This window comes from Somniosus microcephalus, chromosome 23 (genome assembly GCF_052327205.1).
Source record: "Somniosus microcephalus isolate GS21.2 chromosome 23, FLI_Smic_1.0, whole genome shotgun sequence".
Taxonomy (NCBI): domain Eukaryota; kingdom Metazoa; phylum Chordata; class Chondrichthyes; order Squaliformes; family Somniosidae; genus Somniosus; species Somniosus microcephalus.
In genome coordinates this window covers 64,839,488-64,911,576 of record NC_141009.1, presented here as the reverse complement: position 1 = coordinate 64,911,576, position 72,089 = coordinate 64,839,488, and the positions used below count along the sequence as shown (strand labels likewise).

At 46.7% G+C, this 72,089-nt stretch overlaps 1 protein-coding gene across 1 annotated transcript; it reads left to right on the top strand.

Annotated features, from left to right (window-relative positions):
- The first annotated feature begins 26,819 nt into the window (after window positions 1-26,819).
- Window positions 26,820-40,900, top strand: LOC147101920 (ciliary microtubule inner protein 2A-like). Its single transcript, XM_085965152.1, has 7 exons — window positions 26,820-26,830; window positions 29,473-29,693; window positions 31,406-31,554; window positions 32,334-32,469; window positions 36,068-36,162; window positions 37,346-37,454; window positions 40,592-40,900. The coding sequence occupies exons 1-7, from the start codon at window positions 26,820-26,822 to the stop codon at window positions 40,663-40,665; spliced, it is 795 nt and encodes a 264-aa protein (XP_085821278.1). The 3' UTR covers window positions 40,666-40,900.
- The last annotated feature ends 31,189 nt before the right edge of the window (window positions 40,901-72,089 follow it).

Genomic DNA, 72,089 nt, shown 5'->3' with positions numbered 1-72,089 from the left:
GTGTGTATATCTTTTAGAGGCAGTGTGTACCATTCAGTGTCTATATCTATTAGAGGCAGTGTGTACCATTCAGTGTGTATATCTATTAGAGGCAGTGTGTACCATTCAGTGTGTATATCTATTAGAGGCAGTGTGTACCATTCAGTGTGTATATCTATTAGCGGCAGTGTTTATCATTCAGTGTGTATATCTATTAGAGGCAGTGTGTACCATTCAGTGTGTATATCTATTAGAGGCAGTGTGTACCATTCAGTGTGTATATGTATTAGAGGCCGTGTGTATCATTCAGTGTGTATATCTATTAGAGGCAGTGTGTATCATTCAGTGTGTATATCTATTAGAGGCAGTGTGTACCATTCAGTGTGTATATCTATTAGAGGCAGTATGTATCATTCAGTGTGTATATCTATTAGAGGCAGTGTGTACCATTCAGTGTGTATATCTATTAGAGGCAGTGTGTACCATTCAGTGTGTACCATTCAGTGTGGATATCTATTAGCGGCAGTGTGTACCATTCAGTGTGTATATCTATTAGAGGCAGTGTGTATCATTCAGTTTGTATATCTATGAGAGGGAGTGTGTACCATTCAGTGTGTATATCTATTAGAGGCAGTGTGTACTATTCAGTGTGTATATCTATTAGATGCAGTGTGTACCATTCAGTGTTTATATCTTTTAGAGGCAGCGTGTACAATTCAGTGTGTATATCTATTAGAGGCAGTGTGTACCATTCAGTGTGTATATCTATTAGAGGCAATGTGTACCATTCAGTGTCTATATCTATTAGAGGCAGTGTGTACCATTCAGTGTGTATATCTATTAGAGGCAGTGTGTACCATTCAGTGTGTATATCTTTTAGAGGCAGTGTGTATCATTCAGTGTTTATATCTATTAGAGGCAGTGTGCACCATTCAGTGTGTATATCTATTAGAGGCAGTGTGTATCATTCAGTGTGTATATCTATTAGAGGCAGTGTGTACCATTCAGTGTCTATATCTATTAGAGGCAGTGTGTACCATTCAGTGTGTATATCTATTAGAGGCAGTGTGTACCATTCAGTGTGTATATCTATTAGAGGCAGTGTGTACCATTCAGAGTGTATATCTATTAGAGGCAGTGTGTACCATTCAGTGTGTATATCTATTAGAGGCAGTGTGTACCATTCAGTGTGTATATCTATTAGAGTCAGTGTGTACCATTCAGTGAGTATATCTATTAGAGGCAGTGTGTACCATTCCGTGTGTATATCTATTAGAGGCAGTGTGTACCATTCAGTGTGTATATCTATTAGAGACAGTTTGTACCATTCAGTGTGTATATCTATTAGAGACAGTGTGTACCATTCAGTGTGTATATCTATTAGAGGCAGTGTGTATCATTCAGTGTGTATATCTATTAGAGGCAGTGTGTACCATTCAGTGTGTATATCTATTAGAGGCAGTGTGTACCATTCAATGTGTATGTCTATTGGAGGCAGTGTGTAGCATTCAGTGTGTATATCTATTAGAGGCAGTGTGTACCTTTCAGTGTGTATATCTATTTGAGGCAGTGTGTACCATTCAGTGTGTTTATCTGTTAGAGGCAGTGTGTACCATTCAGTGTGTATATCTATTAGAGGCAGTGTGTACCATTCAGTGCGTATATCTATTACTGTGTACCATTCAGTGTCTATATCTATTAGAGGCAATGTGTACCATTCAGTGTGTATATCTATTAGAGGCAGTGTGTACCACTCAGTGTGTATATCTATTAGAGGCAGTGTGTACCATTCAGTGTGTATATCTATTAGAGGCAGTGTGTACCATTCAGTGTGTGTATCTATTAGAGGCAGTGTGTAACATTCAGTGCGTATATCTATTAGAGGCAGTGTGTACCATTCAGTGTGTATATCTATTAGAGGCAGTGTGTGCCATTCAGTGTGTATATCTATTAGAGGCAGTTTGTACCATTCAGTGTGTATATCTATTAGAGGCAGTGTGTACCATTCAGTGTGTATATCTATTAGAGGCAGTGTGTACCATTCAGTGTGTATATCTATTAGAGGCAGTGTGTATCATTCAGTGTGTATATCTATTAGAGGCAGTGTGTACCATTCAGTGTGCATATCTATTAGTGTGTACCATTCAGTGTGTATATCTATTAGAGGGAAAGTGTACCATTCAGTGTGAATATCTATTAGAGGCAGTGTGTGCCATTCAGTGTGTATATCTATTAGAGGCAGTGTGTACCATTCAGTGTGTATATCTATTAGAGGCAGTGTGTACCATTCAGTGTGTATATCTATTAGAGGCAGTGTGTATCATTCAGTGTGTATATCTATTAGAGTCAGTGTGTACCATTCAGTGTGTATATCTATTAGAGGCAGTATGTACCATTCAGTGTGTATATCTATTAGAGGCAGTGTGTACCATTCAGTGTGTGTATCTATTAGAGGCAGTGTGTACCATTCAGTGTGTATATCTATTAGAGGCAGTGTGTACCATTCAGTGTGTATATCTATTAGAGGCAGTGTGTACCATTCAGTGTGTATATCTATTAGAGGCAGTGTGTACCATTCAGTGTGTATATCTATTAGAGGCAGTGTGTACCATTCAGTGTGTATATCTATTAGAGGCAGTGTGTACCATTCAGTGTATATATCTGTTAGAGGCAGTGTGTACCATTCAGTGTGTATATCTATTAGAGGCAGTGTGTATCATTCAGTGTGTATATCTATTAGAGGCAGTGTGTACCATTCAGTGTGTACATCTATTAGAGGCAGTGTGTAACATTCAGTGTGTATATCTATTAGAGGCAGTGTGTACCATTCAGTGTGTATATCTATTAGAGGCAGTGCGTACCATTCAGTGTGTATATCTATTAGAGGCAGTGCGTACCATTCAGTGTGTATATCTATTAGAGGCAGTGTGTACCATTTAGTGTGTATATCTATTAGAGGCAGTGCGTACCATTCAGTGTGTATATCTATTAGAGGCAGTGTGTACCATTCAGTGTGTATATCTATTAGAGGCAGTGTGTACCATTCAGTGTGTATATCTATTAGAGGCAGTGTGTACCATTCAGTGTGTGTATCTATTAGAGGCAGTGTGTACCATTCAGTGTGTGTATCTATTAGAGGCAGTGTGTACCATTCAGTGTGTATATCTATTAGAAGCAGCGTGTAACATTCAGTGTGTATATCTATTAGAGGCAGTGTGTACCATTCAGTGTGTATATCTATTAGAGGCAGTGTGTACCATTCAGTGTGTATATCTATTAGACGCAGTGTGTACCATTCAGTGTGTATATATATTAGAGGCAGTGTGTACCATTCAGTGTGTATATCTTTTAGAGGCAGTGTGTACCATTCAGTGTCTATATCTATTAGAGGCAGTGTGTACCATTCAGTGTGTATATCTATTAGAGGCAGTGTGTACCATTCAGTGTGTATATCTATTAGAGGCAGTGTGTACCATTCAGTGTGTATATCTATTAGCGGCAGTGTTTATCATTCAGTGTGTATATCTATTAGAGGCAGTGTGTACCATTCAGTGTGTATATCTATTGGAGGCAGTGTGTACCATTCAGTGTGTATATGTATTAGAGGCCGTGTGTATCATTCAGTGTGTATATCTATTAGAGGCAGTGTGTATCATTCAGTGTGTATATCTATTAGAGGCAGTGTGTACCATTCAGTGTGTATATCTATTAGAGGCAGTATGTATCATTCAGTGTGTATATCTATTAGAGGCAGTGTGTACCATTCAGTGTGTATATCTATTAGAGGCAGTGTGTACCATTCAGTGTGTACCATTCAGTGTGGATATCTATTAGCGGCAGTGTGTACCATTCAGTGTGTATATCTATTAGAGGCAGTGTGTATCATTCAGTTTGTATATCTATGAGAGGGAGTGTGTACCATTCAGTGTGTATATCTATTAGAGGCAGTGTGTACTATTCAGTGTGTATATCTATTAGATGCAGTGTGTACCATTCAGTGTTTATATCTTTTAGAGGCAGCGTGTACAATTCAGTGTGTATATCTATTAGAGGCAGTGTGTACCATTCAGTGTGTATATCTATTAGAGGCAATGTGTACCATTCAGTGTCTATATCTATTAGAGGCAGTGTGTACCATTCAGTGTGTATATCTATTAGAGGCAGTGTGTACCATTCAGTGTGTATATCTTTTAGAGGCAGTGTGTATCATTCAGTGTTTATATCTATTAGAGGCAGTGTGCACCATTCAGTGTGTATATCTATTAGAGGCAGTGTGTATCATTCAGTGTGTATATCTATTAGAGGCAGTGTGTACCATTCAGTGTCTATATCTATTAGAGGCAGTGTGTACCATTCAGTGTGTATATCTATTAGAGGCAGTGTGTACCATTCAGTGTGTATATCTATTAGAGGCAGTGTGTACCATTCAGAGTGTATATCTATTAGAGGCAGTGTGTACCATTCAGTGTGTATATCTATTAGAGGCAGTGTGTACCATTCAGTGTGTATATCTATTAGAGTCAGTGTGTACCATTCAGTGAGTATATCTATTAGAGGCAGTGTGTACCATTCCGTGTGTATATCTATTAGAGGCAGTGTGTACCATTCAGTGTGTATATCTATTAGAGACAGTTTGTACCATTCAGTGTGTATATCTATTAGAGACAGTGTGTACCATTCAGTGTGTATATCTATTAGAGGCAGTGTGTATCATTCAGTGTGTATATCTATTAGAGGCAGTGTGTACCATTCAGTGTGTATATCTATTAGAGGCAGTGTGTACCATTCAATGTGTATGTCTATTGGAGGCAGTGTGTAGCATTCAGTGTGTATATCTATTAGAGGCAGTGTGTACCTTTCAGTGTGTATATCTATTTGAGGCAGTGTGTACCATTCAGTGTGTTTATCTGTTAGAGGCAGTGTGTACCATTCAGTGTGTATATCTATTAGAGGCAGTGTGTACCATTCAGTGCGTATATCTATTACTGTGTACCATTCAGTGTGTATATCTATTAAAGGCAATGTGTACCATTCAGTGTGTATATCTATTAGAGGCAGTGTGTACCACTCAGTGTGTATATCTATTAGAGGCAGTGTGTACCATTCAGTGTGTATATCTATTAGAGGCAGTGTGTACCATTCAGTGTGTGTATCTATTAGAGGCAGTGTGTAACATTCAGTGCGTATATCTATTAGAGGCAGTGTGCACCATTCAGTGTGTATATCTATTAGAGGCAGTGTGTACCATTCAGTGTCATAGAGTCATAGGGCTAGATTTTCAGTTTAGGCAGTTTTGGGGCGCTAGCTTTAGCGCCCGCCCGAAGTTAGCGCCCGCCCCAAAGTAGCGCCCCGTTGCCGGGAATTCAGTGGCTTCGCCCTAAGAGGTTGGTGGAGCGCTAAAAGAGGCGTTCCACTACTCTCTTTAGGCGCTAAGCCGGCGGTCCAGAGGGATAGCGCCCAGGCGGGGCGCAGCACGGGTGCGGTCATTTTTGCACTGACAGCAGACCCCGTGGTGCCGACCAGCTCTTAAAGGGGGAAGGGACGAATTGGTCTGCTGCCACGCCCTGCACACTGCAGCCTTGCAAAGAGGCCTCAACACTACTGCTCAGCCCCAGGGAGTCATGGCAACGCCAGAGAAGGCCCGTCAGCGTGCCCTGCGCTTCTCAGAGGGTGATCTGGACATCATGCTCACAGCTCTGGAGGTGAGGCGCAAGATCTTGTTTCCAGACAGTGGGAGGAATCCAACCCACCACGACTACACCAAAGCCTGGAAGCAGATCGCCCAGAGGGTGACATTCACCGGCGAGGCCCCCAGGACCCACACACAATGCCGTAAGAAGTACAACGATCTGACCAGGATTGTGAGGGTGAGTAGCCTTTCCAGTCTCCTCCTCATTCTTGCATGTACACCTGACATGATGGGCAAAGGGACCTGAAAGTCCTTTTGGCCAGCCCTCAGCCAGCAGCATTGGGACAGTCATGAGCATCAAATGGCCATTCGGCACTCTACACTTTGGCCAAGCTATTCCACCATGGGAGGCAGTGCACACTACATCAGGGCTTCACTCTGTCCAAGCTATTCCACCATGGGAGGCAGTGCACACTACATCAGGGCTTCACTCTGTCCAAGCTATTCCACCATGGGAGGCAGTGCTCACTACATCAGGGCTTCACTCTGTCCAAGCTATTCCACCATGGGAGGCAGTGCACACTACATCAGGGCTTCACTGCGCACTTACAGCCCGTCCTTTCTCTTGCAGGCTAAAGTAGCGTTTAATCGCCAGGCCCGTGCCAGGGGTGGCCGCGCCAAGCTGCAGAAGCTCACTCGGCTGGAGGAGCGCGTGTGTGTGCTCATGGGAGCACGTGTGATTGTCCCCACAGCGTGCGGTGTATCCGACCCTCCACTGCCCGGCAATGGTAAGGACCTCGCCTTTTGGCCCTCTCGCGTCGCACTGGCCCATCCGAGCTACCTCCTTTGCCACTGTCCCACCAATGCGCTGAATCCCACCAGTCCTAACTCCCTCGCTGACGCCGTCTCCTCACTCTGAAGCTACTCTTGTGCATTCCTGCTTTCAGCTGGTGACGACCAGGACCCTGAGGCTGCCAGTGACAGCACCTCCAACCAGGAGGAGGAGGAGGAGCAAGCCGGACCTTCGGGGGAACAGTCACGTCCCGCAGGAGAGGAGGAAATGCTCGACACCTCCTCACTGGACGAGTGCCTGGAGGAACTGTCGCAGGGCAATGCAGCTTCTGGGACCAGTGGCGTCCAGCCACCCAGCAGCCGTGCGCGTGGCCCGCGGCCTTCCCCCCAAAGGGGGGAAGGATCAGAGGGGAGTGCTGCTGCTCGGCACACTCGCCGTCACCAACGCGGCAAGGGTCCCCTAGTTCGGCCCCCTCCTCCCCAGCGGGAGAGTCGCGACTCCAGTCCGGACACCTTCACTTCGGAGGAGGTGCGGAAGCTCGATCAGATGGCCGACGACTCGGACCGGCGCCACACGGAGCTCATGAGCGTGGTGGGGCGCATGCCTGAGGCCATCGAGTCGCTGGCGACCAGTGTGCGCGAGTTCGGGGCAGCAACTGCCGCGACTGGCCGCATGCTAACTGATGCCGTCAAGACCCTGGCGGATGTGATGCGCGCGCACACCAGGACCACAGGGCCACTCACTGCTGCCACACGCGCTGTCTCAGGCAGGCATCGCCAGGGCAGGCGCCGCGCTGGACCATCCCAGCAAGCCGGCCGTCGGCTGATTGCTGCGGATCCTGCAGTGCGGGCCCGGCCGAGTGCCACCGCGCCACAGCACCAGCCAGCGCATCCCAGACGCCAGCTGGCCCACATTGCACCATCCGTCGCCGCCATTCCCCCTCTGGGGCGTCAAGGGCAAGCGGCTGCAGCTGATGGTGGCCAGGCTCAGGCGCGCCACTCAGGAGACGGCCCCTCGAGGCCCAAACGCCGTGTAGGCCGCCCCCCAGCGGCATCTGGCGGAAGGGCATCTGAGCCTCAGGCGCCTTCCCCCAGCCTCGCAGCAGCCACTGGGCAGAGCTTGCGAAGGAGCAGCAGGCAGGGCAGGGGAGGCAAAATGCTGGCCAAGGTCTCGCCCTCGCGGGCCACTCAGTAGAGGGTGTGGCCAGCTTTCCTTTAATATGGCGGTGGCCATCTTTATTTTGCCCATGGTTGTGCTTTTGGAGGGCTTTTTTTTTGCGTTAGGCCGACGTTGAGGCCCGGTTTCAATAAAGGTGGAGTGGCTCCTCCCCAGTTTGTGGGAGTGAGTCGTTTGTTGGGCTTTTTGTGGGGCCCGTTTATTGTTTTTGGGGATTCATGTGGGAAGGGCTTTTCATTTTTGTTTAATAAAAAATTATCTTTATTCATGCAGTCTCCATGGTTGTTCTTCTTAGTGTTTGTTGGCTTCGCCGGCTGAGGGCTTGCGGAGCGGCTGCATTCATCTTCCCTCATGGCCCCTGGCCATTCCCTGACAGGGGGCTTAGAAGTACCGTGTAATAAGGTGGCGTCGTGCGGCCCTTGGCCCTGGTCGCTCCCTCCTGGGAACGTACTCCTGCTCCTCCTCCTCCTCCTCCTCCTCCTCCTCATGCTCCTCCTGCTCCTCCTCCTGAGGTGCTGGTCCAACGTCAGGTGGCAGTGCCTGAGTCCTGCGGATAGCCAGGTTGTGTAGCATGCAGCAAACCACCACAAATTGGGAGACCCGGTCCGGCGAATACTGGAGAGCTCCTCCGGAGCGATCAAGGCAGCGGAACCGCTGCTTGAGGACCCCAATAGTTAGCTCGCTGATGTTGCGGGTGGTTTGATGGCTCTCGTTGTAGGCCTCTTCAGCAGCGGTCCTGGGCGCGCGGAGCGGGGTCATGAGCCAGGTGCACAAAGGATAGCCTTTGTCCCCGAGTAGCCATCCTCTTGGGGGAGGCTGTGCCTGGAACATGTCATGCACAGTACTCTGCCGCAGGATAAAGGCATCGTGGCTGCTGCCTGGGAAGCTGGCATTGACTGCCATGATGCGCTGCTTGTGGTCACAGACCAGCTGCACATTCAGAGAATGGTAGCCCTTCCTGTTGCGATACTGCTCGCCATGCTCCAGAGGGGCCCGCAAAGCCACATGCGTACAGTCAATGGCGCCCTGCACCAAGGGGAATTCCCCGAGTCTGGAAAATCCCAATGCGCGCTGATGCTGGCTCTCCAGGGCCATGGGGAAGGAGATGAATTGGCTTCTCCTTCTGAACAGTGCTTCGGTCACCTGGCGGATGCAGCGATGCGCGCCGTACTGGGAGATGTTTGCTATGTCCCCAGCAGCGTATTGGAAGGAGCCGGTGGCATAGAAGTTCAATGCCACTGTCACCTTCACTTCCACCGACAGAGACGTCCTGCACCTGAGCTTTGGCCGCAGATCTCGGCGAAGCAGGTGGCAGATCTCTGCAATCACCCCCTTCCGGAATCGGAGCCTTTTAACACATCGCGCGGCACTCATGTTTAGGTAGGAGCGCTGCTGGCGGTATAGCCTGACTGGGTAAGGCCTACGTGGCCGACGCCTGTAGCCCCCTCTGCCTCTAGCCAGGGCTGCCCCTCTCACAATACGTCTGCGAGCCCTACGGACATGGAGCTGCAGCTCCGCGTTGGCACCCCATGCAACCCCCATCAAATCCTGGCAAACACTCTAATTTCCAAATGGCCACTTGCAGCGCTGTTGCCTGAGTCCAAAAATACCTGGCTCTTGCTGCTTGAAACCAGTTAGCTATCCTCCTTGTTGTGTCTCCAGAAATGCGTTGCACAAGACTGTTTTCTGAAATAATGGATGGCCTTTATACTGGAGAGGACGTTCCCTTTAATTAGCGCCCCCCGGGGCCCGCGCTGGTTGTGTTGCGTTCCTTTTTCCAAATGCTCCGGCCGCCCGCCGCACAATGGGGCGGTCCGACTGAAGTTTGCAATCGGGGCGGCCAAAGGGCGTTGCACGAGGATGTGACGTCATTTTCTGCGCGCGCATCCGGGCGGGCGCTAAACTTTGCGCCGGCGCTAACGGGCAACTTAATTTGGGGCGGGGCGCAAACTGCGCTGCGCCCGGGCGCTACACGCATAGCGCCCGGAAATCACTTCTCTTAAGGCGCTAACTGCTGGCGCAAGCAACTGAAAATCTAGCCCCTGGAGTCATAGAGTAATACAGCACAGATAGAGGCCCTTCGGCCCATCGTGTCCATGCCGGCCATCAAGCCCTGTCTAATCTAATCCCATATTCCAGCATTTGGCCCGTAGCCTTGTATGCTATGGCATTTCAAATGCTCATCCAAATGCTTCTTAAATGTTGTGAGGGTTTCTGCCTCCACAACCCTTTCAGGCAGTGAGTTCCAGACTCCAACCACCCTCTGGGTGAAAAAGTTCTTTCTCAAATCCCCTCTAAACCTCCCTCCCTTTACCTTGAATCTATGCCCCCTAGTTATTGACCCCTCTACTAAGGGGAAAAGCTCCTCAGCATCCATCCTATCTATGCCCCTCACAATTTTGTACACCTCAATCATGTCCCCCCTCAGCCTCCTCTGCTCCAAGGAAAACAAACCCAATCTGCCCAGTCTCTCTTCATAGCTGAAGCGCTCCAGCCCTGGTAACATCCTGGTGAACCTCCTCTGCACCCTCTCTAACGCGATCACATCTTTCCTGTAGTGTGGCGACCAGAACTGCACACAGTATTCCAGCTGTGGCCTAACCAGTGTTTTATACAGCTCCATCATAACCTCCTTGCTCTTATATTCTATGCCTCGGCTAATGAAGGCAAGTATCCCATATGCCTTTTTTACCACCTTATCCACCTGTTCCGCCGCCTTCAGGGATCTGTGTACCTGCACACCCAGATCCCTCTGACCCTCCGTCTTGCCTAGGGTCTTACCATTCATTGTGTATTCCCTTGCCTTGTTAGACCCCCCAAAGTGCATCACCTCGCACTTTTCCGGGTTAAATTCCATTTGCCACTGTTCCGCCCATCTGACCAACCCATCTATATCGTTCTGCAGACTGAGGCTACCCTCCTCGCTATTTACCACCCTACCAATTTTAGTATCATCCGCGAATTTACTGATCATACCCTTTACATTCATATCCAAGTCATTAATGTAGACCACAAACAGCAAGGGACCCAGCACCGATCCCTGTGGTACCCCACTGGCCACAGGTTTCCAGTCACAAAAACAACCTTCGACCATCACCCTCTGCCTTCTGCCACTAAGCCAGTTTTGTATCCAATGTGCCAAGGCACCCTGGATTCCATGGGCTCTTACCTTCTTGACCAGTCTCCTGTGCGGGACTTTATCGAAGGCCTTACTGAAATCCATGTATACCACATCCACTGCGTTACCCTCATCCACACACCTAGTCACCCCCTCAAAAAATTCAATCAAATTAGTCAGACATGATCTTCCCTTGACAAAGCCATGTTGACTATCCCTGATTAATCCTTGCCTCTCCAAGTGGAGACAAATTTTGTCCCTCAGGATTTTTTCCAGTAATTTTCCTACCACTGATGTTAGGCTCACTGGCCTGTAGTTCCCCGGTTTTTCCCTACTACCCTTCTTGAATAATGGTACTACATTAGCGGTTCTCCAGTCCTCTGGCACATCCCCTGTGGCCAGAGAGGTCCTGAATATATGTGTTAGAGCCCCCGCAATCTCCTCCTTTGCCTCACACAGCAGCCTGGGGTACATTTCATCGAGGCCTGGGGATTTATCCATTTTTAGGCCAGCTAAAACCGCCAATACCTCCTCCCTCTCGATGTTAATATGTTCGAGCATATCACAGTCCCCCCGCCCTATTTCTATGTCTACGTCGTCCTTCTCCATAGTGAAAACAGATGCAAAAAATTCATTTAGAACCCCTCCTACATCTTCCGGCTCCACACACAGATTGCCACTTTTGTCCCTAATGGGCCCTATTTTTTCCCTAGTTATCCTTTTACCCTTAATATACTTATAAAACATCTTCGGATTTTCCTTTATTTTGCTCGCCAGTGTTATTTCATGGCCCCTCCTTGATCTCCTAATTTCTTTTTTAAGTATCCCCCTGCACTTTTTGTACTCCTCTAGGGCTTCCTCCGTCTTAAGCCTTTTGTATCTACCAAAAGCCCTCCTTTTTTTCCTAATCCATTCCCGTATATCCCCTGACATCCACGGTTCCCTGTGGTTTTTGGAACCACTCTTGACCTTTATGGGAACATGTTGCCCTTGTATGATCTCAATCTCCCTTCTGAAAGCCTCCCATTGCTCCGATGCGGATTTTCCTACAAGTAGCTGATCCCAGTCCATTTTGGCCAGATCCTGCCTTATCCTATTAAAATTGGCCTTCCCCCAATTTAGAACCTTTATTTCCGGCCCATCCCTGTCCTTTTCCATGACCACCTTAAATCTTACCATATTATGGTCACTATCACCAAAGTGCTCACCTACTAGCACTTTTTCCACTTGGCCGGCCACATTCCCTAGAATTAGGTCCAGTACCGCCCCCTCTCTTGTAGGACTTTCTACATGCTGGCTCAAAAAGCTCTCCTGGATGCACTTTAAGAATTCTACACCCTCTGAGCCTTTCACACTTTGACTATCCCAGTTAATATTGGGGAAGTTGAAATCCCCCATTATTATTACCCTATTATTTGCACATTTCTCTGAGATTTGCCTACATATCTGTTCCTCTATCTCCCCCTGACTGTTTGGAGGCCTATAGTACACTCCGAGCAAAGTGCTTGCCCCCTTTTTGTTTTTAAGCTCCACCCATATGGCCTCATTAGAGGACCCAGCTAATATATCATCCCTCCTTACTGCAGTAATTGACTCCTTAATTAATATTGCGACACCCCCTCCTCTTATACCTCCCCCTCTGTCTCGCCTGAAGATTCTGTACCCCGGAATATTGAGCTGCCAGTCTTGCCCCTCCCTCAACCATGTCTCAGTGATAGCAACAATATCATACTCCCATGTGTTTATCAACACCTTCAGTTCATCCACCTTATTTGCAAGGCTCCTTGCATTAAAATAGATGCCATCCAGCCTTGCCCTTATATATTTGCCCTGCCTACCAAGCTGACTTGTTTTTTCCTCCATAATTGGCAGCACATCCCCCCCTACTTCAGCTCCCCCCTGTATCCCATCCCCCTGCCAAGTTAGTTTAAACCCCCCCCGACAGTGCTAGCAAACCTCCCCGCAAGGATATTTGTCCCGCTCTGGTTCAGGTGCAACCCGTCCGACTTGTACAAGTCCCACCTTTCCCAGAAGCAGGCCCAGTGATCCAGGAAAGTAAAACCCTCCCCCCTACACCAACTCTTTAGCCACGCATTCATCTGCTCTATCCTCCCATTCCTATACTTACTAGCACGTGGCACTGGGAGTAATCCAGAGATTACACCCTTTGAGGTCCTGCCCTTTAATCTGTTACCTAGCTCCCTAAATTCTTGATGCAGGACCTCATCCCTCTTTTTACCTATGTCGTTGGTACCAATGTGGACCACGACCACTGGCTGTTCACCCTCCCCCTCCAGAATGCCCTGCAGCCGCTCAGTGACATCCTTGACCCTGGCACCAGGGAGGCAACAAACCATCCTGGAGTCACGTTTGCGGCCACAGAACCGCCTATCTGTTCCCCTTACTATAGAATCCCCTACCACTATTGCTCTCCCACTCTTTTTCCCCCCCTCCTGGGCAGCAGGAGCACCCCCAGTGCCAGGAAGTTGGCTGCTGCTGCCTTCCCCTGGTGAGTCATCCCCCTCAACAGTATCCAAAGCGGTATACCTGTTTGAAAGGGGGATGTCCGCAGGGGTTCCCTGCACTACCTGCCTGCCTTTGTTGCTCCGCCTGATGGTCACTCCCTGTGCTGCCCTACCCTGAGGCGTGCACAACTCGCTAAACGTGGTATCCACGAGCCTCTCAGCATCGCGCATGCTCCACAACCCATCCACCCGCAGCTCGAGCGCCGCAATGCGGTCTACAAGTAGCTGCAGCTGGATGCATTTCCTGCACACATGGTCGTCAGGGACACTGGCAGCGTCCCTGATTTCCCACATGGAGCAAGAGGAGCAGAACACGGGTCTGAGCTCTCCTGCCATGACTTACTCCTTTAATTAATTTAAAAATTAATTCAATAGCCCAGTTACAGGTATACTCTAGGGCGCTTTATTTACCAACTGTCCCCACTACACCTTAATCCCGAGAAATTTAACACCACAGAATTCAAGCTTGTACTGAAAAGAGAGAAATACTCACCAACCAATCACTTACGTGCTCCCTGGTGACGTCACACTCTGATTATTTTTTACCTCTCTCCTCTGATGTTGATTTGGTACGCTTCTGTGTATATCTATTAGAGGCAGTGTGTACCATTCAGTGTGTATATGTATTAGAGGCAGTGTGTACCATTCAGTGTGTATATCAATGAGAGGCAGTGTGTACCATTCAGTGAGTATATCTATTAGAGGCAGTGTGTACCATTAAGTGTGTATATCTATTTGAGGCAGAGTGTACCATTCAGTGTGTATACCTATCAGAGGCAGTGTGTACTATTCAGTGTGTATATCTATTAGAGGAAGTGTGTATCATTCAGTGTGTATATCTATTAGAGGCAGTGTGTACCATTCAGTGTGTATATCTATTAGAGGCAGTGTGTACCAATCAGTGTGTATATCTATTAGAGACAGTGTGTACCATTCAGTGTGTATATCTATTAGAGGCAGTGTGTACCATTCAGTGTGTATATCTATTAGAGGCAGTGTGTACCATTCAGTGTGTATATCTATTAGAGGCAGTGTGTATCATTCAGTGTATATATCTATTAGAGGCAGTGTGTATCATTCAGTGTGTATATCTATTAGAGGCAGTGTGTATCATTCAGTGTGTATATCTATTAGAGGCAGTGTGTATCATTGTGTGTGTATATCTATTAGAGGCAGTGTGTACCATTCAGTGTGTATATCTATTAGAGGCAGTGTGTACCATTCAGTGTGTAAATCTATTAGAGACAGTGTGTACCATTCAGTGTGTATATCTATTAGTGGCAGTGTGTACCATTCAGTGTGTATATCTATTAGAGGCAGTGTGTATCATTCAGTGTGTATATCTATGAGAGGGAGTGTGTACCATTCAGTGTGTATATCGATTAGAGGCAGTGTGTACCATTCAGTGTGTATATCTATTAGAGGAAGTGTGTATCATTCAGTGTGTATATCTATTAGAGGCAGTGTGTACCATTCAGTGTGTATATCTATTAGAGTCAGTGTGTACCATTCAGTGTGTATATCTATTAGAGGCAGTATGTACCATTCAGTGTGTATATCTATTAGAGGCAGTGTGTACCATTCAGTGTGTGTATCTATTAGAGGCAGTGCGTACCATTCAGTGTGTATATGTATTAGAGGCAGTGCGTACCATTCAGTGTGTATATCTATTAGAGGCAGTGTGTACCATTCAGTGTGTATATCTATTAGAGGCAGTGTGTACCATTCAGTGTGTATATCTATTAGAGGCAGTGTGTACCATTCAGTGTGTATATCTATTAGAGGCAGTGCGTACCATTCAGTGTGTATATGTATTAGAGGCAGTGCGTACCATTCAGTGTGTATATCTATTAGAGGCAGTGTGTACCATTCAGTGTGTATATCTATTAGAGGCAGTGTGTACCATTCAGTGTGTATATCTATTAGAGGCAGTGTGTACCATTCAGTGTGTGTATCTATTAGAGGCAGTGTGTACCATTCAGTGTGTATATCTATTAGAGGCAGTGTGTACCATTCAGTGTGTATATCTATTAGAGGCAGTGTGTACCATTCAGTGTGTATATCTATTAGAGGCAGTGTGTACCATTCAGTGTGCATATCTATTAGAGGCAGTGTGTACCATTCAGTGTGTGTATCTATTAGAGGCAGTGTGTACCATTCAGTGTGTATATCTATTAGAGGCAGTGTGTACCATTCAGTGTGTATATCTATTAGAGGCAGTGTGTACCATTCAGTGTGTACATCTATTAGAGGCAGTGTGTACCATTCAGTGTGCATATCTATTAGAGGCAGTGTGTACCATTCAGTGTGTATATCTATTAGAGGCAGTGTGTACCATTCAGTGTGTATATCTATTAGAGGCAGTGTGTACCATTCAGTGTGTATATCTATTAGAGGCAGTGTGTACCATTCAGTGTGTGTATCTATTAGAGGCAGTGTGTACCATTCAGTGTGTGTATCTATTAGAGGCAGTGTGTACCATTCAGTGTGTATATCTATTAGAAGCAGCGTGTAACATTCAGTGTGTATATCTATTAGAGGCAGTGTGTACCATTCAGTGTGTATATCTATTAGAGGCAGTGTGTACCATTCAGTGTGTATATCTATTAGACGCAGTGTGTACCATTCAGTGTGTATATCTATTAGAGGCAGTGTGTACCATTCAGTGTGTATATCTTTTAGAGGCAGTGGGTACCATTCAGTGTCTATATCTATTAGAGGCAGTGTGTACCATTCAGTGTGTATATCTATTAGAGGCAGTGTGTACCATTCAGTGTGTATATCTATTAGAGGCAGTGTGTACCATTCAGTGTGTATATCTATTAGCGGCAGTGTTTATCATTCAGTGTGTATATCTATTAGAGGCAGTGTGTACCATTCAGTGTGTATATCTATTAGAGGCAGTGTGTACCATTCAGTGTGTATATGTATTAGAGGCCGTGTGTATCATTCAGTGTGTATATCTATTAGAGGCAGTGTGTATCATTCAGTGTGTATATCTATTAGAGGCAGTGTGTACCATTCAGTGTGTATATCTATTAGAGGCAGTATGTATCATTCAGTGTGTATATCTATTAGAGGCAGTGTGTACCATTCAGTGTGTATATCTATTAGAGGCAGTGTGTACCATTCAGTGTGTACCATTCAGTGTGGATATCTATTAGCGGCAGTGTGTACCATTCAGTGTGTATATCTATTAGAGGCAGTGTGTATCATTCAGTTTGTATATCTATGAGAGGGAGTGTGTACCATTCAGTGTGTATATCTATTAGAGGCAGTGTGTACTATTCAGTGTGTATATCTATTAGATGCAGTGTGTACCATTCAGTGTTTATATCTTTTAGAGGCAGCGTGTACAATTCAGTGTGTATATCTATTAGAGGCAGTGTGTACCATTCAGTGTGTATATCTATTAGAGGCAATGTGTACCATTCAGTGTCTATATCTATTAGAGGCAGTGTGTACCATTCAGTGTGTATATCTATTAGAGGCAGTGTGTACCATTCAGTGTGTATATCTTTTAGAGGCAGTGTGTATCATTCAGTGTTTATATCTATTAGAGGCAGTGTGCACCATTCAGTGTGTATATCTATTAGAGGCAGTGTGTATCATTCAGTGTGTATATCTATTAGAGGCAGTGTGTACCATTCAGTGTCTATATCTATTAGAGGCAGTGTGTACCATTCAGTGTGTATATCTATTAGAGGCAGTGTGTACCATTCAGTGTGTATATCTATTAGAGGCAGTGTGTACCATTCAGAGTGTATATCTATTAGAGGCAGTGTGTACCATTCAGTGTGTATATCTATTAGAGGCAGTGTGTACCATTCAGTGTGTATATCTATTAGAGACAGTTTGTACCATTCAGTGTGTATATCTATTAGAGACAGTGTGTACCATTCAGTGTGTATATCTATTAGAGGCAGTGTGTATCATTCAGTGTGTATATCTATTAGAGGCAGTGTGTACCATTCAGTGTGTATATCTATTAGAGGCAGTGTGTACCATTCAATGTGTATGTCTATTGGAGGCAGTGTGTAGCATTCAGTGTGTATATCTATTAGAGGCAGTGTGTACCTTTCAGTGTGTATATCTATTTGAGGCAGTGTGTACCATTCAGTGTGTTTATCTGTTAGAGGCAGTGTGTACCATTCAGTGTGTATATCTATTAGAGGCAGTGTGTACCATTCAGTGCGTATATCTATTACTGTGTACCATTCAGTGTGTATATCTATTAGAGGCAATGTGTACCATTCAGTGTGTATATCTATTAGAGGCAGTGTGTACCACTCAGTGTGTATATCTATTAGAGGCAGTGTGTACCATTCAGTGTGTATATCTATTAGAGGCAGTGTGTACCATTCAGTGTGTGTATCTATTAGAGGCAGTGTGTAACATTCAGTGCGTATATCTATTAGAGGCAGTGTGTACCATTCAGTGTGTATATCTATTAGAGGCAGTGTGTGCCATTCAGTGTGTATATCTATTAGAGGCAGTTTGTACCATTCAGTGTGTATATCTATTAGAGGCAGTGTGTACCATTCAGTGTGTATATCTATTAGAGGCAGTGTGTACCATTCAGTGTGTATATCTATTAGAGGCAGTGTGTATCATTCAGTGTGTATATCTATTAGAGGCAGTGTGTACCATTCAGTGTGCATATCTATTAGTGTGTACCATTCAGTGTGTATATCTATTAGAGGGAAAGTGTACCATTCAGTGTGAATATCTATTAGAGGCAGTGTGTGCCATTCAGTGTGTATATCTATTAGAGGCAGTGTGTACCATTCAGTGTGTATATCTATTAGAGGCAGTGTGTATCATTCAGTGTGTATATCTATTAGAGGCAGTGTGTATCATTCAGTGTGTATATCTATTAGAGGCAGTGTGTACCATTCAGTGTGTATATCTATTAGAGGCAGTGTGTATCATTCAGTGTGTATATCTATTAGAGGCTGTGTGTACCATTCAGTGTGTATATCTATTAGAGGCAGTGTGTATCATTCAGTGTGTATATCTATTAGAGGCAGTGTGCACCATTCAGTGTGTATATCTATTAGAGGCAGTGTGTATCATTCAGTGTGTATATCTGTTAGAGGCAGTGTGCACCATTCAGTGTGTATATCTATTAGAGGCAGTGTGTATCATTCAGTGTGTATATCTATTAGAGGCAGTGTGTACCATTCAGTGTGTATATCTATTAGAGGCAATGTGTATCATTCAGTGTGTGTATCTATTACAGGCAGTGTGTACCATTCAGTGTGTATATCTATTAGAGGCAGTGTGTACCATTCAGTGTGTGTATCTATTAGAGGCAGTGTGTACCATTCAGTGTGTGTATCTATTAGAGGCAGTGTGTACCATTCAGTGCGTATATCTATTACTGTGTACCATTCAGTGTGTATATCTATTAGAGGCAATGTGTACCATTCAGTGTGTATATCTATTAGAGGCAGTGTGTAACATTCAGTGCGTATATCTATTAGAGGCAGTGTGTACCATTCAGTGTGTATATCTATTAGAGGCAGTGTGTACCATTCAGTGTGTATATGTATTAGAGGCCGTGTGTATCATTCAGTGTGTATATCTATTAGAGGCAGTGTGTATCATTCAGTGTGTATATCTATTAGAGGCAGTGTGTACCATTCAGTGTGTATATCTATTAGACGCAGTGTGTACCATTCAGTGTGTATATCTATTAGAGGCAGTGTGTACCATTCAGTGTGTATATCTATTAGACGCAGTGTGTACCATTCAGTGTGTATATCTATGAGAGGCAGTGTGTATCATTCAGTGTGTATATCTATTAGAGGCAGTGTGTACCATTCAGTGTGTATATCTATTAGAGGCAGTGTGTACCATTCAGTGTGTATATCTATTAGAGGCAGTGTGTACCATTCAGTGTGTATATCTATTAGAGGCAGTGTGTACCTTTCAGTGTGTATATCTATTAGAGGCAGTGTGTACCATTCAGTGTGTATATCTATTAGAGGCAGTGTGTACCATTCAGTGTGTATATCTATTAGAGACAGTGTGTACCATTCAGTGTGTATATCTATTAGAGGCAGTGTGTACCATTCAGTGTGTATATCTATGAGAGGCAGTGTGTATCATTCAGTGTGTATATCTATTAGAGGCAGTGTGTACCATTCAGTGTGTATATCTATTAGAGGCAGTGTGTACCATTCAGTGTGTATATCTATTTAAGGCAGTGTACCATTCAGTGTGTATATCTGTTCGAGGTAGTGTGTACCATTCAGTGTGTATATCTATTAGAGGCGGTGTGTACCATTCAGTGTGTATATCTATTAGAGGCAGTGTGTACCATTCAGTGTGTATATCTATTAGAGGCAGTGTGTACCATTCAGTGTGTATATCTATTAGAGGCAGTGTGTACCATTCAGTGTGTATATCTAATAAAGACAGTGTGTACCATTCAGTGTGTATATCTATTAGAGACAGTGTGTACCATTCAGTGTGTATATCTATGAGAGGCAGTGTGTATCATTCAGTGTGTATATCTATGAGATGCAGTGTGTATCATTCAGTGTGTATATCTATTAGAGGCAGTGTGTACCATTCAGTGTGTTTCTCTATTAGAGGCAGTGTGTACCATTCAGTGTGTATATCTTTTAGAGGCAGTGTGTATCATTCAGTGTGTATATCTATTAGAGGCTGTGTGTACCATTCAGTGTGTATATCTATTCGAGGCAGTGTGTATCATTCAGTGTGTATATCTATTAGAGGCAGTGTGCACCATTCAGTGTGTATATCTATTAGAGGCAGTGTGCATCATTCAGTGTGTATATCTATTAAAGGCAGTGTGCACCATTCAGTGTGTATATCTATTAGAGGCAGTGTGTATCATTCAGTGTGTATATCTATTAGAGGCAGTGTGTACCATTCAGTGTGTATATCTATTAGAGGCAATGTGTACCATTCAGTGTGTATATCTATTAGAGGCAGTGTGTACCATTCAGTGTGTATATCTATTAGAGGCAGTGTGTACCATTCAGTGTGTATATCTATTAGAGGCAGTGTGTCCCATTCAATGTGTATATCTATTAGAGGCAGTGTGTACCATTCAGTGTGTATATCTATTAGAGGCAGTGTGTTTCTGTCAGTGTTTATATCTATTTGAGGCAGTGTGTATCTATTCGTGTGCCCCAATTTGTCGTGGTCTGCTGTATTCTCCTCAACTTGACCATCATGATGGCACAGCCCTTGCCACCAGGTATAGATCCACCAGCTCAGGAGCAGGAGGAGGCGGAAGCAGAATGGAGGATGCAACCCAAACAGTCCTTTTGTTGCCGGGATATCCAGGATCGAATCATGTGGTACGACTGAACACAACCACAATTCCCCTTTCAACATTAGTCCCACACCTTACCTTCCCTCTGTTACTGACCATCACAGAGTCATCTTGGCCACAATGCTGAAAGAAAAGCCACCACAAAGCAAACTTTCCAGTCAAACTTTATCCATCTATCTATCCAATATTACAGCAAAAATTTAAGTCATTACCCTTGTGCATTCCCTCTGACTATCTTGCATGTGACTTTACCTATCCTAGTGCTCTTACGCAGTGCTACCCCAGTGGCTGCATCATGGCTGGTGGAAGGCTGCTGACTTACAGTGAGGGAGACTGCAGATGGCCTTGCAGGATGACCCCTAGGCCTTGTAGGCCTGACTTTAGACTACACCACCTCAGTATGGGTGGCAGCAGTCTGGGCTGTCTAGCTGACAGGCAACAGCAAGGGCATTGGCGGAGTGGCAGGGTCGTCCTCCACAGATGCATTGCCACTCCCCAGTGGCAGTGTCTCAGCTATCCTAGTAATCTGCTGAAGTACAGACTGACGTAAGAAAACTACTAGGCACTTGGTCTAAGCGTTAAACAAAGCTTTAATCAACTGTTTTACAACATGGAGGTCTAGTTGTGTCCTTCACTAGTTCCTGTTAAGAATGTCCTGCGCAAGCTGGGCCCATGCCCTGGACAGCACCACCCGTAGGCCGCTCAGTATTATTTCATAAGTCTTTCTTTCATGAATGACTGATTTGTGTCACAGACTGCTGTGACACCCTGCAAGCCGCTTTCCACACAGGTCATAGAGTCATAGAGTTTTACAGCACAGAAAGAGGCCCTTCGGCCCATCGTGTCCACGCCGCCCATCCATCCCTGTCCTGTCTAATCCCATTTTCCAGCATTTGGTCCATAGCCTTGTATGCAATGGCATTTCAAGTGCTCATCCAAATGCTTCTTGAATGTTGTGAGGGTTCCTGCCTCTACCACCCTTTCAGGCAGTGAGTTCCAGATTCCAACCACCCTCTGGGTGAAAAAGTTCCTCCTCAAATCCCCTCTAAATCTCCTGCCCCTTACCGTGAATCTATGCCCCCTCGTTATTGACCCCCCTACTAAGGGGAAAAGTTCCTCTTTATCTACCCTATCTATGCCCCTCATCATTTTGTACACCTCAATCAGGTCCCCCCTCAGCCTTCTTTGCTCCAAGGAAAACAACCCCAGCCTGTTTAGTCTTTCTTCATAGCTGAGGCGCTCCATCCCAGGTAACATCCTGGTGAATCTTCTCTGCACCCTCTCCAAAGCAATCACATCCTTCCTATAGTGAGGCGACCAGAACTGCACACAGTACTCCAGCTGTGGCCTCACCAGCGTTTTGTACAGCTCCATCATAACCTCCCTGCTCTTATATTCTATGCCTCGGCTAATGAAGGCAAGTATCCCATATGCCTTTTTAACCACCTTATCTACCTGTTCCGCTGCCTTCAGAGATCTATGTACATGTACACCAAGGTCCCTCTGACCCTCTGTACTTCCTAGGGTCCTACCACTCATTGTGTATTCCCTTGCCTTATTTGTCCGTCCAAAATGCATCACCTCGCACTTTTCAGGGTTAAGTTCCATTTGCCACTTTTCCGCCCATCTGACCAACCCGTTTATATCGTCCTGTAGCCTGAGGCTTTCCTCCTCGCAATTTACCACCCCGCCAATTTTCGTGTCATCTGCGAACTTACTGATCATACCTTTTACATTCTCATCCAAATCATTTATGTAGATCACAAACAACAAGGGACCCAGCACCGATCCTTGAGGTACCCCACTGGACACAGGCTTCCAGTCACAAAAGCATCCTTCGACCATCACCCTCTGCCTCCTGCCACTCAGCCAGTTTAGGATCCAACGCGCCAAGGCACCCTGGATCCCATGGGCTCTTACCTTCTTGACCAGTCTCCTATGCGGGACTTTGTCAAAAGCTTTACTGAAGTCCATGTAAACCACATCCACAGCATTTCCCTCATCCACCCCCCTAGTCACCCCCTCGAAAAATTCAATCAGATTTGTCAGACATGATTTACCCTTGACAAAGCCATGCTGACTATCCCCGATTAATCCTTGCCTCTCCAAGTGGAGACTAATTTTGTCCCTCAGAATTTTTTCCAATAATTTCCCTACCACAGATGTTAGGCTCACTGGCCTGTAATTCCCTGGTTTATCCCTGCTACCCTTCTTGTGTAATGGTACTACATTAGCTGTTCTCCAGTCCTCTGGTACATCCCCTGTGGCCAGAGAGGTTCTGAAAATTTGTGTCAGAGCCCCTGCAATCTCCTCCTTTGCCTCCCACAGCAGCCTGGGATACATCTCGTCCGGGCCTGGGGATTTATCCACTTTTTGGCCTGCTAAAACCGCTAGCACCTCCTCCCTCTCAATGCTAATATGTTCAAGTATGTCACAGTCCCCTTGCCCGATTTCTATGTCTGCATCGTCTCTCTCCATAGTGAACACAGATGCAAAAAATTCATTTAAAACCCCGCCTACATCATCTGGCTCTACACACAGATTGCCACTTTGGTCCCTAATGGGCCCTACCCTTTCCCTGGTTATCCTCTTGCCCTTAATATACTTATAAAACATCTTAGGATTTTCCTTTATTTTGCTCGCCAGTGTTATTTCATGGCCCCTCCTCGCCCTCCTAATTTCTTTTTTAAGTATGCCCCTGCACTTTTTATACTCCTCTAGGGCTTCTTCCGTCTTTAGTCTTTTGTAACTGCCAAAAGCCCCCCTTTTATTTCTAATGCATTTTTGTATATCCCTTGTCATCCAAGGTTCCCTTTGCTTGTTGGTCCCACCCTTGACCTTTACAGGAACATGTTGGCGTTGTACTCTCTCTATTTCCCTTCTGAAAGTCTCCCACTGTCTTGATGTGGATTTTCCTATAAGTAGCTGCTCCCAGTCCACTTTGGCCAGATCCTGCCTTATCATATTAAAATCGGCCTTCCCCCAATTTAGAACCCTTATTTCCGGGCCGTCTTTGTCTTTTTCCATGACCACCTTAAATCTCACCGAATTATGGTCACTGTCACCAAAATGCTCTCCTACTGACACTTCCACCACGTGCCCGGCTACATTCCCCAGAATTAGGTCCAGTATCGCCCCCTCTCTTGTAGAACTTTCTACATGTTGGCTCAAAAAGCTCTCCTGGATGCACTTTAAGAATTCTGCACCCTCTAAGCCTTTCACACTCTGACTATCCCAATTTATATTGGGGAAGTTGAAATCCCCCACTATTATTACCCTATTATTTTCGCACTTTTCTGAGATTTGCCTACATATCTGTTCCTCTATCTCCCCCTGACTGTTTGGGGGCCTATAGTACACTCCCAGCAAAGTGCTTGCCCCCTTTTTGTTTTTAAGTTCTACCCATATGGCCTCATTAGAGGAACCTGCTAATATATCATCCCTCCTTACAGCAGTAATTGACTCCTTAATTAATATTGCAACACCCCCTCCCCTTTTACACCCCCCTCTGTCTCGCCTGAAGATTCTATACCCCGGAATATTGAGCTGCCAGTCCTGACCCTCCCTCAACCATGTCTCCGTGATAGCAACAATATCGTACTCCCATGTGTTCAACAACAACTTCAGTTCGTCCACCTTATTTGCAAGACTCCTTGCATTAAAATAAATGCCTTCCAGCCCTGCCATATTCCCTTTTGCCTTCGCATATTTGCTCTGCCTTGTTTTTTTCTCTGTATTTGGCTGTAAGTCACCCCCTGCTATAGCTCCACTCTGTACCCCATCCCCCTGCCAAGTTAGTTTAAACCCCCCCCAGCAGTGCTAGCAAACCTCCCCGCAAGGATATTGGTTCCCCTCTGGTTCAGGTGTAAACCGTCCGACTTGTACAAGTCCCACCTTTCCCAGAAGCAGACCCAGTGATCCAGGAAACTAAAGCCCTCCCTCCTGCACCATCCCTTTAGCCACGCATTCATCTGTTCTATCTTCCCATTCCTATACTCACTAGCACATTGCACCGGGAGTAATCCAGAGATTACAACCTTTGAGGTCCTGCTCTTTAATCCTTCACCTAGCTCCCTAAATTCTTGCTGCAGGACCTCATCCCTCTTTTTACCTATGTCGTTGGTACCAATGTGGACCACGACCTCTGGCTGTTCACCCTCCCCCTCCAGAATGCCCTGCAGCCGCTCAGTGATATCCTTGACCCTGGCACCAGGGAGGCAACAAACCATCCTGGATTCACGTCTACGGCCACAGAAACACCTATCTGTTCCCCTTACTATAGAATCCCCTACCACTATTGCTCTCCCACTCTTTTTCCCCCCTTCCTGGGCAGCAGGAGCACCCCCAGTGCCAGGAAGTTGGCTGCTGCTGCCTTCCCCTGGTGAGTCATCCCCCTCAGCAGTATCCAAAGCGGCATACCTGTTTGAGAGGGGAATGGTCACAGGGGTCTCCTGCACTACCTGCCTGCTTCTATTGCTCCTCCTGGTGGTCACCCATTTCCTATCTTCCTGTGCAGCCCTTCCCTGCGGTGTGACCAACTCACTAAACGTGTTATCCACGAACCTCTCAGCATCGTGAATGCTCAACAACCCATCCACCCGCAGCTCCAGCGCCTCAATGCGGTTTACTAGTAGCTGCAGATGGATGCATCTCTGGCACACGTGGTCATCAGGGGCACCGGCAGTGTCCCTGAATTCCCACATAGAGCAAGAGGAGCATATCACGGGGCTGGGCTCACCTGGCATGACCTTCCCTTTACTTAATTTAAATTAATTTACTATCACCAATTAAAAATATCTCTAAGGCGCTTGTATAGTCTACCAACAGTCCCTGCTACACCAGAAAAGACCCTAGTAACTATAAACTACAGAGTTTAAGTTTAAAAAAGAGAAATACTCACCAACCAATCACTTACCTGCTCCCTGGTGACGTCACACTCTGATTACTTTTTACCTCTCTCCTCTGCTGTTGATTTGGTCCCGCCTCACTGAACCCGCCGGTTTTAAGTGCCGCCGGTCGCGCTGCTGCTCTCCCACAGGTCCAAGCTCTCTGACCTCGCCTCTGCTGAACCCGCCGGTTTTAAGTGCCGCCGGTCGCGCTGCTGCTCTCCCACAGGTCCAAGCTCTCTGACCTCGCCTCTGCTGAACCCGCCGGTTTTAAGTGCCGGCGGTCGCGCTGCTGCTCTCCCACAGGTCCAAGCTCTCTGGCCTCGCCTCTGCTGAACCCGCCGGTTTTAAGTGCCGCCGGCCATGATGGCAGCGGTCTGAACTTGCATGACTTCAGTCTGAGCTTCCATTGCAGCACTCAGACATTGGGTGGCTTGTGTTTGAGCTGCAATGGAAGCTGAAACTTCAGCCATTAGACACATCATGATGGTTGGGTCCACATGTACGTTAATTGGTCTGCCCAGCCCTTCCATGCTTGAAAGGATGGGCTCCAAGCTCTGCCCAAAGCCCTTTGCAAGGCTGGAGCTAGACTCCTCTCTGCTCCTTGACAATGCACCAAGAATTTCATTGTGCATACCCATCAGCATTACTCTATAGGCCGCCCCATTGAGGTCTTCGTCTGAGTCCTGTGCAGCAGAACTCGTGTGCAACCTCGCCCTCCAGGAGTTGGCACCTGAGCTACCCTTTCCCCCTGCCCTGGCTGCAGGCCACTCCTGTCCGGTGTCTAACCACATGCAAATCCCACGCCTAACCTATCCTCTAAAATACGCGGAGTGTCAGTATCTGAGCTGGTGGCTGGGAGTGTGAAAGCGAGAGATGGTGTTTCTTCTTCTTCTTCACTCTCCTCTCCCGGGTGGGCAGGTTGCATTTCTTGGGTGTCTGAAATGAGAAAGACACAAGGGTCGGGTTGTGGTGAGAAGAGGGGGGAAAGCAAGAGGTGCATGCTTACACCATGTGCAGATTGTAAATCAGAAGAGATTGTTGGATGAGGAGGAAGTGGGATGTGAGGAGGATAACATATGAGGATACCGGCAACTTGTATTCCTTCAGCCCCGCCGCTGGCCATGGGCTTAGCCATGCCCCTGCCAAGAATTGCCAGCACCGTCTCCTCCAAGGGGGTGAGGTGATGCAGGGAAGCCTGTCCCCTGCCGGTTAAGGTCTGCTGGCACCGGTTATGCGACACCTTTTCCTGCAAAAGAAAGGGAAGTGTGTCAGTGAGTGTGGTGTAATGTGTTTAGGTGATGTAGTTGACATGGTTGAATAGCTGACAATGTATTCAAGCTGTGAGCTGGAGGTGTGAGGCATGCAGCAGTGGTAAGTGCGTGCGGGTGAGGTTAAGCTATGAATGTGAGGTATGAGTCATGTTTTGTAGGAATTGTTGGTAGGTGAGTGACGGGAATCTGGTGCATTGAGCAGTTTGTGAGGCTAGTGGTGCAGATGGTGAGATATGGCATTTGAAGGTGAATTCACTGACCTTGACCATGCGTGTGAGGTCATTAAACTTCTTCCTTCACTGAGTCCAGGTCCTCATGGCTATACTGCTGGCATTGACCACATTGGCTATCTGCACCCACTGCAGTCTAGTCTGTTGCCTAGAGGGCCTCCTGGCTCCCTGTAGGAAGAGGACCTCTCTCCTGGAGTTGGCCTCCTGGACCAACACCTCCGGTGCTGCATCGGAGAATCTTGGAACCTTTTCTCTGGCCTGTTGAGCCATTTCTCTCTCTCCTTTTTTCCTGACAGTAGCCCCCAAAAGCGCTTCCACCACAGGCAGAAAGCACCTCCCCTTTAAGATGTGCAGACTGCCTTTAAGTTGTCTGGGCTAGCTTTAATTGGAGCTAGCCTCACATGAACTTGGGCCCTCTGCTGAGCATTCCCACTCAGCAGTGCGTTCAGCACTTGGCTGAACGCTGCTATCATGCAAGCAGCGCAAATTTCACGTGCTCCGAACGGGCACAGGTTCGTATCGCAGCATGATCCCCATGCCCATTTTCAGGGGCTACCGTATTTCTAGGCCAGTGTGCCTATCTATTGGAGACTGTGTGTATCATTCAGTGAGTATATCTATTAGCAACTCTCCAGAGACTTGAGCACAAAAATCTAGGCTGACACTCCAGTGCAGTGCTGAGAGAGTGCTGCCCTGTCGGAGGTGCCGTTTTTCGGATGAGATGTTAAACCAAGGCCCCGTCTGCTCTCTCAGGTGGACATAAAAGATCCCATGCCACTATTTCGAAGACAAGCAGGGGAGTTATCACCGGTGTCCTGGCCAATATTTATCCCTCAATCAACATCACTAAAACAGATTATCTGGCCATCATCACATTGCTGTGTGTGGGAGCTTGCTGTGCGCAAATTGGCTGCCGCATTTTCTACGTTACAAGAGTGTTCCTGGGACTAGGGACAGGGTCACTGGCAAGGCTTGGAAGCTAAGCAGAACTAGGCCTGGTTAGTACCTGGAGGGGTGACCATCAGGGAAGACCAGGTGCAGAAGGTCACGGAAGGAGCCCCGAGGAGGGGCGGTTGGTGAGCAGGCCCGGGCGTTGGGCTGAAGATTGTCGGACAGGAGGAATGGTGGAAATGGAATGGCGGCGCGCACAGACGCAGCGGCTTTGCTTCTCCCAGGACGGTGCTATTTACGTTTAATGTTAATGTTATTTGTACTGGACTCATGGGAGCTTGCAAGATCACATTTCGTTGTTCTTGTACAATGACAATAAAGTTTTATTATTATTATTATTACTTCAAAAGTACTTCATTGGCTGTAAAGTGCTTTGGAACGTCCTGAAAGGCGCTATAGAAATGCGAGTCTTTCATTTTTTCTTTTATAATTATTAGGGGCTGTAATACCCTGTGCAAGTTGTAGCCAATCCCCATTCACTGACTGCCTCTCACATACATTGTAGCCAGTTCTTGTTACTGAACTGACCTTCAATCTCAAAAACATCCGCAAGGCCTCCTCACTACACCGAGCTGCGTGCAATTTCCGTTTGGTTGCGAGAGCTGAGGATTGTACTCCACAGCTCCACGGTCTCAATTTGTGCTACTTATATTGATTAAGAGGCTTCTGGCTGGTTATTGATGAATTCCAATTGGCTACTCAGTTGTGCACTGTTTGTGTTTCCCGAACAATGCGTCAAATGACAGGAGCAGACATTTACTCATTTCAGCGCCTTAGGACCTTTTACTATATTAAAGTCGCTATACAAATATGTTGTTGTTGAATGCATGCTTGTCTATAATAGTAAATGATTAAGAGCTAGGGCCAAAAATGGATGTTCAAAAACTGTGGAGCTCCCCATATTCTGGGTCTCCGCACTGTGTGCTGTCAGTATGTAAAGGCTCCAAAAACCAAATCAAACCTGTGCTCTGAAACACACACAAAGCTCACAAGTGTTGGGTGGGGGTGTCGGGTAGGAGGAAAAGAAAGACTTACATTTCTATAGCGCCTTTCATGACCTCAGGACGTTCCAAACGCTTTACAGCCAATGAAGTACTTTTTAAAGTGTAGTCACTGTTGTAATGCAGGAAACGTGACAGCCAATGCACAGCAAGCTCCCACAAACAGCAACGTGTTAATGACCAAATAATCTGTTTTAGTGATGTTGATTTAGGAATAAATATTGGCCAGGACACCGGGGATAACTCCCCTGCTCTTCTTCGAAATAGTGCCGTGGGATCTTTTACATCCACCTGAAAGACGGCACCTCCGACAGTGCAGCATTCCCTCAGTACTGCACTGGAGTCTCAGCCTAGATTTTTGTGCTCAAGTCTCTGGAGTCGGACTTGAACCCACAACCTCCTGACTCCGAGGCGAGGAGATACCAGACAAGGCTAGTGCTCCCACCATCTGGCAGCCAGAATTGCAGGCCGTCCAGATCCACCCCCTACCTAGGCATCACATGGCTACCATGGGATGCTAAGTCATTCAGAACCAAAATACAGCTGGTTATTTGCTCTGGCCGTTCTGAAATGATGTTTGCTTTTGTCTCCGGTACAGATATGGAGGGTACCCCCAGACATTCCCATTCCGTATTGGCAAGACTTACGGGAAGACTACCCATGATATCCTGAAGGATCCTAAAACCGGGAGAGCTGGCCAATCGATGCTGTCGCCAACAACCAAGCCTCCAGATGACTGTCTTCCGGAATACGAGGAATATTGTTCCCCTGATGTGTCGGACCAGATCCACCCACAGAAACTCGTTCCAGGTTACATCGGTGAGTCACACCTGGCAGGGAACAGATCCGAAACACAATCCAACGCTTTGTAACCAGTATCACCAGCAGGACTTGAATATGTTCTGCTTCCCGACATTCCCAGACAGCTTGTGCTTTGCCTTCCAGTTATTGAGCAATGACAACGATCACCATTGACGCCACCTTCCCTCACTTTTACAGGGTATGGGAGGGCTTCAAAACAAAGCAAAACTGGACTCCAGGGCGGGAGACGTTAAAATTTCAAAAATCTGAAACCTGACCTTAACCCTAGGTTCTAACAGAGGCTGGTTAGGGGGCGGGCGACTAACCTGCTGTCCACAGGCGGGTCAGTCATTTAAATATTATAATGAGACTTAGCGCCTCAAAATTAACCACAGTTTTAAATTTAACGCCTGTGAGCTCAGTTTTCTAGGGCTCAGGACACCCGGCAGCTGGAGGGAAGCAAGAATGGCCGGATCCAGCAGGTGAGTGCCTTTCCCTCACTGCTAGTGGGCCAGGAGGAGCAGGAGTGCTTCCCCCCCCCAGCACCTCAAGCAAAGCTGCTTCCCCTCGCGATCGAATCACCTCCTCCCCCCGCAAACGGAATTCCCCCACCCCCACGATCCACCTTAGCCCCCCCACCCCCGCGACCCACCTTCGCCCCCCACCCCCGCGACCCACCTTCGCCCCCCACCCCCGCGACCCACCTTCGCCCCCCACCCCCGCGACCCACCTTCGCCCCCCCCACCCCCGCGACCCACCTTCGCGACCCACCTTCGCCCCCCCACCCCCGCGACCCACCTTCGCCCCCCCACCCCCGCGACCCCCCCTTCCCCCCCTCGTGATCTCTCCGGCCCTCCACGATGTCCTGTCCAGCCTCCATGATCTCTCCCTCCCTCTGTTCCTTTCCGTTCCCTTGTGCCGCAGGCCTTCCGGCCTGACTGCCAACCAGCCTCTCAATTCGGCCGGCTGCAGCCAGAAGACAAAGCCAAAAAATTAAATGAGGTCCTACCATTAAATTAGGCAGGACCTCCGTAAAACCCGGGTTTTCTGGCTGCTAACCTCCATCCCCCCAACCCCCATCAAATCCTTTAATCATCTTAAACACCTCAATTAGATCACCCTTTAATCTTCTATACTCAAGTGGCTACAAGCCTAGTCTGTGCAACCTGTCCTCATAATATAACCATTTTAGCCCCGGTATCATTCTAGTGAATCTGCGCTGGTCCCCCTCCAAGGTCAATGTATCCTTCCTGAGGTGCGGGGCCCAGAACTGAACCCAGTGTCCCAGATGGGGTCTAACCAGAGCTTTATATAACTGTAACACCCAGTGTCCAGATGGGGTCTAACCAGAGCTTTATATAACTGTAACACCCAGTGTCCCAGATGGGGTCTGACCAGAGCTTTATATAACTGTAACACCCAGTGTCCCAGATGGGGTCTGACCAGAGCTTTATATAACTGTAACACCCAGTGTCCAGATGGGGTCTGACCAGAGCTTTATATAACTGTAACACCCAGTGTCCAGATGGGGTCTAACCAGAGCTTTATATAACTGTAACACCCAGTGTCCCAGATGGGGTCTGACCAGAGCTTTATATCATTGTGACATCACTTTCACCCTTTGTATTCCAGCTGCCTTGAGATGATGGCCAACATGCCACATCCCAGAGGACTGGATTAGAGTGGTGACTCTCTCACTCTTCTCATCTCTCACTGTCTTTATTCATCAGGCTACATCCCTCAAAAGTTATTCAACTATGGTGGAAGCTACTACAAGGAGACCCTTGAGTCTGGACTGGACTTACGGAGACGGCAAATGGAATATGCGCAGAAACTTCAAGAGCCCGTGCTCCTCACCTATCTGGATGGAAGAAGAAAGGTACAAACTGTAAGACGTACCTACATCGGCAGCTGCACACATGCATGGGGTGGGTAGGAGGAGCTTAGACACTGACCTTTAACCATTAACATACGGCACAACGTGTTTTCAACCCAATGGGATTATTATTTAATTATGAGGAGTAAGGAGGGACATGGGTTCAATTCCAGCCCAGATTGATGGGAAGAATGAGTTTGGGCAATCACAGCCAACTTCCTAGTGGGCAAAGGCCTCTGGGGCAGAACTACCTCCATTGCTGCGCTAATTGGCAAGCTTGGAGAAGCCATATGGAGTTTGGAAAAGTGTCACATCAGTGCAGTAGGGGTGCTCTTCCAAGGCTGGGGCTGAGGGCCACTGTTGTGGCAGAGTCGAGGGAGCTTAAGGCTGCAGCTAAGCATTCCATACCTGACCTGGAAGTGCTTGAGGCTGAAGTCGGAAAGTGTTCCATTCACCCAGCACTAGGATGCCTCAACCAGAGGAGCATAATGTTCACAGAAAAATGTTGGATACTGTAGAAAAGAGACTGCACTCACAATATGTAGCCACTGGCTGCGGGGTGTATCATAGAGCGGAGTAACTACACGGTTAACACTCGCACCTGAACTAATGCCTGGGCTCATACACTAGACTGCAACACCCAGAAACACGCGAGGAGAGAGAGGGGCAACAGAGAAAGGTACAGGCATCAATAGCACCTACAGTAACAGAACACTCACACCTACACCAGGAGCATAGAGATATTAAGCTTCCGGCTAATGTGGTGACATTCCCTTTCTCAGCTTGCAGTCGCCGGTGAGAACAGGCCACTGAAACCGGTGGCTGCAAACGTGGATCCAGTAAGCTGGACTCAGCTGTACAAGCACAAGCATCTTTTCACCACTCAACCTCCCGAACTCCAGAGGAGAGGAGTCTCAGGTACGTGACAGGAGCAATCTAGAAAAATAATTCCGACTGAAAGGTGACAAGTCCAAGAAAACCAAAACCTGTTCCTTGGAACGTGTGAACCAATTATGTTTTAATTCAAACAGCAGACAAGTGAACTTACTGTGAATGTTTAAACCCATTACCATGTCCCACTGCTCCATTTCAATCCAATGGGATGTTAGTTAATTTAGGAGGAGCTGATAGGGAGGCGAGAGGAACTTTTTCACCCAAAAGGTAATCGACTTGTGGAATTACTTACCAGGGAAGGAGACAGTAAATAGGTCAAAGGGCAATTAGATGTGTTTCTGTTCAGAGAAGGATTCAGGAATCTGGTGAGAAGTTGGGTAAGTGGTACTGAGGGATATGGGGAGAGGGTGGGTGGGGTATGGGGAGAGGTTGGGGATATGGGGAGAGGGTGGGGAGGTGGGGTTGGGTATTTGGGGAGAGGGTGGGGAGGTAGGGTTGGGTATTTGGGGAGAGGGTGGGGAGGTGGGGTTGGGTATTTGGGGAGAGGGTGGGGAGGTGGGGTTGGGTATTTGGGGAGAGGGTGGGGAGGTGGGGTTGGGTATTTGGGGAGAGGGTGGGGAGGTGGGGTTGGGTATTTGGGGAGAGGGTGGGGAGGTGGGGTTGGGTATTTGGGGAGAGGGTGGGTAGGTGGGGTTGGGTATTTGGGGAGAGGGTGGGGTTGGGGATGTGGGGAGAGGGTGGGTCGGGGATGTGGGGAGAGGGTGGGGTTGGGGATGTGGGGAGAGGGTGGGTCGGTGGGGTTGGGGATGTGGGGAGAGGGTGGGTAGGTGGGGTTGGGGATATGGGGAGAGGGTGGGTCGGTGGGGTTGGGGATATGGGGAGAGGGTGGGTCGGTGGGGTTGGGGATATGGGGAGAGGGTGGGGTTGGGGATATGGGGAGAGGGTGGGTCGGTGGGGTTGGGGAGAGGGTGGGGTTGGGGATATGGGGAGAGGGTGGGTAGGTGGGGTTGGGGATATGGGGAGAGGGTGGGTCGGTGGGGTTGGGGATATGGGGAGAGGGTGGGTCGGTGGGGTTGGGGATATGGGGAGAGGGTGGGTCGGTGGGGTTGGGGATATGGGGAGAGGGTGGGTAGGTGGGGTTGGGGATATGGGGAGAGGGTGGGTCGGTGGGGTTGGGGATATGGGGAGAGGGTGGGTCGGTGGGGTTGGGGAGAGGGTGGGTCGGTGGGGTTGGGGATATGGGGAGAGGTTGGGTCGGTGGGGTTGGGGATATGGGGAGAGGGTGGGTAGGTGGGGTTGGGGATATGGGGAGAGGGTGGGTAGGTGGGGTTGGGTATTTGGGGAGAGGGTGGGTAGGTGGGTTGGGGCTATGGGGAGAGGGTGGGTCGGTGGGGTTGGGGATATGGGGAGAGGGTGGGTCGGTGGGGTTGGGGATATGGGGAGAGGGTGGGTCGGTGGGGTTGGGGATATGGGGAGAGGGTGGGTCGGTGGGGTTGGGGATATGGGGAGAGGGTGGGTCGGTGGGGTTGGGGATATGGGGAGAGGGTGGGTCGGTGGGGTTGGGGATATGGGGAGAGGGTGGGTAGGTGGGGTTGGGGATATGGGGAGAGGGTGGGTAGGTGGGGTTGGGTATTTGGGGAGAGGGTGGGTTGGGGCTATGGGGAGAGGGTGGGTCGGTGGGGTTGGGGATATGGGGAGAGGGTGGGTCGGTGGGGTTGGGGATATGGGGAGAGGGTGGGTCAGTGGGGTTGGGGAGAGGGTGGGTAGGTGGGGTTGGGGATATGGGGAGAGGGTGGGTAGGTGGGGTTGGGGATATGGGGAGAGGGTGGGTAGGTGGGGTTGGGGATATGGGGAGAGGGTGGGTCGGTGGGGTTGGGGATATGGGGAGAGGGTGGGTAGGTGGGGTTGGGGATATGGGGAGCGGGTGGGTCGGTGGGGTTGGGGATATGGGGAGAGGGTGGTTCGGTGGGTTGGGGATATGGGGAGAGGGTGGGTCGGTGGGGTTGGGGATATGGGGAGAGGGTGGGGAGGTGGGTTTAGGATATGGGGAGAGGGTGGGGAGGTGGGTTTAGGATATGGGGAGAGGGTTGGTAGGTGGGTTGGGGCTATGGGGAGAGGGTGGGTCAGTGGGGTTGGGAATATGGGGAGAGGGTGGGTCGGTGGGGTTGGGAATATGGGGAGGGTGGGTAGGTGGGGTTAGGGATATGGGGAGGTATTCAGGTGGTGCTGATCTATTTGTGGAGCTTAATGGATTTTATCCATTAAATCTTTTGTTATAATTTTGTCCAGCACCATAACTCAAAGTGGCACAGGCTAACACAATCTTATTTTAGATCATACTGCTGAATCCCGTGTTCAAGCTGAATCAAATGTCCTCTTTTGATGAATCATGAAACAATTTACAATCTCAGCATCAGTTTATTTTTATCATCGGTGATGATTTTGTCCAGCTCTTCAGAGGCCAGGGAATGTGATCCCACAGGAGGGAGGCCAGGGAATGTGCTCCCACAGGAGGGAGGCCAGGGAATGTGCTCCCACAGGAGGGAGGCCAGGGAATGTGATCCCACAGGAGGGAGGCCAGGGAATGTGATCCCACAGGAGGGAGGCCAGGGAATGTGATCCCACAGGAGGGAGGCCAGGGAATGTGATCCCACAGGACCTGAGGTGGAACCCATCAGAATGCGGCAGGAACTCGGTTGCCCTGTTTCCAGAGTATTTTAAGGGGAGGAACCTCTGCCCAGTCCTCACAGGACAAGTGGTGGCGAGCTGACGGGCAGGCTCTGGGACTTCCTATGCCACGATTGCCCACTTCCCCAGTGATTAGGGACCCAGCGTTGTTTATGCAGATGATGTATACCGGCCTTCAGCTGGCTGCAAATGGGCTCCATCGGGGTGCCAAGCCCAGGATGCATTTGGATTATCCGCTTTACACAAAGGCAGCCAAAGTGGAGATGCCTGGGCTTTCGGAACGGGGGCAACTTCCAAGCCCTACCCGCCCCCCCCCCCCCACTCCATGCAGCCGGGTACCAGATTTCTGTTTGCATGGGGTAGGCAGACACCGGAGATGGCACTTATGCTCACAGGCCCCATGTAAATGACATGCCCTCTTGCTGACCCTACAAACTCCGGCAGTGTTGGTGCTTGACGTGCCTCAATAAATCCAAGACTCGAAGTTAGCAGAATAAAACAAAGGCTTTTATTAGCAAAGAAAAGATGCCGGTGGCTGCACCTAGCTTGCTGCTGTTCTACTGCAGGACAAGCCTGGACTTGTCTTAAGTAGGGCCAGGTATGGGCGGAGCCGACACACAAAGGGGGCGGTGCCCTATACACAATACAAGATACAAACACCGGAGCAGGCAATACAATATATACAGTTAACTACAGAGTCTGATGAATGACATATTTCATCACAGTGCTGAGGGCACCAGTGAGCACCATGCCAGCACCACTGCTGGGACAGCATCCTGCGGGTCTTACAGAGCCTCAGTGTCGAGTCCCCGGGTCTCCTGAGCTTGTTGACAATTAGACACCTTTGTTGCGGCGAGGAGGATGCCGCAGGATAAGCAGCAGATGCTGTGTACAGATTAACGCTACTCTCTCCTCCTCTCATTGCTTGGTGTAGGTTACACTGGATTTATTCCACGAATAGGCAACGAGTTTGCACATCCTTACCAGGAACAGGTGCAGAATGCTATGGACAAGTTTGAGCGCAAACAGGTACTGGCATCTTTCTAACACTGTTTCAAGGGCGCCCTGCCGAATGCTTCTCGGAGATACGGTCCCTTCATTTGAAAACCTTTTCCCTTCAAACTTTGATTAATAGTCCTTTTAAGTTAACCCTTGGAGCACCAATACATTACCTCACTGGGGTGCAACCAGACTGCTGGCACCAGCGAGTGGATAACTTGTAGGTGGTGACGCGTTTCTTTTTGTTGCTTAAACAACATCTGAAAAGGTGATCTGGTCACATCTACTTTGAAGTCTTTAGACTTCTGAGCCTGCCTTGGCTCAAAATAACAGCCAGTTTTCAGCCAATCAGAAGCCAATGTTTGTGACGTAATGTCAGGTAAAAAGGGTGAGAAATTGGAGGCATGGCAGTGGGGGGCGGGTGAAGGTTAGGGCAGTATTTCAAGTTATCTGGTTTCAGTTCCCAACCTCTAATATGGCCCAAGGTATGGGCAGAGGCACCAGTGTCTGAGTCACACGCTCTGCCAGGAGCGCCAGACTTGAATAGGTTCTTCGCCACACATCCACCCCCTGACTCTGGGTGCAGATAACTCCTAGCAGGTCCCATGCCCAGGGGAAGCTCAGTCTGTCCTGGGCAGGGGTCTGAACAGCTAGCAGCACGGGGTAGGAAGCTTAACACAATGAGTACTCCGAAAGTTTACGATTTCTTATCAAACATACTGGGGTAGATTCCCACCTGAGCGGCCATCCAGCCGGCAAACGGCGGCCTGAAATCGAGCACCCACCCCGGAGCAGGCTGTTGCCGGCCTGGCCAACTGGTCTCTGGGCCGGAAGAAGGTCGGCCCCTGGGGCAACCCAGATGTCCAGAGGCGGTGGAGGTGGAGAGGCTGGGCTTGTGGAGCCTGGTGGGGGAGCTCTCCTGCTCCTCCCGGGCTCATTTACCTTCCGGCTCTTCTGCAGCCCAGTCGCTATCTGATACCGCGCGCTTTGCCCAGTTCAGTCCTAAACTGGTGTTGGGGTCCTATTGATGTTAGAAGACCCCCATTTAAATATTTCAAGCAGCTAGGTGCCCATCACAGGCAGCCCCCTACTGGGTGGGTCACTGTAAAATGGTGATAACGGGAACGGTGAATTCATGCTCTGAAAGATTTGCCTGTTTTCAGTTTTAAATCGCAAACAGGACATGCCCTGATTGTGAACTTTTCTCTTTCAGTACTATGTGAGGAACAAGCTGAGAGGTTATCGAGAAGAGGATCCACACCCTAACAGTAAACTTTACCTCGACACACCACTGGTTCCTAACTATGGTGGTCATGTGCCAGGTATGTTTTGTTTATGACTGTACAGTCACTGTGCACACCCTCCATACACACCCGATATACCATACTCTCACTGAAGAATGTTGTACACGCTGAATACTTACTGGATTCTCACTGCACTTACTGAGTGTGCAAGTACACTTACCGAATTTCACACGATCGACAGGTTTTTATAGTTTCAGCTTTGTCCAAAATGGAGCAAAGGAATGATCTGGGATAAGGGTGACTCTGCTCGTTAGTTAGGCACTTCACTGTGCAGATCGCCTGAAGTATCGCTGAACATGGCCACTCTGCCATGCTACGACTGAAACAGCAAGTTTCATTCCTGTTCTTTTCAAGCTGCTTAGCACCATACTTGACTAGCTCCACCTGTCAAACGTCAAGCTTCAAGTATTCTAGGAAGACTGGAACAGGAGTAGGCCATTCGGCCCCTCGAGCCTGCTCCGCCATTCAATGCGATCATGGCTGATCATCCAATTTAAGTACCCTGTTCCTGCGTTCTCCCCATATCCCTTGATCCCTTTAACCTTAAAAAATATATCCAACTCCTTCTTGAATATATTTAATGTATTGGCCTCTACTGCCTTCTGTGGTAGAGAATTCCACAGGTTCACCACTCTCTGGGTGAAGAAATTCCTCCTCATTTCTGTCCTAAATGACTTACCCCTTATCCTTAGACTGTGACCCCTGGTTCTGGACTCCCCGACCATAGGGAACATCCTTCCTGCATCTAGTCTGTCCAGTCCTGTCAGAATTTTATAAGTTTCAATGATATCCTCTCTCATTCTTCTAAACTTCAGCGAGTATAAGCCCAATTGACCCAATCTCTTCTCATATGTCATTCCTGCCATCCCAGGTATCAGCCTGGTGAATCTTCGCTGAATTCCTTCCATGGCAAGAACATCCTTCCTCAGATAAGGCGACCAAAACTGCGCACAATACTCAAGATGTGGTCTCACCAAGGCCCTGTACAACTGCAGCAAGACATCCTTGTTCCTGTACTCAAACCCTCTCGCTACGAAGGCCAACATACCATTTGCCTTCTTAACCGCCTGCTGCACCTGCATGCTTACCTTCAGTGACTGGTGCACAAGGACACCCAGGTTTCATTGCACTTCCCCTTCTCCCAATCTATTGCCATTCAGATAATAATCTGCCTTCCTGTTTTTGACACCAAAGTGGATAACCTCGCATTTATCCACGTTATATTGCACCTGCCATGCTTCTGCCCAATCACCCAACCTGTCCAAATCATACTGGAGTTTCTCGGCATCCTCCTCACAGCACACACGCCCACCCAGCTTTGTGTCATCTGCAAATTTAGAGATATTACATCTAGTTCCCTCATCTAGATCATTAATATATATTGTGAATAGCTGGGGTCCAAGGACCGATCCTTGCGGTACCCCACTAGTCACTGCCTGCCACTTGGAAAAAGACCCGTTTATTCCAACTCTTTGCTTTCTGTCTGCCAACCAGTTCTCTATCCAAGTCAATACCTTGCCCCCAATCCCATGTGCCTTAACTTTACACGCTAATCTCTTATGCGGGACCTTATCAAAAGCCTTTTGAAAGTCCAAATACACCACACCCACTGGTCCTCCCTTATCTATTTTACCAGTTACATCCTCAAAAAATTCCAGTAGATTAGTCAAGCACGATTTACCTTTTGTAAATCCATGATGACTTTGTCCGATCCTGTCACTGTTTCCCAAGTGCTCTGCTATTACATCTTTTATAATGGACTCTAGCATTTTCCCCACTACCGATGTCAGGCTCACCGGTCTGTAATTCCCTGTTTTCTCTCTACCACCTTTTTTGAATAGTGGGGTAACATTAGCTACCCTCCAATCCATGGGTACTGTTCCAGATTCCATCGAATGTTGGAAGATGATCAGCAATGCATCTACTATTTCCAGGGCCACTTCCTTAAGTACCCTAGGATGTAGATTATCAGGCCCTGGGGATTTATCGGCCTTCAATCCCGTCAATTTCCCTAACACCATTTCCCTACAAATACTGATTTCTTTCAGTTCCTCCCTTTCATCAGACCCTATGTTCCCCGACATCTCTGGGACGTTATTTGTGTCCTCCTTTGTGAAGACAGAACCAAAATACGTATTTAATTGGTCTGCCATTTCTTTGTTCCCCATTATAAATTCCCCCGATTCTGACTGCAAGGGACCTACGCTTGACTTCACCAATCTTTTTCTCTTCACATATCTATAAAAGCTTTTACAGTCAGTTTTTGGACCACAGGAGATCAACTAGTAATATATATAATGCACAGTATAACACAGTCTGATGCTGGGTATAGTTCCCTGTTCTCTGCCCCACTCCCCCCAAGCAATGGTTTCTATGTCAGGCTAGACTGAGATTGATAGATTTTTGTTAACCAAAGATATTAAGGGATATCGGAACAGGCTCAAGGGCCTAAATGGCCTACCTGTTCCTATATTCCTAGACAAGAGGATTTTTTTCGGAAGTCTGGTTGAAAATACATACACAAGAACGTAAGAATTCGGCCCCTCGAGCCTGCACCGCCATTCAATAAGATCATGGCTGATTTTTTACCTCATCTCCACTTTCCCGCCCAACCCCCACACCCCTTGATTCCCTTAGAGTCCAAAAATCTATCGATCTCCGTCTTGAATATACTCAACGACTCAGCCTCCACAACCCTTTGGGGAAGAAAATTCCAACGATTCACCACACTCTGAGCAAAGATATTCCTCCTCATCTCAGTCCTAAATGGCCGACCCCTTATCCTGAGATTATTCCCCAACCAGATGTATCCCCATAATCTGGGTTGCTCTCCTGTTTTGTTACCTCAGTCTTGAAAAAAAAATTAAACTTATAAAAGCAATTGCAACACTATGCAGAATGCAAGGTTTGAAATATTTTTCATAGGTACAAATGGATGCCAATGTTTACATCGAGCACCCACAAATGCTTATTGGAATCAGTAAAGCCTTCAGCAGGTCCCTGCTGTAACAGGTAGCTGTGTCAGTCAGTAAATTGTAATGCAAGCTATGAGACTGTGACTCTTCAGGCTGATTCGTGAGCTCATGCTTTTGCCAGCTGATGTGATGAGAATCATTAGTCTGCTTCTCAATGGTTCAATACCTTGTGTTTTACAGGGTCTAACTTTGATATCGGGTCAACATTTGGCAAGAATTCTAGGATCGCTCATAGACAAATCCATTGTCTGTGATTTCAGCTCAGAATGCAAAACCGTAATATCAGGATGATTTTATTGCATTGGTATAGCATTTGTAACTGAAGTGTAAAAACCACAGAAAAGTACCAAAGAAGAAAGGACAGGCATTGTTAAAATAGGCTGGAATGTGATAAATAAAGGATGGTTCTGAGCAAAATATGCACAACATTGCTCCTTGACATGTGTAAAACAGCAAAAAGAACCCAAGTGATGTCAGGCATAAGTAACCCTGAAACTATCGAGGGCTCACACTAGTGCCAGGCCGTTTATTGTGCTAACTCCATAGCCCTGATTTTAACTCAGGGCAGGCGTCGTGTGGCCAGGGCCTAGACAGAGGGCAAACACTCCGACCATGGGCAGTGTGAGGCCCGGGAGATTTTAACTCACGGGCCTCACCTATATAGGCCCTGTCAGTCTCCTGCCCTAATCCGGAGGGTAGCCCTAGCTGGCCAGTGGGTGGGAGAGGGATGTCAGGCAGTAGGAGGCGGCCATCAGGGATCATGAAGGAGCGGTCCTCGGCACTCTGGTAAGTGGTTGGTTGGAAGGGATTTGGGAGGAGCACATGTCGTTGGGAAAGTGCTGGAGTCCTTCATTAAGGAAGCGGTAGCAGGGCATTTAGAAAAACATACTGCAGTCAAACAGAGTCAGCATGGTTTTAGGAAAGGGAAATCATGTTTAACAAATTTGCTGGAGTTCTTTGAGGATGTAACAAGCAGGGTGGACAAGGGTGAGCCAGTAGATGTGGTGTATTTGGATTTCCAAAAGGCATTCGATAAGGTGCCACATGAAAGGTTACTGCATAAGATAAGAGCTCACGGTGTTGGGGGTAATATATTAGCATGGATAGAGAATTGGCTAACTAACAGAAAGCAGAGAGTCGGGATAAATGGGTCATTTTCTGGTTGGCAAACGGTAACTAGTGGGGTGCCACAAGGATCGGTGCTGGGGCTCCAACTATTTACAATCTACATTAATGACTTGGATGAAGGGATCAAGTGTAATGTAGCCAAGTTTGCGGATGAGTGTAATGTAGCCATGTGCTAGTGAGTATAGGAAGATAGAGCAGATGAATGCGTGGCTAAAGAGTTGGTGCAGGAGGGAGGGCTTTAGTTTCCTGGATCACTGGGTCTGCTTCTGGGGAAGGTGGGACCTGTATAAGTCGGACGGGTTGCACCTGAACCGGAACGGGACCAACATCCTTGCGGGGAGCTTTGCTAGTGCTGTTGGGGGGGTGGGTTTAAACTAACTTGGCAGGGGGATGGGATACGGAGTGGAACTATAGTAGGGGGTGATGCACAGCCAAATATAGAGGAAAAAACAAGTCAGCCTGGAAGGCAGAGCAAATATGTAACGGCACAAGGGAGTATGGCAAGGCTAGATGGCATTTATTTTAATGCAAGGAGTCTTGCGAGTAAGGCAGATGAATTGAAGGTGTTGATGAACACATGGGAGTACGATATTGTTGCTATCACAAAGACATGGTTGAGAGAGGGGCAGGACTGGCAGCTCAATATTCTGGGGTATAGAATCTACAGGCGAGACAGAGGGGGGGTGTAAAAGAGGAGGGGGTGTCGCAATATTAATCAAGGAGTCAATTACTGCTGTAAGGAGGGATGATATCTTAGCAGGTTCCTCTAATGAGGCCATATGGGTAGAACTTAAAAACAAAAAAGGGGCAAGCACTTTGCTGGGAGTGTACTATAGGCCCCCAAACAGTCAGGGGGAGATAGAGGAACAGATATGTAGGCAAATCTCAAATAAGTGTAGAATTAACAGGGTAATAATAGTAGGGGATTTCAACTTCCCCAATATTAACTGGGATAGTCAGAGTGTGAAAGGCTTAGAGAGTGCGGAATTCTTAAAGTGCATCCAGGAGAGCTTTTTGAGCCAGCATGTAGAAAGTCCTACAAGAGAGGGGGCGGTACTGGACCTAATTCCCGGGCAAGTGGTAGAAGTATCAGTAGGAGAGCATTTTGGTGACAGCAACCATAATTCGGTGAAATTTAAGGTAGTCATGGAAAAGGACAGAAATGCACCGGAAATAAAGGTTCTAAATTGGGGGAAGGCCGATTTTAATATGATAAGGCAGGATCTGGCCAAAGTGGACTGGGATCAGCTACTTGTAGGAAAATCCACATCAGAGCAGTGGGAGTCTTTCAGAAAGAAAATAGAGAGTCTAACGCCAACATGTTTCCGTAAAGGTCAAGGGTGGGACCAACAAGCCCAGGGAACCCTGGATGTCAAGGGATATACAAGAATGGATTAGGGAAAAAAAGGGAGGCTTTTGGCAGATACAAGGGACTAAAAACAGTGGAAGCCCTAGAGGAGTATAGAAAGTGCAGGGGGTACTTAAAAAAGAAATTAGGAGAGCGAAGAGGGGGCATGAAAAAACACTGGCGGGCAAAATAAAGGAAAATCCCAAGGTGTTTTAAAAGTATATTAAGGGCAAGAGGATAACCAGGGAAAGAGTAGGGCCCATTAGGGACCAAAGTGGCAATCTGTGTGTAGAGCCGGAATATGTGGATGAGGTTTTAAATGAATATTTTGCATCTGTGTTCACTATGGAGGACGATGTAGGCATAGAAATCAGGCAGGGGGATTGTGATATACCTGAACAAATTAGTATTGAGAGGGAGGAGGTACTAGCGGTTTTAGCGGGCTTAAAAGTAGATAAATCCCCAGGCCCAGACGAGATGTATCCCAGGCTGCTGTGTGAGGCAAGGGAGGAGATTGCAGGCGCTCTGACACAAATTTTCAGATCCTCTCTGGCCACAGGGGAGGTGCCAGAGGACTGGAGGACAGCTAACGTAGTACAGGAAACTTTGTGTTATCCGGAGGTTAACTGTCCGGAATGCTCGAACCACCGGCAAAAATCAGGAGCCATTTCGTTAGGTGTTTTTTCTTTTCGTTGCTTTTTTCTCAACAGTCAAGCTCTGCAAGGTCTCGCTGAAGCTGTTGCTAAGCTACAGAGACGCTTGGACTGTTTAGAAGCTGTTGCTAAGCAACAGGGTTTGTTGCCAGATACGGAGCTCAAAATCTCCGTATGTTTCAACATTAGCGCTGGTTTGTCCGGCAGTTTTGAGGGAACGGCAACAGCTCGGTCCCGTCGGTGCCGGATAGCACAAAGTTTCCTGTACCATTATTCAAGAAGGGTAGTAGGGATAAACCAGGGAATTACAGGCCAGTGAGCCTAACATCAATGGTAGGGAAATTATTGGAAAAAATTCTGAGGGACAGAATTAGTCTCCACTTGGAGAGGCAAGGATTAATCAAGGATAGTCAGCATGGCTTTGTCAGGTGGAGATCATGTCTAACCTATTAGATTGAATTTTTCGAGGGGATGACTAGGTGCGTGGATGAGGGTAGTGCAGTTGATGTAGTCTACATGGACTTCAGTAAGACTTTTGACAAAGTCTCACATGGGAGACTGGTCAAGAAGGTAAGAGCCCATGGGATCCAGGGCAATTTGGCACATTGGATCTAAAATTGGCTTAGTGGCAGGAGGCAGAGGGTGATGGTCGAAGGTTGTTTTTTGTGACTGGAAGCCTGTGTCCAGTGGTGTACCGCAGGGATCGGTGCTGGGTCCTTTGCTGTTTGTAGCATACATTAATGATTTAGATATGAATGTAGGAGGTATGATCAGTAAGTTCGCAGATGACACGAAAATTGGTGGAGTGGTAAATAGCGAGTAGGGAAGCCTCAGGCTACAGGGCGATATAGATGGGTTGGTCAGATGGGCAGAACAGCGGCAAATGGAATTTAACCCTGAAAATTGTGAGGTGATGCATTTTGGGAGGACTAACAAGGCAAGGGAATACACAATGAATGGTAGGACCCTAGGAAGGACAGAGGATCAGAGGGATCTTGGTGTGCATGTACATAGATCCCTGAAGGCAGCAGGACAGGTAGATAAGGTGGTTAAAAAGGCATATGGGATACTTGCCTTCATTAGCCGAGGCATAGAATACAAGAGCAGGGAGGTTATGATGGAGCTGTATAAAATGCTAGTTAGGCCACAGCTGGAATACTGTGTGCAGTTCTGGTCGCCACAATATAGGAAGGGTGCAGAGGAGATTCACCAGGATGTTACCTGGGCTGGAGCGCTTCAGCTATGAAGAAAGACTGGACAGACTGGGGTTGTTTTCCTTAGAGCAGAGAAGGCTGAGGGGGGACCTGATTGAAGTGTACAAAATTTTGAGGGGCATAGATAGGGTAGATAGAAAGGAACTTTTCCCCTTAGTAGAGGGGTCAATAACAAGGGGGCATAGTTTCAAGGTAAGGGGCAGGAGATTTAGAGGGGATTTGAGGAAAAACATTTTCACCCAGAGGGTGGTTGGAATCTGGAACTCACTGCCTGAAAGGGTGGAAGAGGCAGGAATCCTCACAATATTCAAGAAGCATTTAGATGAGCACTTGAAACGCCATAGCATACAAGGCTATGGACCAAGTGCTGGAAAATGGGATTAGAATAGATAGGGCTTGATGGCCGGCGTGGACACGATGGGCCGAAGGGCCTCTTTCTGTGCTGTATAAATCTATGACTCTATGATACAAAGATGGGTGGGAAAGCAAGTTGTGCAGAGGACTCAAAGAATCTGCAAAGGGATATAGACAGGCTAGGTGAGTGGGCAAACATTTGGCAGATGGAGTATAATGTGGGAAAGTGCGAGGTTATCCACTTTGGCAGGAAAAATAAAAAAGCAAACTATTATTTAAAGGCAGAGAGATTACAAAATGCTACAGTTCAGAGGGACCTGGGGGTCCTTGTGCATGAAACACAAAAAGTTAGCATGCAGGTACAGCCAGTAATCAAAAAGGCAAATGGAATGTTGGCCTTTATTTCAAGGGGGTTGGAATATAAAAGCAGGGAAGTCCTGCTACAACTGTACAAGGTATTGGTGAGACCACACCTTGAGTACTGCGTACAGTTTTGGTCTCCTTATTTAAGGAAGGATATACTTACATTGGAGGCAGTTCAGAGGCGATTCACTAGGTTAATTCCAGAGATCAGGGGTTTGCCTTATGAGGAAAGGTTGAGCAGGCTGGGCCTATACTCATTGGAATTTAGAAGAATGAGAGGTGATTTTATCGAAACATATAAGATACTGAGGGGGCTCGACAGGGTAGATGCAGAGAGGATGTTTCCCCTCGTGGGAAAATCTAGAACTCGGGGGCACAGTCTCAGAATAAAGGGTCGCTCTTTTAGAACTGAGATGCTGAGGAATTTCTTCTCTGAGGGTCGTAAATCTGTGGAATTCTCTGCCCCAGAGAGCCGTGGAGGCTGGGTCATTAAATACATTTAAAGGGGAGATAGACAAATTTTTGCAAGATAAGGGAGTGAAGGGTTATGGGGAGCGGGCTGGGAAGTGTCTTTGAGCCCAAGATCAGCCATGATCTTATTGAATGGCGGAGCAGGCTCGAGGGGCCAAGTGGCCTATTCCTGCTCCTATTTCTTACGTTCTTATGGTCGGGGGAGCTAGTGGAGGCCCAGGGCAGGGGAGGCCTAAACTTTCCATGTGGGGTTTGGAGCAGCACTCCTGCCCCTCCTGGCCCCACAAGGAAAGTTTATTTAAAAAAAGAGAAAATCCACTTATTTTTTTGGGCCTCTTCTGCCCCGCCTCCTCTTCCCGCTCAGTTGGCCAAGTGGGGAAGGCACAATAGCTTCCCTATGCAGACACAATGGTCTCCCCAGGCAGGCTTCGGGTTAAAATTGCAGTCAGGTCCCAATGACATCATTGGAGCCCAATCTGCATATTTAAAGAAGGACCCCACTGCCTTCCAGCGGCTGACCCTCATGCCTGCTCAGAAGAGCAGGTTACGATCAGGGTTAGGTCCCAGTCATGGTGTATTCAAGCAAGTAAAAAAGAGGTTTTGAGACAATAGCTGGTTAAGATGCTAATGATACAGCTTTGATGTTGTTTCTCCATAGACTGCAACTATTAAGCAATTCAGTAGCATATCTCTACTGGGAGGAAATAATAGGAAGGTCACAACTGATCCACAGTTTCGGATTAGTAAGTTCAATGTACAAGAAACATTGTGCAGACTCATTGAAGGGAGATTAACCAGACATGGTTATAACACGTTGATATAATGGAATTATATTAGAAGGACATAATTAAACCTATAAAATGTACAGACACTGGGGCTTCTTAGGGACTTATCTAGTCTTGCTGAGTCTACCGTAAGCAGTCAAGATGCACAGACTTTTGATTTCCAGAAGAGTTCCCTGGTATGTTATAATTGGTACCTATATCTCATATACACTGCATGTAAGGGGTTATGTTTTATTAGCTCGTTGAATTGATTTAATAAAGTATTAACAAGAGTTTCAATGTTTCCTAGTCCTTGAACTTGTATTAGAGGTAAAGAATGTATGACAATATCCTATAACACCTCCATATAAGGAATATATGACATTATCCTATATAAACCCAACACTTCTCACTTCCCCCATTGTTCTTCTAGTGATAAGCCTCAGTCTATGCTACTTCTTAACTGAATCACCAACTCTTCACTACTTACCCTCTTAAAACCTTTCCTAAATTTCAAACACTCTGTTAGATCCTCTTTAACCTTCTCTGTTCCAGTTAAAAAGTCCCAATTTTTCAAGACATTCTCCATAACTATAACCTCTTATTCCTAGTGAATCCCCATTATCCCCTTTCTATGGCTCTAATATTCTTCCTATAGTGGGGATCCCAGAACTGCACGCAGTACTCCACCTGTGGTCTAACCAGTGCCTTATACAAATTCAAATTCTGTGAATCAAAATGCTGAAACTCCCTACCTAACAGCATTTTGGGAGTACCTTTACCACATGGACTGTAGCGGTTCAAGAAGGCTCACCACCACCTTCTCAAGGGCAACTAACAAGAGACAGTAACTGCTTGCCTTGCCAGCGACACCCATATCCCGAGAATGAATAAAATAAAAATATCCTTTTACTTCTGATCTACTTATAGAATCTCGTTATTTTCCTTTATGTTAATCATCAATCATTTTGCTTCCCCTCTTAGCATTGCTAATTTCCCTTTTCACTTCCCTTTGATACCTTTTATATTCTGATAGAAGAAACTTTCTCTATTTTCAATGTGACCCTAATTAGGCTTTGGTCACTATTCCTTATAGTGCGTGGAAACAAGAGTAATCCTCAGTTTGCTACCCTGGAGGTCCTGCTTTTGAATTTAACACTTAATTCTTCATACTCCCATTGCAAGCCCTCTCCATCTGGCTGTTTCCTATTCCTTTGAAGAAGCAGCCCATTCCCACATGCAGCAAGACCTAAACAACATCCAGGCTTGGGCTGATAAGTGGCTGGTAATGTTCACGCCACACAAGTGCCAGGCAATGATCATCCCCAGCAAGAGAGAGCCTAACCCCGTCCCCTTACACTCAATGGCATTACTGTCGCTCAGTCTTCCACCATTAACATCCTGGGGGTCAGCACTGACCAGAAGCTCAACTGGAATACCCACACATAAATGCCGCTGCTACTAGAGCAGGTCAGAAAGAAAGATAAAACAAAGACTTGGATTTATATCGTGCCTTTCATGACCTCAGGATGTCCCAAAATGCTTTACAACCAATTAAGTACTCTTTGAAGTGTAGTCATTCTTGTAATGTAGGAAACGCGGCAGCCAATTTGTGCACAGCAAGCTCCCACAAACAGCAATGTGACAATAACCAGACAATCTGTTTTAGCGATGTTGATTGAGGGGTAAATATTGGCCCAGGACACCGGGGAGAACTCCCCCGCTGTTATCATAGATTCATAGAATGGTTACATAGAAACATAGAAGATAGGAGCATCAGTAGGCCATTCGGCCCTTCGAGCCTGCTCCGCCATTCAATGAGATCATGGCTGATCATCCAAATGCAGTACCCTGTAACTGCCTTTTCCCCATATCGCTTGATCCCTTTAGCCTCAAGAAATATATCCAACTCTTTCTTGAATATATTTAATGAACTAGCCTCCACCGCCCTCTGTGGCAGAGAATTCCACAGGTTCACCACTGTCTGGGTGAAGAAATTCCCCCTCATCTCAGTCCTAAATGGCTTACCCCTTATCCTTAGACTATGACCCCTGGTTCTGGACTCCCCGGCCATCAGAAACATCCTTCCTGCATCTAGTCTGTCCAGACCTGACAGAATTTTATAGGTTTCGATGAGATCCCCTCTCAATCTTCTAAACTCCAGTGAGTACAAGCCCAATCGACACAATCTCTCCTCATACGTCATTCCTGCCATCCCAGGTATCAGCCTGGTGAATCTTCACTGCACTCCCTCCATGGCAAGAACATCCTTCCTCAGGTAAGGTGACCAAAACTGCACACAATACTCAAGGTGCGGTCTCACCAAGGCCCTGTACAACTGCAGCAAGACGTCCTTGTTCCTGTACTCGAACCCTCTTGCTACGAAGGCCAACATACCATTTGCCTTCTTAACCGCCTGTTGCACCTGCATGCTTACCTTCAGCGACTGGTGCACAAGGACACCCAGGTCTCTTTGCACTTCCCCTTCTCCCAATCTATTGCCATTCAAATAATAATGTGCCTTCCTGTTTTTGCCACCAAAGTGGATAACCTCACATTTATCCACATTATAGTGCATTTGCCATGTTTCTGCCCAATCACCCAACCTGTCCAAATCGTACTGGAGTTTCCCGACATCCTCCTCGCAGCTTACCCTCCCGCCCAGCTTTGTGTCGTCTGCAAATTTGGAGATATTACATCCAATTCCCTCGTCCAGATCATTAATATATATTGTGAACAGCTGGGGTCCTAGGACCGATCCTTGCGGTACCCCACTAGTCACTGCCTGCCACTCGGAAAACGACCCGTTTATTCCAACTCTTTGCTTTCTGTCCGCCAAACAGTTCTCTATCCAAGTCAATACTATTATGTCCGTGAATGATTGAGACATGGACAGCAGGAGCTGAACAAAACAAGTCTTTACTGAATGAAGTCAATCGGGACTGAAACTACAGAGGCTCACTAGCGCCTTTTATACAGGGGTGGTCACTGCCGGTACTGCAGTCTGAGACCAGTTATTCTCTTAAAGGTACATACACAACAATTCCTCCCCTTTTAGATAAACAGTACATAACATTCATTTAACAACTAAATGATAACTAATTACAATCACAATTACGGTTGCTAGATACCTTGGTTAAGTCTAAGCAATTATAAGTTCAGTCTTTGAGGAGGCTTCCTGATTCTGTCTGGATAACGCCTCTTTGGGGTATTAGGTTCTTCTGGCAAGGTTGAGTCGGGATCAATGTCGTTGTTTGGTTCATCTGCTTCCAATATCACCGATTCTGCGGTAGCTGCAATTGGTACGTCGATTTCATTGCCAGGTGTATCAGATCGTGGTGTGGAGTTGACGTTTTCCAGTGACTCTAGAATCTGGTCAGCATAGCGTCTTACAATGCTCTCTCCAACATTCACGGTATACATTAGAGGTCCTTGCCGTGTACAAATCGTTCCTGGCTGCCATTTCTCTGTGCGGTAGTCCCGGGCCAAAACTGGTTGACCTATCTTAAAACTCCTGGTCGGCCTTTCATTCATATTCTGAAACTGCCTGTTCTCCACATCTCTTCGGACGTTTGGCTTAACCAAATCCAAGCGGCATCGTAGTCTTCGATTGAAGAACATCATGGCTGGAGTTTGGTTGGTAACCGCATGTGTCGCATTCCGGTAGGCAAACAAGAAGTTGTCCACCTTGTGTTGTAGGGGTATATCTTCATTACACATTGCCTTGATAGCCTTCTTGAATGTTTGAACAAACCTATCGGCCAATCCATTAGTGGCTGGATGATATGGGGCAGATGTGTAATGCTTAACACCATTGTTCTTTAAGAACCTCCGGAACTCTTCAGACACAAACTGTGGTCCATTGTCAGAGCAAATCTGTTCAGGCAGCCCATTCCTGGCGAATATGGTTCGTAAAACTGTGATCGTTTTTTCCGTGGTGTTTGAGGACATTTTTATTACCTCTGGCCACTTTGAATGTGCATCCACCGCAATTAAAAACATCTAGTCCATGAAGGGACCAGCAAAATCAATGTGCACCCTTTGCCATGGAGATGAAGGCCACTCCCATGGATGTAGAGGAGCTTGTGGTGGGGCGTTTTGGACCTTGTGGCATCCTGCACAGCTCTTGGTCATCTCTTCGATTTCTCTATCGATTCCCGGCCACCACACAAACGCTCTGGCTAAGTTCTTCATTTTTACCCCACCCAGATGACCCTCATGAAGCTCATTGAGCACTCTATCCGTCAACTTAGGTGGAATTACTACTCTGGATCCACACATCAAGGTTCCTCTGCACACTGACAGCTGTTCTCTTCTCGGCAAGAATGCTGGCAGCAGTGGTTCGCCATGTGCTGGCCATCTCTTCACCGTTAAATCATAGACCCGTGATAGTGTCGGGTCATTCCGTGTTTCCTTTTCTATGTTTGCATTCGTCACAGGGAGACATTCGACTATGGTCGAGTGGAATAACTCCATTGGATCCACTGCAAGGTCTTCTTCCACCGTCGGCAACGGTAGGCGTGACAATCCGTCAGCATTTCCATGCTGTTTAGTTCCTTTGTACTCGATGTCATATTGGTGTGCTCCTAGGAAAAGGGACCACCTCTGCAGCCATTGCGCTGTCACTATTGGTACGCCCTTCTGAGGGTTGAAAATGGAGACAAGAGGTTGATGATTGGTTAGTAGAGTAAATTTTTGACCGTGCAGGTAGTGATTGAACTTCTTCACCCCCCACACTAGGCTGAGGGCCTCTCTTGTCAATCTGGGCATAGTTACGCTCGGCAGAAGTTAACGAGCGTGACGCAAAAGCAATCAGCCTCTCCAAACCATCAAGGAATTTATATGACAGTACCGCCCCAATGCCATAGGGAGACGCATCACACGCCAGTCTGATCGGCAGTGCTGGGTTGTAGTGAGCCAATACTTCTCTTGAAGTGATTAAGTCCTTACTCTTCTGAAAGGCCCGCTTACAGTCATTGCTCCATTTCCATGCTACCCCCGTTTGTAGCAGGGCGTTCAGTGGGTGCAGAATTGTCGACAAATTCGGCAAAAACTTATGGTAGTAATTCACCAATCCAAGAATGACCTCAGTTGCGACACATTTTCAGGCGCTGGGGCCTTAACAACCGCTTCAATTTTGTCAGGGGACTTATGTAACCCCTCTTCATCAATCATGTGGCCACAATACGATATCTGCTTCTTAAAAAACTCGCACTTGGGGCGGTTGGCTCGTAACCCATGTTCCCGTAGTCTAGTGAGCACCTGTTCTAGGTTGTTAAGGTGTTCACTGTCATCTTCACCTGTCACTAGGATGTCGTCCAAGTAACACTGAGTCCCCGGAATCCCTTGCAGGACTTGTTCCATCGCTGTTTGCCATATCGCCGGAGCTGATGCTACTCCGAATACCAGTTGATTATACTGGTAAAGACCTTTGTGAGTGTTTATCGTGAGATACTTCCTCGAGGATTCTTCAACCTCCATCTGCAAATATGCTTGTGCTAGGTCAATTTTTGTAAAACGCTTCCCTCCAGACAGTGAGGCGAAGATGTCTTCTATCCTTGGAAGAGGATATTGTACTGTGTGAAGGACCGGGTTCACCGTCACCTTGAAATCCCCACAGATGCGAACCTTCCTTGGCTCCTCAGACTTATTGCTTAACGTTTTCTTCATGACAGGAACGATGGGTGTCGCCCACTCGCTCCAGTCGACCTTAGACAACACGCCTGCCATCTCCAGATTCTCCAGCTCTGCATCGGCGGCTGGGCAAATTGCATATGGTACTTTGAAAAACTTGGGAATTGCATTCTCTTCTATTTTCATTGAGGCGGTTACGCCCTTAAGAGTGCCCAGTTCTTGTTGAAATACCTCTTTGGCGTTAACTAAGATTGTTGACAATCGTCCAGGAGTGACGTCTTCATCTTTTTTACCGTCCACCGTCATTGCATGAATGGAGTGCCAATCTAAGCTTATCTTCCTGATCCATTCACGTCCCAATAACGGTGGTCCACCATTTTGCAGTATGTAGAGATACAATTTCCGAATTTTCTTGCCATTGTATTCGACAGGCACCCTTATTTTTCCTCTGGGGTATACTTTTTGCCCCGTATACATCGTCAAGACGATGGATGGCTCTCTCAAGGGTATGTGTGAGAATAGCCGCTCGTAGTCTCATCGATTCATGACGGTTAGCGCTGATCCTGTATCCAATTCCATTTTAACTTGGGACCCTGCTATCGTGAGGGTGACCCAAATGGTTCGGTGATCCTCTTTTGCGATTACATTGTGAAGTCTGAGACAGCTTAGTCTCCTGTTCCTGGATTCACTATCGCTCATCTGGTCTTCGGAACTACTGTCCGTCATCTTTTGTACTTTCTTGTACGGTTCCTTAGTAGCCTTTTTGTTGTCGCTGGTCTTCTTCCCAGACCTGCAAACTCGTGCAATGTATCCCATCTTTCCGCATTGCCTGCATATTTTGTCCTTGGACCAGCAGTCCTTCTGGTCATGGTTAGTTCTGCCGCAGCGATAACATTTTGCAAATCCCCGTGTCATTTCGTGGGTGCCGTATTCCTGTGGCTTTTGTTGAATTTCCGCAGCTCCCCTGGCTGCTGCTTCATACGATACTGCCACACTGAAAGCCTTATCTAGCGTCAGCTCTTTCTCTGAGAGTAACTTCTTCTGTGTTCCTTCATTCAGGAGTCCACAGGCAAATTTGTCCCGTAGGGTATCTGCCAGTCCTGCTCCGAACTGGCAGTACTTTGATAGCTTGCGTAGTTCCGTAAGGTACTCAGCATTGCTCTCATCTTTATGCTGAGTTCTCCTGTGGAATTTAAATCTTTCTGCTATCAACAGCGGTGCAGGGTTTAGGTGTTCCTGTAGGACAGCAACAATTTCGTTAAAACTCTTCGCCTTCGGTTTGGCTGGAGTAATCAGGTCCCGCAATAGGCCGTACGTTCTAACGCCCATTAAGTTTAGCAATACCGATGCCTTTTTCTCATCGGCTATTTCGTTTGCCTCGCAATATACCTGGACTCTTTCCACATACGTGGTCCAGTCCTCTATTGTATTATCAAAGGCAGTGATACAGCCAGTCTTCGGCATCTTGAAAATCTAAAATGGCGCCTCCCGCGCTTTGCCTTCTTCCCCAATTTAACAAAATGGCGCCTCCCGCGCTTTTCCTTCATCCCCGCTGATTAAGATGGCGCCTCCCGCGCTTTCCGTTGCAACCTGCAGCTCCTCGCGGTTTCCTGCACGTTTAATATTTCTTTTTTTTTGTTTTTTCCCATTTTGGAACAACCCTGTGGGACTCCTGCCTCCCTCTTCTCTGGTCTGTACGCTGTCCGGCTTCGTAGCACCGGCCGCGCCCTCTGTGCTCCACCCTCTCTCTCTCTCCTCTTCCCGACAACGCTGCTCGGCCCCGTTGCAAGCCACCCGCTCAAGTTCTAGACCGCCGCAGCCCAGGAAGGATCAGTGTACTACCTGCCACCAGCCCGATTAGCTGAAGCACCGTCGACAGGAACCAGGCCCCGCTTTCTACAGCTTCTCCAGCAATCTTCAACTCCGCTAACACAGGGGCGGATGCCCACGGTCGACGCCCGTTTCTACTGCTTCTTTCTTCCTTCTGGCCTCGACCTCTGCTCACTTCGCTGCAGGATTGGATCCCAGGAGGTGGTGCAGACTGTAGGTAAGTTCGTATCTGCTCGTCGCCAGTATTATGTCCGTGAATGATTGAGACACGGACAGCAGGAGTTGAACAAAACAAGTCTTTACTGAATGAAGTCAATTGGGTACTGAAACTACAGAGGCTCACTAGCGCCTTTATACAGGGGTGGTCACTGCCGGTACTGCAGTCTGAGACCAGTTATTCTCTTAAAGGTACATACACAACAAATACCTTGCCCCCAATCCCATGTGCCTTAATTTTGCACGCTAATCTCTTATGTGGGACCTTTTCGAAAGCCTTCTGAAAGTCCAAATACACCACATCCACTGGTTCTCCCTTATCTATTTTACCAGTTACATCCTCAAAAAATTCCAGTAGATTAGTCAAGCATGATTTACCTTTTGTAAATCCATGTTGACTTTGTCCGATCCTGTCACTGCTTTCCAAGTGCTCTGCTATTACATCTTTTATAATAGACTCTAGCATTTTCCCCACTACCGATGTCAGGCTTACCGGTCTATAATTCCCCGCTTTTTCTCTACCACCTTTTTTGAATAGTGGGGTAACATTAGCTACCCTCCAATCCATGGGTACCGTTCCAGAGTCTATCGAGTTCTGGAAGATGACCCTATGTTCCCCGGCATCTCTGGGAGGTTATTTGTGTCCTCCTTTGTGAAGACAGAACCAAAGTATGTATTTAGTTGGTCTGCCATTTCCTTGTTTCCCATTATAAATTCCCCTGATTCTGACTGTAAGGGACCTACGCTTGACTTCACCAATCTTTTTCTCTTCACATATCTATAAAAGCTTTTATGTTCCCTGCTAGCTTACTCTCATATTCTATTTTCCCTTTCTTTTTTAATCCCTTTGTCCTCCTTTGTTGACTCCTAAACTGCTCCCATTCCTCAGGATTATTGCTTTTTCTGGCCAATTTATATGTCCTCTCCTTGGATCTTATGCTATCCTTAATTTCCCTTGTTAGCCACGGTTGAGTCACCTTTTTTGTTTTATTTTTATGCCAAACTGGGCTGAACAAATTCTGTAGCTCATCCATTCGGTCTTTGAATGTTTGCCATTGCCTATCCACCGTCAACCCTTTGAGTGCCATTCCCCAATCAATCCTACCCAACTCGCTCCTCAGACCATCATAGTTTCCTTTATTTAAATTGAGGGCCCTTGTCTCTGAGTCAACTACTTCATTCTCCATCTTAATGAAGAATTCGATCATATTATGATCGCTCCGACCCAAGGGGCCTCGTACAACAAGATTGCTAATTAATCCTTTCTCGTTGCATAATACCCAGTCTAAGATGGCCTGATCTCTGGTTGGTTCTTCGACATATTGGTCCAGGAAACCATCCCGTAAACACTCCAGGAATTCCTCCTCCACAGTATTGTTACTAATTTGGTTGGCCCAATCTATATGTAGATTAAAGTCACCCATGATGACTGCTGTGCCCTTATTGCACGCTTCTTTAATTTCCCTTTTAATGCCATCCCCAACCTCCACCTTACTGTTTGGAGGTCTATATACCACTCCTACTAATGTTTTCTGCCCCTTAGTATTTCTCAATTCTACCCATACAGATTCCACATCATCAGAGCTAATATCCGTCATTACAATTGTATTAATCCCTTCTTTAACCAGTAATGCTACCCCACCTCCCTTTCCTTTTTGCCTATCTTTCCTGAATATCGAATACCCCTGGATGTTGAGTTCCCAGTCTTGGCCATCCTTGAGCCACGTTTCTGTAATCCCAACCAAATCGTATTCATTTACCTCTATTTGCGCAGCCAATTCATCCACCTTATTACAAATGCTCCTCGCATTAAGACACAAAGCCTTCAGGCTTGTTTTTTTAACGCTCTTAGACCTATTAGAATTATTATTTACTGTGGCCACGTTTGATTTAAACAGTTGATTTCTCTGACTGCCACTTTTATTTTTCTCCTTCCTATCTGTTGCTTTTATCCCTGTTTTCCTTTCCTCTGTCTTCCTGCTCAGGTTCCCAACCCCCTGCCATTTTAGTTTAAACCCCCCCGAACAGTGCTAGCAAACCTCCCCGCAAGGATATTTGTCCCGCTCTGGTTCAGGTGCAACCCGTCCGACTTGTACAAGTCCCACCTTTCCCAGAAGCAGGCCCAGTGATCCAGGAAACTAAAGCCCTCCCTCCTGCACCAACTCTTTAGCCACGCATTCATCTGCTCTATCCTCCTATTCCTATACTCACTAGCACGTGGCACCGGGAGTAATCCAGAGGTTACAACCTTTGAGGTCCTGCTCTTTAATCTGCTACCTAGCTCCCTAAATTCTTGTTGCAGGACCTCATCCCTCTTCCTACCTATGTCGTTGGTCCCAATGTGAACCACGACCTCTGCCTGTTCGCCCTCCCCCTTCAGAATGCCCTGCAGCCGTTCAGTGACATCCTTGACCCTGGCACCAGGGAGGCAACAAACCATCCTGGAGTCACGTCTACGGCCACAGAACCATCTACAGCACGGAAGAAGGCCATTCGGCCCGTCGAGCCCATGCCGGCTCTCTGCTAGAGCACTTCAGCTAGTCCCAATCCCCCACCCTTTCCCCATAGCCCTGCAAATGTTTTTCTTTCAGGTACTTAGCCAACTCCCTCTTGAAAGCCGTGATTGAGTCTACCTCCACCACCCTTTCAGGCAGTGCAATCCAGATCCTAACCACTCCCTGCGTAAAAAAGTATTTCCTCATGTCGCCTTTTGTTCTTCTGCCAATCACCTTAAATCTGTGTCCTCTGGTTCTCGACCCTTCCGCCAATGGGAACAGTTTCCCTCTATCTACTCTGTCTAGACCCCTCATGATTTTGAACACCTCTATCAAATCTCCTCTCAATCTTCTCTGCTGTAAGGAGAACAACCCCAGCTTCTCCAGTCTATCCACGTAACTGAAGTCCCTCATCCCTGGAGTCATTCTCGTAAATCTTTTCTGCACCCTCTCTAAGGCCTTCACAGCCTTCCTAAAGTGCGGTGCCTAGAATTGGACACAGTACTCCAGTTGAGGCCGAACCAGTGTTTTATACAGGTATAATGTGGGTAAATGTGAGATTATCCACTTTGGTGGCAAAAACAGGAAGGCAGATTATTATCTGAATGGCAATAGATTGGGAAAAGGGGAAGTGCAACGAGACCTGGGTGTCCTTGTGCACCAGTCGCTGAAGGTAAGTATGCAGATGCAGCAGGCGGTTAAGAAGGCAAATGGTATGTTGGCCTTCATAGCGAGAGGATTCGAGTACAGGAACAAGGATGTCTTGCTGCAGTTGTACAGGGCCTTGGTGAGACCACACCTTGAGTATTGTGTGCAGTTTTGGTCGTCTTATCTGAGGAAGGATGTTCTTGCCATGGAGGGAGTGCAGCGAAGATTCACCAGACTGATACCTGGGATGGCAGGGATGACGTATGGAGAGAGATTGGGTCGATTAGGCTTATACTCACTAGACTTTAGAAGAATGAGAGGGGATCTCATTGAAACTTATAAAATTCTAACAGGACGAGACAAACTACTAGATGCAGGGAGGATGTTCCCGATGGCGGGTGAGTCCAGAACCAGGGGTCACAGTCTAAGGATAAGGGGTAAGCCATTTAGGACTGAGATGAGGAGGAATTTCTTCACCCAGTGAGTGGTGAACCTGTGGAATTCTCTACCACAGGAGGCAGTTGAGACCAAATCATTAAATATATTCAAGAAGGAGTTAGATACAGTTCTTAAGGCTAAAGGGATTAAGGGATATGGGGAGAAAGCAGGGACAGGGTACTGAATTTGGATGATCAGCCATGATCTCATTGAATGGCGGAGCAGGCTTGAAGGGCCAAATGGCCGACTCCTGCTCCTATCTTCTATGTTACTATGTTCATCATAATTTCCATGCTTTTGTACTCTATGGGCTGGATTTTGATACTGGAGGTGTGTAGAAGGCGGGACTACAACTTTTGAGATTGTAGTCCCGCCTCCATCGAGTTGTGGCCAACCCACGCGATTTTCACTTGATTGACCTTGTTCAGCCTGCCCAGCGGGCTCAGCAGGCCAATTAAGGGCCACCCGGCAACAGGTGACGTCACACATTGACATTTAAAGATAGAATGACAAAATTGCAAAAATTGTTTATACCAATCTGGCATAAAAGGAAATCTAAAAAGGTGACTCAACCGTGGATAACAGGGGAAATTAGAGACAGCATAAAATCCAAAGATAGGGCGTATAAAATAGCCAAAAAAAGCGCCAGAGCGGAAGATTGGGAACAGTTTAAGATAGAGCAAAGGAGGGCAAAGGGCATGATCAAGAGGGGCAAAATAGCTTACGAAAACAAGCTGGCGGAAAATATAAAAACTAACTCCAAAAGCTTTTATAAATATATCAAAAGGAAAAGACTGGTGAAAACCAAAGTTGGTCCATTGCAGTCAGATACGGGGGAATATATAATGGGAAATAAGGAAATGGCAGATCAACTAAATGCATACTTTGGGTCAGTCTTTACGAAGGAAGACACAAAAAACCTCCCTGGGATATCGGGAAAAATAGGGACATTGGCAAAGGAGGAACTGACGCAAATCAATATCTCTAAGGATATGGTGTTAAGGAAGCTAAAGGGATTGAAGGTGGACAAATCCCCAGGGCCTGATAACATGCATCCTAGGGTACTGAAGGAGGTGGCCCTAGAGATAGCGGATGCACTAAGGATGATTTTTCAGAATTCATTAGACTCGGGAACAGTGCCGATGGATTGGAGGGTAGCTAACGTTACCCCACTATTCAAAAAGGGGGGTAGGGAAAAAGCAGGTAATTACAGACCTGTAAGCCTTACATCAGTTGTGGGCAAAATGCTGGAGTCCATCATTAAGGATGAAATAGCGGAGCACTTAGCAAATGGGGACAGGATAGGACAGAGTCAACATGGATTTACAAAGGGTAAATCGTGCTTGACTAATCTATTGGAATTTTTTGAGGGAGTAACTGGTAGAATAGATGGGGGAGAGCCAGTAGATGTGGTGTACCTGGACTTCCAAAAGGCCTTCGATAAGGTCCCACATAAAAGATTAGCATGGAAAATTGAGGCTCATGGGATAAAGGGGAAAGTTTTGGCGTGGATAGGGAACTGGCTGTCAGATAGAAAACAGAGAGTTGGAATAAACGGCTCATTTTCTGAATGGCAGGCAGTAACAAGTGGGGTACCACAGGGATCTGTCCTGGGCCCCCAGCTGTTCACAATTTACATTAATGACCTGGATCAGGGAGTCGGATGCAGCATTTCCAAATTTGCAGACGACACTAAACTAGGAGGGGGGGTGGGCTCAGAGGAAGAGACCAGGAAGCTCCAGAGCGATTTGGACAGACTGGGCGATTGGGCGGATAAATGGCAGATGCACTATAATGTGGACAAGTGCGAAGTTATCCACCTTGGGTGCAGGAACGGGAGGGCAAATTATTATTTAAATGGCAATAGATTGGGAGAGGGGGAAGTACAGAGAGACCTGGGTGTTCTTGTACACCAGTCACTGAAGGCGAGCATGCAGGTGCAACAGGCGGTCAAGAAGGCAAACGGTATGCTGGCCTTCATAGCAAAAGGGTTAGAATACAGGAACAGGGATACCTTGCTGCAGCTGTACAGGGCACTGGTGAGACCACACCTCGAGTACTGTGTACAGTTTTGGTCGCCTCATCTGAGGAAGGATGTTCTTGCCATGGAGGGGGTGCAGCGGCGATTCACCAGGCTGATACCAGGAATGGCGGGAATGACCTATGAGGAGAGACTATGTAGTTTAGGGATGTACACACTGGAGTTTAGAAGATTGAGAGGGGACCTCATAGAAGTGTATAAAATTCTGACAGGTCTAGACAGACTGGATGCAGAAGGAATGTTTCCCTTGGCGGGTGAGAACAGAACTAGAGGACATAATTTAAGGATAAGGGCTAAACCATTTAGGACAGAGATGAGGGGGAATTTCTTCACTCAGAGAGTGGTGAACCTGTGGAACTCATTGCCACAGAGGGCAGTGTACGCCAGCTCATTAAATATATTTAAGAGGGAATTAGATATATTTCTACGGGCAAAAGGGGTTAAGGGTTACGGAGAGAAGGCGGGGACGGGATACTGAATTAAAGGATCAGCCATGATCTCATCGAATGGCGGAGCAGGCACGAAGGGCCGAATGGCCTACTCCTGCTCCTATCTTCTATGTATCTATGTATCTATGTAAGAGCTTTTGACAGATGAAATATCAGCATTTGACAGCTGTTTGAAGCTGTCAAACACTGACAATCTGTACTCCAAGTTAATTCCTTCCTCTCAGGCTGATTTAGAGATCTCTCCAGAACAGAAAACTGAATGCTGCAACTTTTGACAGCTCGCGACCATTCTGCTTTCTGTGCCGGTGAGATGAGGGACTCCCAAGACCTGAAGGAAGGAAGGCTGTAAAGGTAAGTAAAAGTAATTAAACTTCTTTAAACACTTTACACACACCAAACACACTTACCTCTGAACTCATGCACCCATCACTCACCTGAACACCGGACATCGCGAACCCTCCAAGCCCTTCAGCCCGACGGTCCACCTCCTCTAACTTGACGTGGTTTGGAGCCGTCGGGAATCCCACACTTCAACATTAAAAATAGGGATTAGGCTAAAAACTGCCTGTTAACTACCTGTTAACAGGCAGTTAATTGGCACCAATCCCCTTCCCGCCTCGGGGAGGCGGCTCCCAGCACAGGTCAGGTATCCGCCTCCTTTGAAACTGGCATGGAGGCGGGATGGGTTCGTGCCCCCCGATTTTGCGATTTTAACCCCCCACACGTCTCCAATCCCACCTCAACGGCCCAATGAAAATCCTGCCCTATACCTCTATTCATGAAGCCCAGGATCCCGTAAGCTTTTTTAACTGCTCTCTAAACCTGCCCCGCTACCTTCAACGATTTGTGCTCATATACCCCTAGGTCACTCTGTTCATGCACCCCCTTTAGGATTGTACCCTTTAGTTTATATTTCCTCTCCTCATTCTTTCTACCAAAATGTATCACTTCACATTTTTCTGCATTAAATTTCATCTGCCACGTGTCCGCCCATTCCACCAGCCTGTCTATGTCCTCTTGAAGTCTATCACTATCCTCCTCACTGTTCACTATACTTCCAACTTTTGTGTCATCTGCATATTTTGAAATTATGCCCTGTACACCCACATCCAAGTCATTAATATATATCAAGAAAAGCAGTGGTCCTAGAACTGACCCCTGGGGAACACCACTGTATACCTTCCTCCAATCCGAAAAACAACCATTCACCACTACTCTCTGTTTCCTGTCACTTAGCCAATTTTGTATCCATGCTGCCACTGTCCCTTTTATTCCATGCGCTTCAATTTTGATGGTAAGCCTATTATGTGGCACTATGTCAAACGCCTTTTGGAAATCCATGTACACCACATCAACTGCATTGCCCTCATCAACCCTCTCTGTTACCTCATCAAAAAACTCGATCAAGTTGGTTAAACACGATTTGCCTTTAACAAATCCGTGCTGGCTTTCCTTAATTAATCCACACTTGTCCAAGTGACTGTTAATTTTGTCCCTGATTATTCTTTCTAAAAGCATCCCCACTACCAAGGTTAAACTGACCGGCCTATAGTTGCTGGGTTTATCTTTACACCCTTTTTTGAACAAGGGTGTAACATTTGCAATTCTCCAGTCCTCTGGCACCACCCCCGTTTCTAAGGAGGATTGGAAGATTATGGCCAGTAGAAACATAGAAAAATAGGAGCAGGAGTAGGCCATTCAGCCCTTCGCGCCTACTCCATCATTCAATATGATCATGGCCGATCCGCTATCTCAATACCATAGTCCCTCTCTCTCCCATACCCCTTGGTGCCTTTTGTGTCTAGAAATCTATCTATCTCCTTCTTAAATATATTCAGTGACTTGGCCTCCACAGCCTTCTGTGGTAGAGAATTCCACAGGTTCACCACCCTCTGAGTGAAGAAATTTCTCCTCATCTCAGTCCTAAATGTCCTACCCCGTATCCTGAGACTGTGACCCCTCGTTCTAGAGCCCCCCAGCCAGGGGAAACATCCTCCCTGCATCCAGTCTGTCTAGTCCTGTCCGAATTTTATACGTTCCAATGAGATCCCCTCTCATTCTTCTAAACTCTAGTGAATACAGGCCTAGCCGACCCAATCTCTCCTCATACGACAGTCCTGCCATCCCAGGAATCAGTCTGGTGAACCTTCGCTACACTCCCTCTATGGCAAGTATATCATTTTTTAGGTAAGGAGACCAAAACTGCACACAGTGCTTCGGATGTGGTCTCACCAAGGCCCTGTATAACTGTTGTAAGACATCCTTGCTCCTGTACTCAAATCCTCTTGCAATGAAGGCCAACATACCATTTGCCTTCCTAACTGCTTGCTGCACCTGCATGTTTGCTTTCAGTGACTGGTGTACAAGGATACCCAGGTCCCTTTGTACATCAACATTTCCCAATCTATCACCATTTAAATAATACTCTACCTTTCTGTTTTTCCTACCGAAGTGGATAACTTCACATTTATCCACATTATACTGCATCTGCCATGTATTTATCCACTCACTCAACTTGTCTAAATCGCCTTGAAGCCTCTTTGCATCCTCCTCACAACTCACAATCCCACCTAGTTTTGTGTCGTCAGCAAACTTGGAAATATTACATTTGGTTCCCTCATCCAAATCATTGATGTATATTGTGAATAGCTGGGGCCCAAGCACTGATCCCTGCGGTACCCCAGTAGTCACCGCCTGCCACCCCGAAAAAGACCCATTTATTCCTACTCTCTGTTTCCTGTCTGTTAACCAATTTTCAATCCATGCCAGTATATTACCCCCAATCCCATGTGCTTTAATTTTGCACACGAACCTCTTATGTGGAACTTTATCAAAGGCCTTCTGAAAATCTAAATACACCACATCCACTGGTTCTCCCTTATCTATTCTACTAGTTACATCCTCAAAATACTCCAGTAGGTTTGTCATAAATCCATGTTTCCCTTTCATAAATCCATGTTGACTTAGAAAATATCAACAGGATTAGACAAAGTGTCCTGTTATCACATCCTTTATAATAGACTCTAGCATTTTCCCTACTACTGATGTTAGGCTAACAGCTCCCTGTTTTCTCTCTCCCTCATTTTTTAAATAGTGGGGTTACATTTGCCACCCTCCCATCTGCAGGAACTGTTCCATAATCTATAGAATTTTGGAAGATGACAACCAATACATCCACTATTTCCATGGCTACCTCTTTTAGTACTCTGGGGTGCAGATTATCAGGCCCTGGGGATTTATCAGCTTTCAGTCCCATTAATTTCTCCAGCACTATTTTTTTACTAATACTAATTACCTATAATTCCACCTTTTCACTAGACCCTTGGTTCCCTAGCATTTCTGGGAAGTTATTTGTGTCCTCTTCTGTGAAGACAGAACCAAAGTATTTGTTTAATTGCTCTGCCATTTCCTTGTTCCTCATTATAAATTCTCCTATTTCTGACTGTAAGGGACCTACATTTGTCTTCACTAATCTTTTTCTTTTTACATACTTGTAGAAGCTTTTACAGTCCGCTTTTATGTTCCTTGAAAGTTTACTCTCATACTCTATTTTTCCTCTCTTAATCAATCTCTTGGTCCTTTTTTGCTGAACTCTAAACTGCTCCCAATCCTCAGGCTTGCTACTTTTTCTGGCAACTTTATAGGATTCCTCTTTGGGTCTAATACTATCCTTAATTTCTTTTGTTAGCCATGGGTGGGCCGCTTTCCTTTCTCTCGCAAGAACACAAAAGGAAATGTATAACTGTTGCAATTCATGCATTCGTTCCTTAAATGTTAGCCATTGCCTATCCACTGTCATGCCTTTTAATGAGGAAAGTATGGCCTGTATTCACTAGAGTTTAGAAGAATGAGAGGGGATCTCATTGAAACGTATAAAATTCTGACAGGGCTAGACAGACTGGATGCAGGGTGTTTCCCCTGGCTGAGGGATCTAAAACGAGAGGTCACAGTCTCAGGATACGGGGTAGGACATTTAGGACTGAGATGAGGAGAAATTTCTTCACTCAGAGGGTGGTGAACCTGTGGAATTCTCTACCACAGAAGGCTGTGGAGGCCAATTCACTGAATATATTTAAGAAGGAGATAGATAGATTTCTAGACACAAAAGGCATCAAGGGGTAGGGGGAGAGAGCGGGAATATGGTATTGAGATAGAGGATCAGCCATGATCATATTGAATGGCGGAGCAGGCTCGAAGGGCTGAATGGCCTACTCCTGCTCCTATGTTTCTATGAAGCTCCCCAATCTATCATAGCCAACTCACTCCTCATACCATCATAGTTTCCTTTGTTTAGATTTAGGACCCTAGTTTCGGATTGGACTTCTTCACTTTCCATTTTAATGAGAATTCTATCATGTTATGGTCACTCTTCCCTAAAGGACCCCGCACAACAAGATTATTAATTAACCTCTTCTCATTGCAATATACCCAATCTAGGATAGCCTGTTCCCTAGTTGGCTCCTCAACGTACTGGTCTAAAAAACCATCTTGTACACACTCCAGGAATTCATCCTCCACAGTATTATTGCTAATTTGGTTTGGCCAGATAAAAAGGTAGATTAAAGTCACCCATGTTTACTGTAGTACCCTTGTTACATGCATCTCTAATTTCCTGTTTGATGCCATCCACTACATTACCACTACTGTTTGGAGGCCTATAGACAACCCCCACCAATGTTTTCTGCCCCTTGGTGCTTCTTAGCTCCACCCAGACTGATTCTACATCTTGATTTTCTGAGCCAATATCCTTTCTCACTATTGCTCTGATTTCATCCTTTACTAACAAGGCCACCCCACCTCCTTTTCCTTTTTGCCTGTCCCTCCTAAATATCGAATATCCTTGGATATTCAGCTCCCAGCCTTGGTCCCCCTGCAGCCATATCTCCGTAATCGCAATTATATCGTATCCATTTACATCTATTTGTGCTGTTAATTCGTCTACCTTATTACGAATGCTTCATGCATTCAGATACAGTGCCTTTAGATTTGTCTTTTTAACATTTTTAGACATCTTAACATTATGGCCCTATTTGTCTTATTACCATTGTTTCTTACCCGGACCCTATTTGTTAGTGCCCTCCTTTGTTTGTACGCTCTGTCCCTTCCTGACACAATCTGGTTATCCTTACCCCAATCACTTTCCTGCACTGCTTCCTTGTCTTTTCTCTTTAGCATTCTAGATTTTTCTCCACCAGGATCCTCCCCCCCCCCCCCACTTATTTAGTTTAATAAAGCCCTATCTACCTCCCTAGTTTTTCGATTTGCTAGAACTCTGGTCCCAGCATGGTTCAGGTGTAGTCCGTCCCAACGGAACATCTCTCTCTTTCCCCAGTACTGGTGCCAGTGCCCCACGAATCAAAACGCACTTCTCCCACACCAATCTTTGAGCCACGCATTCATCTCCCTGATCCTATTGACACTATGCCAATTTGCTCGTGGCTCCGGTAACAATCCAGTGATTATGACCTTCGTGGTTCTGCTTTTTAATTTAGTCCCTAGCTGCTCAAACTCTCTCAGCAGAACCTCTGTCTTTGTCCTACCTATGTCATTGGTACCTATGTGGACCACAACTGGATCCTCCCCCTCCCACTTTAAGTTCTTCTCCAGCCCGGAGGAGATGTCCTTTATCCTGGCACCAGGTAGGCAACATAGCCTTCGGGATTTACGCTCCTGGCTGCAGAGAACAGTGTCTATCCCCCTAACTATACCATCACCTACTGCAACCACCTTCCTTTTTACTCCCCCCCACTTGAATGGCTTCCTGTACCACGGTGCCGTGGTCAGTTTGCTCGTCCTCCCCACAGACCCCGCACTGGTCCACAAGGGTTGCAAGAACCTTGAATCTATTGGACAAGTGCAGGGACTGAGGCTCCTGCAATACTACCTCCTGGATCCCCGTACCTGCCTCACTCCCAGTCACACCCTCCTGTCCCTGACCACGTGTCAATTCTAAAGTATTTAATCTAAGGGGTACAGCTGCCTCCTGGAGCAAAAGGTCCAGGTAACTTTCTCCCTCCCTGATGTCTTGCAATGTCTGCAGCTCGGACTCCAGCTCCTCAACTCGGAGCCAAAGTTCCTCAAGCCGCAGACACTTACCGCAGATGTAGTCGCCCTGGACAAAAATGTCCACAAGCTCCCACATATTGCAGCAGCAACACATCTCCTGTTCTCCCATTATTTTATTTGTTTAATACTAAACTAATTAATTAATCAAATTATTTACCTTGTTTAGTTTATTAAATATAACTAAATTTTTAAAACTAAACTTAATTTAATTAATGTTATATATTAACTTAAAACTTAGCTCAGTCACTATCTTAAAACTTAGCCCACAGTCACTACCAATCACTTACGTGCCTTACCTGTAACGTCACACTGCCGTTTTCTCTTGTTGATGCAGGTCTGTTGCTGCTTTTATCCCTGCTCTCAGGCCTCAGTCTGCTCCCACTTAACTTCTCCCGCAGAGTGGCGACGGACCTAAGAAAAGCAAGCACCTCCTTCCCCCACTTCACCGAACTCCCACACTTACCAATCTCGCTGTTGTTCACTCAGTACCTCTGTGATTTCTTCGTTCACTTCCCTCAGCGTCCTAGGATGCATCCCACCTGGTCCTGGTGACTTATCTACTTTAAGTACAGCCAGCCTTTCTAGTACCTCGTCTTTATCAATTTTTATCCCATCCAGTATCTCCTCTACCTCCTCCTTCACTATGTCTATGGCAGCATTTTCTTCCTTGGTGACGACAGATACAAAGTACTCATTTAGCACCTCAGCCATACCCTCTGCCTCCATGCGTAGGTCTCCTGTTTGGTCCCTAATCGGCCCCACCCCTCCTCTTACTACCCGTTTACTATTTATATGCCTATAGGAGACTTTGGGATTCTCTTTATGATAGCTGCCAGTTTATTCTCATACTCTCTCTTGGCCCCTCTTATTTCCTTTTTCACTTCCCTCTGAACTTTCTATATTCAGCCTGATTCTCACTTGTATTCTCAATCTGACATTGTCATACGCCCCATTTTCTGCATCATCTTACTCTCTATCTCTTTCATCATCCAGGGAGCTCTGGCTTTGGTTGCCCTACCTTTCCCTCTCGTGGGAATGTACCTCGACTGTACCCAAACATCTCCTCTTTAAAGGCAGCCCATTCTTCCATTACAGTTTTGCCAGCCAATCTTTAATTCCAATTTACCTGGGCCAGATCCGTTTTCATCCCACTGAAATTGGCCTTCCCCCAGTTAAACATTTTTACTCTAGATTGCTCCCTGTCCTTTTCCAGAACTAATCTAAACGTTATGCTACTATGATCACTCTTCCCTAAATGCTCACCTACTAACACTTGCTTCACTTGACCCACCCCATTCCCCAGAACCAGATCCAGCAATGCCTCCTTCCTCATTGGGCCAAAAACGTACTGATCAAGAAAGTTCTCCTGAATACACTTCAGAAATTCTTCCCCCTCTCTGCCCTTTACACTATTACTATCCCAGTCTATATTGGGATAGTTGAAGTCCCCCATTATTACTACTCTATAGTTCTTGCATCTCTCTGTAAGTTCTCTGCAAATTTCCTCCTCCATATTTTTCCCACTAGTTGGTGGCCTATAGAATAAACCTAGTAGTGTAATGGCACCTCTATTATTTCTTAACTCTAGCCATATAGATTCTGTCCTTGACCCCTCCAGGACATCCTCTCCATCACTGTAACATTCTCCTTAACCAATACTGCCAAAGCACCTTCTATCTTTCCTTCCCTATCTTTCCTGAACACCCTATATCCAGGAATATTTAATACCCAATCCTGCCCTTTTTTGAGCCAGGTCTCCGTTATTGCCACAACATCATAGCCACATGTGGCTATTTGCACCTGCAGCTCACCAACCTTGTTTACTATGCTTCGTGCATTCACATATATACACTGTAAACCTATCTTAGACCATCCTGTGTTCCCTTTTAGTCTGACCCCACCTAATACCTTACTATTTCTTACTTTAGTGCTATCCATCTCTCCCAATCTGTTGTTCCCTTTGTTTTTCCTTTCTAATACTACATCCTGGTGCCCATCCCCCTGCCAACTTAATTTAAACCTTCCCCAACAGCACCAGCAAACCTCCCTGCGAGGATGTTGGTACCAGCTCTGTTGAGGTGCAACCCGTCCATTCTGTACTGGTCCCACCTCCTCCAAAACCGGCCCCAATGCCTCAGGAATCTGAAGCCCTCCCTCCTGCACCATCTCTCCAGCCATGTATTCATCTGCTCTTTCCTCCTATTTCTACGCTCACACACGTGTGGCACCAGGAGTAATCCAGAGATTATTACCTTTGAGGTCCTGCTTTTTAATCTCTTTCCTAGCTCCCTAAAATCTGCCTGCAGGGCCTCATCCCTCTTTCTACCCATGTTGTTGGTACCAATATGGACCACGACCTCTGGCTGTCCCCCCTCCACCCTCAGAATGTTCTAGTCACTCAGTGGCATCCTTGTACAGCTGAGCCACCCATGGTGCTGTGGACTTGGCTCTGGCTGTACTCCCCAGAAGAACCACTGCCCTCACCAGTACTCAGAACAGAATACTGGTTGGAGCGCGAGATGCACTCAGGAGACTCCTGCACTACCTACCTGGTCCTCCTTTTCTTCATTATAGTGCCATGGGATCTTTTACGTCCACCTGAGCAGACAGGGCCTCGGTTTAATGTCGCCTCTGAAAGACGGCACCTCTGACACTTGAGCACAATAAATCTAGGCTATGAACCCTAAACCTCTGACTCAGAGGCAAGTGCCACGGCTGACACCAGTTGGGTATTCTGCAATGAGTGCCTCACCTGACTCCCCAAAGCATCTCCACCACTAACAAGACACAAGTCAAGAGTGTGATGGAATAATCTCCACTTGCCTGGATGGGTGCAGTTGCAACAACACTCAAGAACAAATGGACTGCTTTGTCCTGGTTTGTATTCGAACTTCTTAATTCATCCACCCCCTCCACCACCGGTGCACCGTGGCTGCAGTGTGTACTAGCTACAAGATACACTGCAGCACCTCCCAAACTCGCGATCTCCACCACCTAGAAGGATAAGGGCAGCAGGTGCATGGAAACAGCATAACCTCCGTATAACCCTCCAAGTCACACATCATCCTGACTTGGACATATATAGCAGTTCCTGTATCTCTCTCCCAAATACCTTTCCCATCAAAGGGTAGTTGCATTAACTGCAGATCAATGCACCATGAACCAATGCTTCCTGCTCAGCTGCCTATATTTGGCCTCCATCAAGGCAGCATGTGACTGGCAATTGCCACATTGTTTTACAACTGCCTGGAGCTGTGTGGCCCTTTGGTGAATAAAACTGTGCATCAGGCCTGGTAGCATGCCATCCTAGCCTGTTGTATATTGTCAGGCAGGTGTATCCATTCGTTTGAACTCTCATTTGGGAGGCTCAGGGTTTAACGTTTGTTTGATGAATTTCCTATGCTGGAGGAGGATGGAAAGTACAAGTATTGAGTCTGCCGCTGCCTTACCTTTGAAGAGCTCCCAAATTTTGGTGGATGCTATATATGCAATTTATTTGATCATTTGCACATCAGCGCTGACCTTTGCAACCCTGGCCCAGAGATAACAACTTGCATTTATATAGTGCCTTTAACGTAGTAAAACATCCCAAGGCACTTCACAGGAGCATTATCACAAACATTTGGCACCGAGCCACGTAAGTAGATATTAGGATTGATGACCAAAAGCTTGGTCAAAGAGGTAGGCTTTAAGGAGCGTCTTAAAGGTGAGAGGTAGAGGTCTAGGGAGGCAAGTTCAGAGTTTTGGACCTAGGCAGCTGAAGGCATGGCCGCCAATGGTGGAACGACTGAAAACAGAGACGCGCTAGAGGCCAGAATTGTAGGAGCAGGTATCTTGGAGGGTTGTGGGGCTGGAGATTAGAGATAGGGAGGGAGCGAGGCCATGGAAGGATTTAAAGACAAGGATGAGAATTTTTAAATCAAGACGTTGCTGGACTGGGAGCCAATGTAGGTCAGCGAGCACAGGGGCGATGGGTGAACCGGACTTGGTGCAAGTTAGGAGACAAACAGCAGAGTTTTGGATGAGCTCAGATTTATGTAGGGTGGAAGATAGTAGGCCAGCCGGGAGAGTGTTGGAATAGTCATGTCTAGAGGTAACAAAGGCACGGAGGGTTTCAGCAACAGATGAGCTGAAGATGTTAAGAGGTGGAAACAGGCACTCTTGGTGATGAAGCGATTATGTGGTCGGAAGCTCATCTCGGGCTCAAATACAACACCAAGGTTGTGAACAGTCTGGTTCAGCCTCAGACAGTTGCCAGGGAGAGAGATGGAGTCAGTGGATAGGGAATGGAGTGTGTAGCAGGTCTAAAGACAATGGCTTTCGTCTTCCCATTAGAAATTTCTGCTCATCTAGTACTGGATAAGACAAGCAGTGCAACAAATCAGACAGTGGAGGGAATCAAGAGAGGTGGTGGTGAGGTAGAGCTGGGTGTCATCAGCATACATATGTAACCTGATGTCGTGTCCATGATATGTGACCATGAGGAATCCCATGGAGAAACACCTTCTGTAGTCTATGTAAAATAAATATTCCAAGGTTTCCATTCCAAGATAGTCAGCCTTTGGATGTTAAACATCTCGTGTAGCTTAGGTCCAACAATGTGCCCTTGACAGTTGCACTCCATCCTATCACTACGACTGACCAATCCTCCAATATGTGGACCCCAATAAAGTTTCCTGTTCCTAACTGTATCCATCCTATTACCCCCAAATTATGTACCTTCTGTGCAAGCTCTTCAGCCTTGCAGTGCACCTATCCATGGAAATTTGCTTTCACCCACTTTACCCTTCCATCCTATTGCTTTCTGTACAGTAGTTTGTTCATTCTCAAAATATTCATACTGAAAGCATGTCTGTTTAACAGTTGCTCCTGTTATAAACATGATTACAAAATCTTCATTTCCATGCCCTTTATTTGAACAATAAAAAATGTTAAATTCTTCATGCAATGCATAAGCCTCATTACCTTTGATAACCCTCCTGTTTCCTTCTATCTGAAATTCTCGGTTTCACCATCTTGGAGAATCTCAAATGGAAGCACGCATCTCCATTGCTCAATCTGCCTCGACAAGAAACTTGCTTTCCTCTTTTGTGCCAAACTCTCACTCTCAACAATTATTCCAACTCTCAATCCTGTCCAAAACTTGAAAACTGTTTTATCTGGACAGAGTACAGGGTACATGAAAAATCTGTTGATCCATTTCTTACTATCCTTCAGCCTCCCTCAATTATAATTTTTTCCATTTTTCAAATTGACTTGTTACTTCACTGAACTTTCCTTTCTTGTTCTGGTTCTTAAATTTCAACTATCCATCCTTCTTCCTTTGAAAATAAAACTCATAGTACTTAAAATCAAAGTGGTTCAGTCTTTCCCAGGACCTCCTCCCTTCAGAGTATTCCCTTCTCCCTGCAATCTACAAGCTTTTAAACCCAAGCTGGGGGTCAATTAACCACTATTTCTTGATTTAGCTAGTCTTGTCCCCCCTGGTCTTTTCAATCCTTGGGGTGTCATGCTACATGACCTTGAGCCTTCACCTAGATTGCTCAATATAAAAATGCAAGCATCC

Excerpts from the sequence above, each read along its gene's own strand:
- LOC147101920 (XM_085965152.1), top strand. Across the intron at positions 32,470-36,067 it reads CCAGAGGAGAGGAGTCTCAG|GTTACACTGGATTTATTCCA; the intron begins GTACGTGACAGG and ends TGCTTGGTGTAG. Across the intron at positions 37,455-40,591 it reads CTATGGTGGTCATGTGCCAG|GGTCTAACTTTGATATCGGG; the intron begins GTATGTTTTGTT and ends TGTGTTTTACAG.